This window comes from Cyclopterus lumpus, chromosome 14 (assembly GCF_009769545.1).
Source record: "Cyclopterus lumpus isolate fCycLum1 chromosome 14, fCycLum1.pri, whole genome shotgun sequence".
NCBI lineage: Eukaryota > Metazoa > Chordata > Actinopteri > Perciformes > Cyclopteridae > Cyclopterus > Cyclopterus lumpus.
This window is the reverse complement of record NC_046979.1, coordinates 15,775,832-15,839,033: the sequence shown is the minus strand read 5'-3', so window position 1 is coordinate 15,839,033 and position 63,202 is coordinate 15,775,832. Positions and strand designations below refer to the sequence as shown.

Here is a 63,202-nt window from a genome sequence, read left to right as displayed (position 1 = left end):
ATGTGTCTCATATGCACAGAGAAAGTTGCGGTGCACAAGGAATACAATATCAGACGTCATTACTCAACTAGACATGCTGAGGAGTATGCAACATACCAGGGAGATGAGAGAGAGGACCGGGTCGCCAGTCTTACAACATGTCTACTGAGACGACAAGATTCTTTCAAGAAAGCTAGCTACGTGGTGAGTGAGATGATTGCTAAGTATAGTCTGTCCGGAAAAGAAGGGTCAGTTTAGCAACATCAGCCTTTCAGCCAACACAGTGGCAGAGACAACTGGAAGAGGAGGGTGTGGAGGAGGCCATTGCTCTGCACTGCATTATGCACCAACAGGCCCTTTGCAGAGCCTGAAGTTTGACAATGTGATGTCTGTCGTTGTGAAATGCATCAACCATATCAGATCCAGGGCCTTAAAGCACCTTTGGAGGAAATAGAGTGAGCATGTGAGGATGTGCTCTACTTCGCCGAGGTACGTTGGCTCAGCAGGGGAAACATCTTGAAGAGGTTTTTTTGTGAAAGCCTTCATGGAGAAGGATGGGATGGCCGTTCCTGTGTTCAAGTGATCCCAAATAGCTCATGGACTTAGCTTTTCTTGTTGCCGTCACACAGGAGCTGAATGTACTGAACAAGAAGTTACAAGGCCAGGGGCAGCGTGTCAGTGCTGCCTATGACAACGCATTCTCCACACAACTTGTGTTATGGAAATCCCAGCTCTCTCAGACAAACCGCTGCCATTTCCCAGCATACAAGGCACTCATGGATGTGGGCACACCATTCAGTGGTGAGAAGTATGCTGATGCCATTGTAAAGCTTCAGGAGGAATTTGGTCACAGGTTTGCAGATTGCAAGACACACAGAGACACTTTTCAAGTTTTTGCTGACCCTTTCTCCTTCAAACGGAGCTCATCTGAACTCAAAGCCAAGTTCAGGGAGGTGAGTGGACGAGCAGACAAGCCCCCACCCTGAGCTTTCTAGGATGTTCAATGTGCCATTTTGGGTGCATATATCTGTGTGAAAAGCTCTTCTTCCAACGTGAACTTTAATAAGTCAAAGTACAGGTCCAAACTTACTGATAAGCATCTTCAAGTCATACTTAGTCTCAACTTCTTCCTCCCTCAAGCCAAATGTGGCTCAGCTGTGTGAGAGGAAGCGCTGCCAGGTCTGTGGCAGCAAGGAGTAGACAAGAGAAGCCTATGTTCTGAAGAACCGTTCAACCTTTCATGGTGTGAAGAACCCGTTTAACCTTTCATGGTCTGAAGAACCCGTTTAACCTTTCATGTTCTGAAGAACCGTTCAACCTTTCATGGTGTGAAGAACCCGTTTAACCTTTCATGGTCTGAAGAACCCGTTTAACCTTTCATGTTCTGAAGAACCGTTCAACCTTTCATGGTCTGAAGAACCCGTTTAACCTTTCATGGTCTGAAGAACCCGTTTAACCTTTCATGTTCTGAAGAACCGTTCATGTTCTGAAGAACCGTTCAACCTTTCATGGTCTGAAGAACCCGTTTAACCTTTCATGTTCTAAAGAACCCGTTTAACCTTTCATGTTCTGAAGAACCGTTCATGTTCTGAAGAACCGTTCAACCTTTCATGTTCTGAAGAACCCGTTTAACCTTTCATGGTCTGAAGAACCCGTTTAACCTTTCATGGTCTGAAGAACCCGTTTAACCTTTCATGTTTTGAAGGACCCGTTTAACCTTTCATGGTCTGAAGAACCCATTTAACCTTTCATGTTCTGAAGAACCCGTTTAACCTTTCATGTTCTAAAGAACCCGTTTAACCTTTCATGGTCTGAAGAACCCGTTTAACCTTTCATGTTTTCAGAACCCGTTTAACCTTTCATGTTCTGAAGAACCGTTCATGTTCTGAAGAACCCGTTTAACCTTTCATGTTCTGAAGGACCTGTTTAACCTTTCATGGTCTGAAGAACCCGTTTAACCTTTCATGTTCTGAAGGACCCGTTTAACCTTTCATGGTCTGAAGAACCCGTTTAACCTTTCATGTTCTGAAGAACCCGTTCAACCGTTCATGTTCTGAAGGGCCCGTTTAACCTTTCATGGTCTGAAGAACCCGTTTAACCTTTCATGTTCTGAAGAACCTTTCATGTTCTGAAGGACCCGTTTAACCTTTCATGGTCTGAAGAACCCGTTTAACCTTTCATGGTCTGAAGAACCCGTTTAACCTTTCATGTTCTGAAGGACCCGTTTAACCTTTCATGGTCTGAAGAACCCGTTTAACCTTTCATGGTCTGAAGAACCCGTTTAACCTTTCATGGTCTGAAGAACCCGTTCAACCGTTCATGTTCTGAAGAACCCGTTCATGCTCTGAACTGTTATTAATAAAGATTGAGAAGATTGGATCAGTTGTACTTTTTTTTGAATACTTGAAACCCTTTTTTTGTGAATACTTGATGCGCCCCCGCCTCACCCAGACTCTACCTGCTGCGGCCCCCAGGTAAGTTGAGTATGAGACCCCTGATCTAAACAACGATCACAGCGATTATGCTAGGTTTGCCCTGATCGAGTTTAGAATCCTTTAATATTGTGTATCTGCCAATTAATATAAAATTAATATTTGGATGTAGCTACTTCAGAAGCATGTGATTTCTATTAATCTCAAGTTGTTCAATAAAGTGGTAGCTTCTTTTATTCATTGTGAATAGGCTCAGTAAATGAATGTCAACGCACCTCTAGGTCATAATGTTGACATCTTGGTTAGTTGACAGGTTGCGATCAAAGTAAGTAACTAATTAATTATTTTCATGTCTGATGTGTTGAGAACTGACTTGAAGGGAAACGTTAATATATTTTTCAAATCTATATCTAATTAAATGATTACAACATTCATAATAAGGGAAAAGGGCAAACACCAAAGTGTGCTGACTGAAACATGTCATGTCCAAACTACTTGAAATCTATGTCAGGCATATTAAATTCACATTTGATCATTTAATGCTGTGATAAACACTAAAACATCAGTCATCTTATAAGAGGTTTGTGTGAATACTTATATGGTCTGTCTCTGAAACTGTGACATTTGCTGAGCTGCAGGATGAATAATGTATTTTTATTTCACCAACTGCCTCCAACAGTGGGTATGTTGTGGAAAAGCTGCATGTTAGCAGTAGAAATACTGCCAATATATCAGAATGTAAAATGTTCACGATAAGTATTCAAAGACTCATTTCATGTGTTGCCTCTCGATGATCACAATAGATCTGCTATTAGAACGTGAACATGAATATTAACCAAACACTCTTAAGGCATCATTAGTCTAGCTAGTAAGAGTTGCCAGGTTGCCATTGGCAACCATTTTGAGAAGTTGGCAGCCAAATCTTGGCCTTTGGCCATTTCTTAACATATGAAAGATAGCAACATCATACTAAAAAAACTTGCACCCCGAAATATGCTACATGAGGTACATGAGGTAGTGTTTCAGTTTCTTCGGCTGGAAGTGAGAGGGGAACCAGCTGACTCAGCAGAACAGAGACAGGCTCCTCTCTGAAATGGATCTGTGGTCAGAATCAGCACAAAGGTCCAGAAAACCAACTTTTAGAAAGGGAGGTGACGGATGAACAAACAACCAGTGACGGGATTCACCTTGAGGGATCTGTGAAGAACGTGACAACAGCTGCACTGTTGGTGTCCTTCAGGAAACGAGCTTAACTGACACTTCAGATTAAAACTCTGTAAAGCATCAGATCAAACACAAACTACAAAAGAAACGTGTTTGGTTTACTGCAATTAAGCTTTTATTCTTATAAGTTACATGTTCCTTATGAAGCTGATGTATAACTGCATAGAATCATAATTAATTAAAATATAAGGGGAATTAAAATGGCTATAGTATTTTCAAAAAGCTGATGCCTGGTTGCCAGCCTGACAACCGTGTGTCAGTTTAATCAAATTACAATTAAGTAATGACAATTGAATGTTTGTGTTTTTCAACATGTCTACTTTTTGGAGGAAATCATAATTAGCATATTGACGCTTGTTGCCCATAATTTGGTTGTTAAAAGCAAATGTTCAATGGAAAAACGTGTACAGAAACAGTACTGCAACAGGTTAATTTTTGTCCAACAACTGCTTTTTGCTTTTGCTTCGACATCTTCTCCGTTTCACAGTTCTCACAGTGAATCGCTTGTAAACAAAACAATTCTCAAGTAATCTGCTGCATCTTTATCATCCACGAGTTTGGAAGTCCATTTATGCCCAAACTATTGAGCGAGTTCAAAACTAATTTGCTCATTACGTAATCTGTAAATCAACATACCAGAAAATGTAAGAGCAATGCCGTGTGTTTGCATTTTGCATTTTGGTCGTAGCTGATCATTTCATACCACAGGAGGAATTCATTACATGATTTGAGTGAGAAGTGTCGCTTCCTTTGCTAACTGTTTTCAAAGTTGCGGTCCATCAACACACAAACTCCGAGTGAGTTCAGCATATTCAACCCTGCCTTATGAAACATCACGTTACTTAATCTCTCAGGTTTACTTCTAAGAAAAGTTGGACCACAAAGACTCTTATGGGTACAACATGGTCTATTAAAGCCTGTTTGTAATGGCCTCTCACATGTTCTGCAGTTACAAAGCTGTCCTTGTGCACTCTCAAATATGGTCACTCAATAGTAGCAGTCTTCCATACTTGTGCGAAAAGATTTTACAGACACAAATTCATGTTTTTCCTGAGTCTTGGGTACAAATACAGCTCACTAGATCTTCAGGTCATCCAGTCTGCTCTTGTTATTGCTGTGCTTGCTTGACTGACTGTTTCTGCGTGGACTTTCAATGGGCAGCTCAAAGACGGGGATGGAGATTTTCCTCTCCTTCTCATCGTCTCCCTCTGGTTTACCTTTTCTCTCCACGGCCATATTGTCTCTGTTCTGCTTGTAGACTGCTTTGCTGTTGTAGGGGCTGTAGGCAGCGTTAGGCTCGGCCATGCTGTACTTTGAGCCCGTGGGGAAAGGATCAGGCACTGCAGGATGACCAGCGAAGAAGTTGTAGTTCGGCACATACGGCATGACCGCCTCATCTAGGGCCTTGGGAGCCTCATCTGCAGCCTGCTTGTTTCTGAGACCCTGGTGGCACTTGGTGAAACCTAAATGGTACATCTCCACCAGGTTGAGCAGCAGGGAGATGCAGGCCACGGCCAGCATGAACAGGATGAATATCGTCTTCTCAGTGGGTCGAGAGATGTAGCAGTTCACCATGTTGGGGCAAGGCCAGCGGTTGCAGGTGTACATCGGCTTGAGCTCGAAACCGTACAGGAAGTACTGAGCTACGATGAAGCCCACTTCAAACAGGGTCTTAAAAATAACGTTGAGGACGTAGGTTCGCAGCAGTGCGCCTTTCAAACGCACGTGGCCCAGGTTGTCTTTGACTGGGGCCTTCTTGGCTTTGGTTACATGTAACTGCTGGTTTTTTTCACTCTGCAAGGCCAGGTCCTTCTCTTTCTGCTCCTCCTTCTCCTCCATGCGGACCAGATGAAGGATGTGGCCCAGATAAATGAGAGTTGGCGTGGAGACAAAGATGATCTGCAGCACCCAGAAGCGGATATGAGAAATGGGGAAGGTCTTGTCGTAGCAGACGTTCTGACAACCGGGCTGCTTGGTGTCACACGTGAAGCCGGACTGCTCGTCGCCCCACACCTTCTCGGCAGCGGATCCCAGCACCAGGATGCGGAAGATGAACAACACCGTCAGCCAGACTTTGCCCACAACGGTGGAGTGTTCCTGGGCACTCTCCAGCAGCTTGCCCAACAAGTTCCAGTCCCCCATGCTGGCTCACAAATGAAGACTCAATTTATAGAAAAAACCAGGAGAGACACCTGTGAGGAGAGGGAGTAAAAAGAAATGTACATGGTTAAAATGAACACACAGTAATGTGGCAGACTCTGGTCTAGTCATTTCAACTTCAAGACTTGGTGCAGTATGTCCTAAAGCTACAAATCAGGCCCTTGCTTTGATATGGTTTGGCTGGGAAATCTAAAAATGACTACAATACAATACTAAGATAGAGAAATTTAATAACTGATATTGTTGTACCACTCTGGGGCACTGGAAACAAGCTGTGAAGACATACTTTTGAGTTTATATGGTGATTTGGAGTATTTGTTCGAGCAGCTTTAAAGGGAAATCTGGTGGTCACAACAGGATCCAAATAAAACTGACATCACTGACACTTGTGCCAGCACGATATCTGTATCACACACTTAATGTGGGAAATCTAGCGGAAATTCCATCGAGTGAGTTCATGAAATATCTAAATCTGCACATAATCGCAATCAATCCAATAAGGACATTGAGTCAAAGCCGCGTAGTTTCTGTGAAAGTTAAATATGGTATTTGTTTATGCAACTACTGTAGATTTATTAATGGAGACACTGATTTATTATGAATTCACTGTTTGTATTCCCAGAGGTTGTGCCCTATCTAAAGTAGGCTAACAAAAAAGGCAAGGACACAGCTAACTGTGTGTGAGAGAAAGCCCTGGAGCAGGCAGGGGAGACTCCTAGATCTTGTGACACAGTAGCCAACAGTGCTCCCCGACTCCTGAATTAGGCTTCTAGTTTAGATTTCAGGGGCCTATTGGTTACAACATAGGCAAAAATGTACTTTATAAATAGTTGTACTTGTCCGTGTGATCAGAAGTACACATATTGTGAATCGGAACACCTGTTTGACAAACGTAAAGATCGCCAACCAGAAACTAAAGGATATGTTAAAAAGATCAACACTTTTCACACAGTAGTAACTGTTGTTAGTGTACTTAATAATGAGCGACTCAGTATTCTATGCAGGCATACTATATAAAAGACACTGTGGATGGCCAAATGAACATCAGAACTGTAACATGTATTTTGAATATTAAGTTAGACATTAAAAAAGATTATCTTGGATATCTTCATTGAGAAAAACGTACCTGATAATGTTCATCTCCGACAGCAGTGCAGATCCAGAGTCAGTCGGTGACTCGGCCTCTTCCGTTCACAGAGAGGCCATGTTCTCCTGGAGATAAACTCCTCGCAGACAGTTTTAACCGGAGGTTCTCTGATCCCGCCTGCTGCACTCCCCCTCTGACCTGATCAATGGCCAGTGTTCAACAAGCCACCACGTGCCAGCACAGATGAAAACATTCCCACTGGTAGGAAAAGTATAAAACCCCTTCGCTCAAGAGGTGTTACCGTTCGACGAAGTGGCAGCTGCAGAGTCCAGTGAGGATGCAGGTTAGTTGTACATGTCAGGGGGATCTAAATATAATTCATGGGGATGGGAGTGGCTTTGTTGTCACTCTCGCGGTGACCCTTGACTGTGTGGAGGAGCGTCAGACACTGTCGAGCCTTCACTCAGCGCTGCTGTGAGCGTTGCTGCTTGTTGAGGGACTGATAAGCTTTGTGCGTGGTGGTCACACGAATACAGAAAAAGAAGCTCTACAAACTTGACCCTGTTCTTTAGACCGCATGGCTCATCTGGATGTTCTTTATTCTTTGTATCAACTCAAAGTTTAGTGGGGCAGACCACACAAAGTAGCCTACTTTTACTCACACACTGTACATAAGACAACTCTGAGTATTTCCACTGCATATTTTCATCCAAAACACACACACACACACACACACACATATATATATATATATATATATATATTAAAATCCTACTTAAAATTATAAAAGAGGAATTTCCCTTACAGTTAGGTGTCTGAGAGGACAACACTGTATGTTTTAATTGCCTTTTGTGCTTTTAGGTTGTAGAAAGTCCTCTTTACAAATAGATGTTCTCTTGTATGAAGGTTTTGTACACAAAAAAAGAAAGTGTTGTGCACGGCAAACAAAACGCTGTGCAATGGTTCAACTTATAAGCTATGAAAAAATCAATAATAATCAAAAACAGCCTCCTTGTGATGAACTTCTATAAATAAACGTTGCCAATCTGCTCATCAAAACATGTGGCTGGTACTGAGATGCCCCACACAACTTTGCTCACACTCAGTCACCACTAACACTCGTTACAAGCAGGAATACCAGATTGGAGGAATTTGATTTTTGGTTCAGTGCTGCCGATATGCTTCACGTCCGTCTGAACACAGACGGTGTGTGTCGACGCGTTCCATAAAAAGAGAAATGCCCTCATGCTCGGTCACTTCAGGTCCAGCTGTCGGCGGGGTCAAACATTGTCAGCCACACACTGACCCCTTACATGGCCGAGCTATTGATAACACAAAACTCTGCAATGTGGCCTTCAGAAGCAGCTTAAGAAGAACCCAATCAGCCTGAGACGGTTCCTCACAGGTGGCAACGCGGCTCCGAAGATCTCCCGTCTAGTGATGGCAACGTCGCCACTCCTGTACAATTTGTGATGGAGTGTCATGGAAAGTGGCAAAGCTGTAAGTGCAGATTCATTTATTCTTGTAATTACTGTAAGTGCTGCTCTCTGGTAATTTTAGAACCATTTCCACTTAGTCATGAAATCCTATCAAAATCCTGTACATCAGAACAATGGTCACCTGTTTTATGTTGGAGTCGTCCCATTAGAGTCAAACGGACAAGTTAAGAATTCACTGACAATTCACAAGAGTAACTTCAGCATGTGTAGTCATTTGTTTTGACATTTACTTTGGGTTTAAAGAGAAAACCTAGTAAAAAATACACAATTACACAAAGTATGGTTGATTTTATTCTACTGTGTACCGACAACGTGGAAACATCCAGCTTCATAATGGATGAATTTAACCTTTGTGCCTCACTTTGAAGAAATAAACGTTGCTTAGATCTCAATGATGAGAACATTAATAAACTGCCATAAATATTACTTTCCACTGCACGAGCATGCAGGGAAAACACTGAAGCACATACAAACACACTGCAATGTTGACCGCTTTGTATCAAAGGCCTAACGGGTGCCTCGGTATCAGACACTGAAGGGCGGGACAGTGGTGTTTGACAACCTGGGAACGAGAAGGGGCCCATGTGGGGCCCGAAGGCTCTTTACTGAAATGTCCCGAACACAGCAAACTAAGAATAAGAGAGAAGATGCAGCCAGAGGGCAGGTTCTCTGCCACTAGTTGGTCATATATAAGGATTGAGAGGGATTCATTTTGTACACACTTTAATCAGTCTATATATATACTTTTTTAGGAAGATACTGCATATTATACCTTTAAAAAACCTTCCACTAGTTAAATACCAGTTGTTGTTGTTGTTTCTTTTACGTAACGCCACTGTTGTGTTTTAATGATTATATTGTGTGTTATAAATTTTAATTGAATTATAATTCAATAACAACACATATTGTGATGCATTGCATCAAACACTGCCGTACTCCATAATACAGCAGCAATGGAAACCAGGAAGATAGCATCTATTTGTCCTACAGGTTAAAATGCACGAGAAAATTACTACAACTGTTTTCGAGATTGAATGTCTGATATAATATAATACACACTGTTATGCTGTAATAGCTGTGGGTTCAATAATGGGTACATGTTTGTCCTCTAGGGTCTGAATGTGAAAGAAATCCACTTCAAACCTTGCAAAAATGATTAAAAAGCCAGAAATGTCCCAAGTGAGGCACAAGGATTATATAACATGTTAAGGAATTAGTAGTGCATTTTGATCGTTATTGCTTTTTTTTTAATATATCTAAAGGAAGTAAAGAATCAGTATTCAACACTGTCATTGATTTAACATGTTTTCCATGTATTAGTACAACATATAACAACTAGACACAAGACCAAAAAGCTTCCAGTCCATTAGACTCAATGGCGATTAGGCAAACACATGATGTTTGTGATCATATTTAATGTAAATAATAGAATATTATAAATAAAAATGCCCGAAGTATTACTACATTGTATTTCCGGCACACTTCTCTGATTATTTTAAATAGCGTGTGTCACATTTCATGATTAAATACTTTCATTTCAAGAACAGAAAAATGCCCACCATTGTGGATATCAAAGTCCATGACAATGAAAGCCTATAAAGTGGTCAGTTGGCATATTTCTTCATAACATGTTACTTAATTGATCGCTATTGGCTTCAATAACAAGCTATTATATTGTGTCAGTACAAAGAGCTGCTGTATACAGTCTTTAGGTTCATGACAGAATATGTAAACTTTAGTTCCTGTGCGAATTCTTCAAAGTATGATCTCCAGTCTGGTGAGAACATGTGTCGTTTTAACAATACTTTTCCCCCACTTTTGCATGTAATGCTTTGCCACTGAGATTATAAACCACTGCATAAATCATCCCATGTCAAACTGCAATATACAGTGTATTATATGCACCTTACTAGTTAAATCAATGGCTGTCGCTTGGATCCAAGGTCACATATATGTTTTGTGCAATATGAAATCTGTGTTTGGTTAGTACGAGCAGAGCTTTTGTTGGATCCAAGCCCCCACAGTCGAGTTTCCAGCTGCGTGCAGATGCTTACTGCAGGCCTTCCCCACCAAGAAGATCACCTCTGCAATGTTGAGCAGAATACAAACCCCCGATACAGCCAGCATGAACACGGTGAAAACAGTCTTCTCTGTGGGCCTCGACACGAAGCAGTCCACGGTGTTGGGACAGGGGTACGAGTCGCACTTCACCAGCCGGATCATCTTGTAACCAGGGTAGATCATATAAAACAGATACATAAAGGTGACCTCTAAGACGATGCGGAACATCAGGCTGATGACATACGTCCACCACAGAGCCCCTGAGATTTTCATCTTCTGGGTCTTTATCTGCTCCAGGTCTTTGGGGTTGGACCGCCCCGACAGTTTGTAGAGCCTCTTGTCGACGTGGCGGCGGTGGGCCACGTGCATGGCGACCAGCAGGGCAGGGGTGGAGACCAGGATGAGCTGAAGCGCCCAGAGGCGGATGTGGGAGATGGGGAAGAAGTGGTCGTAGCAGACACTGTTGCAGCCCGGCTGCTGGGTGTTGCATGTGAATCCGGACTTCTCATCGCCCCACACGCTCTCCGCCGCAACCACCAGAACCAGGATACGGAAAATGAACAGGACCGAGAGCCAGATGCGACCGATGCCTGTGGAGTGTCTGTTCACACCGCTGATGACAGCATAAAAGGAGGCCCAGTTCATCTTTGGTTCCTGGTCTAACGGAGGATACATCAAATGGTCAACAGCTGAGAGAATAGTGTGCCAAAAATGTTTTATTTCTAATGTAAGCTTTTCCACTGCAAAAAGAGCATAATGCAACACAATACCTATAATTGAGGAACATGGAGCAGAATCAACAAAACAAATATGTTGGAAACACAACATGATTTAAAGAAAATAACACAAACAAATAAACTGAAATAAAATAATGTTAAAAAATGAAAATTATATATATATATATATACCTTTTACAGTGAAAATAGGAGAATTTCTTATTTTGTGTTGTTCATTTTATAAATAAAGAAATGTGAGATTTCCACTATTAACTGGATTAGCAGTCCAGCAATTTATAAAAAATTGAATACTGTTTAAAATGATATTCTCACTTTAATTGCTAAAAAAAATCTTTACTTAGATATTTACTTAGAATAAAATAATGCGACAGTTTAGCATATTATTATATTTACCCCTTAAGCCAGAGTTTCATCAGGCATCGCCCTTCTTGGGGTTCCTTTTAGGAAATCTAATTTTTGCACATCCAAAATGTCCTAATGAAACGATTTTGTCAATTCACAAAGTATAACCAAGGCTTAAGTCACAGCAGATATTAAAGCTGTAATAATAAGATGATGACTCAATTAGTTCATTGACAGAAAATTAACCAGTTACTAGTAATTTATTTTATAATAGCCTACTAAACATTCATTAGTTCCAACCTTTCAATTGTGATACTTTTATTTGTCTTATATGAATACAAATGAATATCTGGAGAATGTTGATTTGAATAGGTCACTCAGGACTTGAGGAATTTGTGCCATTTAAAACAATATTTTCTTGTAAGTTATTAACAGAATAATCAAGAAAATAATTGTCAGATTATTCAACATTGTGGCCTCACAGTAAAGAGGTTGCAGATTCAATTTCCAATCTTCTGTTGTATATCTGGCCGGTGACAACCAGAAACTCAAAACATTGAAAGATTATTAAAGAAGCTAGAAATACTTTCAAATATTTAGTAGCAAACACAACGTGAGCCTAAGTGCAGAGTCAGTATTTAAATACTAGTTCACATAATACTGTGCCTTTATAGAAATGTACACACTCGAAAGTGAATTTTAGATGCTGAAGTCTTTAAAGTTTAGAACGAATCCCAAGCCTACAAATCATCCAAAATGTTGTATCTGCTCTGTGCTGATCATTATTGGTTGTCCTGAGTTTCCCGTCTAGTATAAATGTCAGAGTTGTTACCCGGCTCAGCAGGAGGCATAAGAGGCATAGGAGGCAGCAGAGACGACAATGTTGACCCGCTGGTGTTGCATGGATGTGAACCCCAAGAAGGAGGAAGGCTCTCTGCTCCCCTCTGCAGTTGACAGGCCACTTAAGAGTGCAACGCTGAGCTCTGCACCATGTGTCATGTGACACGCTTTCACCCGTCGCCACGGTGAAGCATACATAGTGGGCATCTGCACCCTACATAACGGTGTCCAATACTCTTCATTCCCTTAAAGGTCCATTATTTGTGGTCGTAAAGTGTTTTGATGTTTATTAAAGAAGGAATCCTTCTTATTTTATGATGATTCAGATGAATTTGACAACTCCACTTCGTGCCCACCTGTATAGCTATTCATAAACATGACTCAGGGACTGCAAAATACCCATATTATTATTTTATATTATATGATTATCCCCATAAGAAAGACCATTTTTGTGACAAAATATTAGAAAAAACATAATTGGTTGAGTGTCACAGTTGTATCTGTCACTGACTGTACATGCACACATTGAACAAACTCGTGACAATCAAAACATAAGATAATAAAGCACAAACTAACACAGATTCCCCATCTGAACACAATAAAAGATCCTGTCTTGTCCTCAGCTACATCATCTGAAATGAAGCAGACTTACCGTCAGCTGTAGTTTGGAATAAAGCACATCCAGAAACCTTTACGTTAACATTAGCAGATTTTTTTTGTTCCAATCTGTGACTGTGAACAAGAGTATCAGAGCACCGTGACTTTGCATTGCTAATGATTTCCCTCACACTAGCCACTGCCCTGCACTGGAGAGGTCATATGCTTCTGTGCGCAATATTTGCATACAATCGCCCCATTTACAGGCCCCAAACAAACGGCTTCAGAATTCAGATCAAACGTTTTAATTTCTGCCCAGCTGAGGAATCCGTGTGGGGACTGCGGTCTGTCGTCTCTTCCTCATTGTGCTGTGTTCTGCAGGGGAAGTGGAGGGTGTTTTTGACGCAATATGGAGTAAAACATAAAGGTCTAAAACAAAGAATGACCCATAAAATCTCTAGATAAGAGAACATGAGTTTATTATCAAAATAATCATCTATTTCTTTCTCCTTAGCCTTTCCGTCCACATTATCGCTGCCCACCTGAAATCTAACCCCCGACTCAACCTGCTCACTTTACTCTCTACCACAGTTTGACGTATTCCAGTGGGATTATTGGCTGCTTTTGAATAACCTCTTTAGCTCACTGGTTTTAGCAGTGAGGTGCTTAATGACGTTTACACAAAAAAAGATGTATGTATTGAAGCATTTATGCAACTTTATTTATTATTGACAACAACTTAAATTGATCTAATTGATTACAAATCTGCTTCACCAAGAGCAGGCAGTGACCTGAAGAAGGTCTGCTGTTGACATCTTTTAATCGCATAAACATTGACTTTGCAATGTTGATTTTTGGATCAGTATTGGCCCCCTTTCTATATGTACAGATGTACATATAGAAAGGGGGCCAATACTGATCCAATACTGTTTTGAGAAAACAACCTATTATGATAAACAATATCAAATACAAACAAAATATCACTTTAATATCCATATGCACAACACAACAACTAAATCTGATTTCACCCTCTGGGATGTGAATACAATTGGTTTTGACTCAGGTTAAGGTTACCTTCAGGAAATACATTAAATGTCTTCTTAAGTCCATCACTGTGTGTGTTTACATATTTTTACATATTTAAGTTATCAATACAAAATACTGAGTAATTACAATCAGCTCCACCTTTATCAGCTGTACCATTAAGTGATGAACACATTTATGCATCAAATATAATATCTAAGATTCTGATTATGCTTACTGATACTTGATAGGTATATGTTTGGTGCAAATACTTTTGTTACTTTTACATAAGTAAAGTGTTCAATGCAAGACTTTTCCCCGTAACAGAGTATTTATACAATATCACTACTTTAATTGTATTGCTACTTAAGTGAAAGATCAGAGTACTTCGTCCACCATAATAAATGATAAAGGGCTCGATATTGCATAACATGACCGTATGTGTGACATCATTTCTGCTGCTGCCTGTCAGAGAGGTGTTGTTAGAGAGAGATGCAGTTATGTGCAAACATTCATATGGGATGCCGAGGAGATTTATAATCCTCCATGACCCGTCTCAAACACTTTTTGTAAATGAAGGCCCAAATTATTCTGACCTGTACATACATAGAGCTTTTTCAGATAATCTGTTAAAGTATAAGTCTCACATAAAAATATCACTGATATATAAATGAAGTGAATCAACTGAAACTGACTGAACGCTGTGGTCCCCGTGTCAATTCAGACTGAATGATGACATCCGGAGGTCATTAACAGTCATTGCAACAATCATAGTTATATAGTAATAGTTTCTTTTCTTTGCACAATGTAAAATAATACACACACATAACAGAGATAAACAACATCACAGTGCAGGGTGAGGCAGAAACCCCACTGGGCATATTTGAATAATATATCATATTAAAAGGTCACAATAAAGAGAATACAAAACACAAAAGAAATATGCATAAGATATGATTTTGCTGACAATATATTTTTACAAGATATGAATAATGACAACAATAACAACACATTATAAACAACAACAACAAAAATGAATTAGGACGTGTGTGTGTGTGTGTGTGTGTGTGTGTGTGTGTGTGTGTGTGTGTGTGTGTGTGTGTGTGTGTGTGTGTGTGGATGCATGTACAGTAATGAGTAAATGTAGGCTTGTGTTTAGTAGAGATATTGGTTCATACACCTGCATTAAATTAACTCCTAAACAATAGTAATGTTAAAACTATAGCTATAATACAAGACCTGAAACAAGGAACACATAGACAATAATACTTTAAAGAAAGATTAATGATGTCGTTTTTTCTTGGTTATCAGGAGGCATACAATTAGAGATAGAGGGGACATTTGTTGGAATATAATCCAGTGATATAACATGACAAGCATGAATATTGTTAGCTAATTCATGACCAACATTTTCTCTTTGCAACACTTTAAGTGGTTTTAATATCTTTTGAACATTTAGTGGAGTAAAATGTCACAAAGTGTTCCTCGTTATTTATCAGGTCAAGAGAACGGAACAGACTTTCATTGAAATATTTGATGACAGTCAGGTGGGCGATACATAGCTCCAACAATAACATTCTTTCCACAAGAGACACCAGAGAGCTCTCAAAAAAACAAGACTAAACTATATTCTTATCTGACTTCAAAGTAAGATCATCCCTAATTTTAAATTCATAGTCAGCAGGAATAAACAGAGATAATCCACCTCCAGACCGATTCACTCTTACATAGTGAACTGAACTGTCATTTGGTCTTTCAAAGAGTTCTCTGGAGTCCTCAGTAAGCAACAAGAAGGCAAAAATTAATGTGTCACAGTTGCTAGAAAGACTTCTTATATTCAGATGAAAAGAAGAGAATCTATTAGGAGGCCAATAAACACATGAGTCAGACAAACTAAAGTACTTAATGCACTCCTAATGTTGAAAAGGCCAACGCTCAGAGTCCTCAGTCTCCAACATTTTAATAGCGCTTCCCTTCCTCTGCAGAAGTGAATTCAGTCTGGGGGAGAGTGACCGTGCACAGACAACACTGTGATGATCCGTCTCCACATTCCTCAACACCTCAGCACAGGCCTCTGCGGAGAGAAACAAGTCTGCAGGTATGTCAAAAATATTTGAATGGTTCATAACATTTGCCATCAGGCAGTGATCAATACTTTTATTTACAGACATCTCGATAAACCGTCATGTCATCTTAATACGTATGTGTAGTGCGATGACATAGCTTTACCTCAATGTTTCCATTGTGTAAGTTTAAAAACTTGCATGGTGACGCTGTCTGTGACCAGACCAGTGATACAATGGTGATTAAACCTAGGAACACACCCAGTCACACGCAGGTGTCACACCTGTCTCATTGTGGAATAATCACGTTCTCGTGATGTGTTCAGGGCCCCGCTCATTAATAATTAGGTGTCCTTGCTAATTTCTCTATATCGTTTGATGCTTTGAAATGAAAACGATGTTCTTCCAACACACAGTGCTACTGTAGCTTTGATTAAATATCTATAAATATATAAGCAAGTGGAACCTTTATTTCATGTTTTTCAGGAACGTCCACATTTAGGTGACATACATATACATATATACGCAATACATCATTTATTTATAATATGTATAACAACTGGACTATTCTTTTTTTTCTCCTAACTTTCCTCGTCGTTACAACCACTTTGGGATGGCCGTTTATTCCCGACGGCACGTGAAGGCAGCATCGTGAACACGAGTACAGCAAAGCGCAGCAGCCCCTTTAAGAACCTCCTGGGTGTGGAAAAGGGGAAGTTTTCAGCGAGTAGCCAGTTGGTTACGTCCCATTCCGCTTTACGTTACCCCTCGTTGTAAAGCTGTGGGACTTAAAGGATGTGTATGACATCTCCGTTTGAGGATATGCATTGACTAATGCGTATTCAGTGACTTAATGGTGCGCTGCTAGCTTAACAAATCAAATTGGACTTCAAACCGAGGTAAAGGACGGATGAGGTGTTGATGAAAGTGTGAGACGTTTCGGAAACGGACGCGTCCGAATGGATTCTAGCCGCTCTTCTAATCGCGACACCGCAACAAGGAAAAAAGTGGTGAAGAGGACCAGGATACAACTGAACTACCGATTCATCCGCGCGACAGAGGGGAAAGGGAAGTAAATATAACGCCGTGCCGCCTCACTGTCTCGTGCACCTCACCCCCGACCGCAGGCTCCCACGGACACCGCGGCTCCTGCGGCCAGATGAGAGCGTGGAGTCGCTTCTGCGGAGCAGCTATGACCAGCGCGCGGTAGACGAGCGGAGGCTGTGAGGCTCACGAGGACGAACCCCGGCGTTTCTTTATATCGTGTCTGGATTATTACATTGTCCAGAAGATGGGGCATCCTCCTCTGGAGTTTAGTGACTGCTATCTGGACAGCCCGGACTTCAGGGAGACTCTCAAGTGTTATGAACTGGAGCTGGAGAGGACGAGCAAATTTCTCAAAGAGTTGATCAAAGACGGCAACAGTGTAATCACTGCGATCAGAGGTACGACTTCCTGAATGCGGTCGCTCTCGTTTTTCAATCAAAACGACAATGTTTTGTATCGCATTCGCATACAGTGGCATGATGAGGGGTCAGCATCAGTGGGGCCTTTTTTAAGGGCCCGGCGGGATCCATGTGGGTGGGAGAGGCTGGTTCAGGGAGGTGCCAGTGCCCCCCTGGGAGAGGACCAACCAGCCGGCTCTGGAAGCCCACGGGTCTGCTGCAGATGTGCAGGACGAGCGGCTCAGTTGGTTTCCCCAAAACAAAACAAAACACAACACAACACAACACAACAGCTGCCTTCTTGCCTTTTCCGCCTCTGTAACGCCGCCAAGTTCCTCAGACGAAAAGCCCTTCAGTGTTGATTTCGAAAGACTTTTTTGATTTGATAATAAAACCCAGACAAAGCAGGGATGAAATATTACATAAGCCGCATCCTTGCTGCTGCTGGTGTGATCAAACCTGCCAAGTATATCTTTCATACATATCTTTCATACTTTCATACGGAAAAACACTGTTCCAAAAAGTCCTGGACTGCATTTAACTTTTTATGAGAATTGGATTGAATTTAGAGGATAAATGATGTATGATATATTGTTGTTGTGGCAGAGGCATCTGTAACTCAATTCAGATGTTTTAAAGGAGTGAATGTTTTGGTTTTTTTCCAGGCTACTCCTTGGCAGTACAGAAGTTCTCCCAGACTCTCAGCATCTTCCAATTCGATGTGATTGGTGACTCCCTGACAGATGATGAAATCAATATCAGTAAGATAATGCTACTTTGTGTTTACTGACTTTTAGACACCTTGCAGGAGATGTCATGCATTCCAGCAGGTTTTTTCTGTGTACTAATACCATAAATACACATTTTACATCAGAATGAGCAACAAGACATCCCCTGCTTGACCTCGGAGGAGAGGGACATTGATGTCAGCCACTTGGTGATTCCTCACAACTTGACTGAGGAATCACCAAACCAAATAGTGTTGACATTGTTCTGACTTTAGCATCAGAGCTTAATGACAATTGTGTGTGAATTATCATAAAGTTTATTCTAATGCACATTTGTTAACACTGGAGCAAGTGTGTTTCTTTTTTAATCTTTCCCTGTCAGACACTTAAGATAAGAATGAGCAATGTCTTTATTCCGGTCATCATGTTTGTGTTTTCCTCCCCAGCTCAGTCGTTCCAGGAGTTCGCCGGACTCCTGCAGGAAGTAGAGCACGACAGGATGATGTTGGTGCGTTATCGACTTCCTCCACACTTACTCTGCATCCCATTTAAACCCTCATTAGATATTAGAACCCACGCCAACATGTCCTGCACTAGAGATGAGACCACTTGAAGGGAAACTGTTGGCACATTCGGTTACAGATAACTAACTTCCTGTATGTTATCATGCAAAATCAACACATTTTTCCCGCATAATAGATATTCCATCTGTCTTTGTCCATTGAAATGTGCTATAATGAGACGCATGCACGACCCTAGATACTGTGGCATTGTGGATTATGGTAATTATTTTGAGATCAGTTTCCCCTTTTTCTCGTTCCCTTTTTGTAAATGTTTCTGATGCTGTTATTTCACACTTATTATACTGTAACGACTGAATATGTTATGGTGCTGGTGTTGTTTTTTTAAACCACCGGCTATATTTTCACAACTTATATAGTTGTGCACAAGTTGTCCCATATTCCTTCCTTATTTACGAAATCAGATAAACTCAAACTAACCTTGTTTGTTTCATCCTCGTACACGATCAATGAAGTCATGGCGTCTGTACAAGATCCAGTTAGACTGGGTTGTCTGGATACAGATCTAATTTTATAACAGGAAGTCATCTGGTAAACTGTGCTGGTCATGCTGTGGAGAGGAGAGCAGCATTATAATGAAATGTTCACACTCACACTTTACATTCACACTCTTCCAACATCTACAAACATACCGTGTTAAGAGTGTGTCCTGCATAAGGCGATACATTATGCGTGCGTGAGTGTTTGTGCATGTAGAATTGTAATGGCTGCTCCATGTTTGCCCATCCAGGTTCAGAACGCCTCCGATCTGCTCATCAAGCCGTTGGAGAAGTTCAGAAAGGAGCAAATAGGAGTTACAAAAGTAAGTGTTTCTACTGATTCATCTGCTCTTCAAGCAAAATGTGGCAAATATCATCATCATATATATATATATATATATATATATATATATATATATAATGCTGTTATGAGCTACTTCCCCAAATCTAATTTTGAGTGTATGTGTGAAACATTAATCTGTTAGGAACACCAATATTCACGTCTCTTCCTCAATGTGTAAAGGCATTTTGTCGAAAGCAGTTCTGTAGTTGAGGACAGCTCGTGTTTTTCTCAGGTGACCCCTTGTGTGCTACTCTACCAACAATTTATTCTGCTTTTAAAGTCATCAGGAATCTCTGTGGGATATCACCGTGATTATTCAGAATGACATTTGAGTTGTTTTTTTCTTCTGGTTGCATTCTGGGGATCAGCAGAGTGTTATTTCCTCCTCACTGTATTTAATAACCAGCCGCTTTCTTGCTGATTTTAAAACGCAAGCATAATTGAAATATACAGGCACCACTTGACTTGGGAAAACGAATGCATATTAAAAACGCGTATAGAAAAACAAACTATCTCATTTAATCCTAAAGACTTATTTTGATGGTTGCCAGTAACTACCGCAGCTTATTCATCCTAATAATACTACTAAAATGAACCGTTAATTACAACAATACTAATAATGTACTGGATAAGAAATCTGTGTTTTCTAAAAGAGAAAGGAAAGGAGAAAAAGGGGTCTTATGTCCTTTTAGAAGGAGAAAGTACTTGTGAGCAGACAATGTTCTACAAACAGTGAAAGTAGTCAAAATAAAATGTACTAGATCAACCCCCAACCCTACTTTGTCCAACCCCCTCCGCCCGGTCAGACAAACTCAAGTCTCATTTTGTCAAATTAGTTGAGCTACAATTTCTCCAAATACCCCCTGGCACCTACAGAGACACCCCTTGTTGGAAATAAATGACCTATAATAGCCTTCTGCAAATGTGTTGGCATCAGCGTATTTATCAGAAGAAATTGCAGGACAGAAATACCCAAAATGTTTAATTTCGAAGCAGTGTCTCCATCGCAAACAGTGTCTGCCCACCACCACAGAGGTTTTTCAAAGATTCATGGGAAACTTACATATGATGTACATTTAAAGAATCTTCAGCAAAAATGTTAATATTAGCTTGAAATATCGGGTTCAAGCTCAAATAAAAAAATCGTGCTAGTTTCCGAGAGCTGCTCATAATTTGGATCATAGATAAACATTTCTAAACGCCATTTGTCTTCTGGTCAAGCTTTGCTAGATCGATTTTCTTTTTTTTAATGTATTTAAAATGTATTTAATGTTTACACATCTGTCCTACAGGAAAAGAAAAAGAAGTTCGAGAAGGAGAGTGAGAAATATCACTCTCAGGTCGACAAACACCTGAATCTTTCTGCGAAAAAGAAGGATAGTCAACTTCAAGAGGTGGAGTACGACAATTGTTCATCAGTTGTCCAGTGAAATGTAGAACTGAGAAGTCACTGTTTGAAATGTCCTTTTTTTTAAATGTATTTCTTCCTCCAGGCTGATGACCTCCTTGAGAAAGAGCGTGTGAACTTCTATGAGTCATCAGTGGAGTATGTGTACCAGATCCATCAGGTGCAGGACCGGAAGAAGTTTGATGTGGTCGAGCCGGTGCGTGCTGCTCTCCCAGTCTCCCTATTTGCTGTTATGTCACAAGAGATTGAGGGAATATAAATTCGAATTGAAGAACTTGCTGAGTGATGTCTGTGGTATGTACTTCCTGCTTTGGTCGTACAGGTGCTGGCGTTTCTGCAGAGCATTCTAACGCTCAACAACCTGACAGTGGAGATGACTCAGGACTTCATGCCTTACAAGCAGGAACTGCAGCTCAGCTTGCAGAACGTAAGTGGTGCAACAAATGATGCCATCAGTGAGATTTAATATCTTCGTAATCAGATGTCAATACGATTCTAAAGTGCCGTCCGGTTTTGCCTGCAGACAAGAAACCACTATGAGAGCACTCGCGAGGAGATGGAGGAGCTGATGAAGAGGATGAAACACCCATCCCAGATTTATAAAATGCACAGCTTCCTGCCCATGGAGGGCTATCTGTACTGCCAGGAGAAGTGTACGTGTGCCGGATGTTTATACAGAAGCATGATACTCGTATGCACTCCTTTTGTTTTTGTCTGACGAGCCCTGTCCTTTTTGTTGTTGTTGTTTCTCTTTTGTCCCAACAGGGGCTTTGGGCGTGTCGTGGGTCAAATATTATTGCAGCTACAAGGAGGGGAGACGGCTGGTCATGGTGCCTTGTGAACAGAAGCCGACAACTAAACAGGTGCTTCGCGGAGAAAAAAAAGGGAAAAAAAATTGCGACAACAATTCCAACATTCACAACCACAGACCAACCTGCCCTGACATCTTCAGCATCTGAAGCCAGTTTATGTCCTCAGACTGCTGCTGTCATCGTCTCCACTGCACGTACCAACTCTCTCTCTCTCTCTCTCTCTCTCTCTCTCTCCCTCTCTCCAGGGCACTACGCAGCTGACACTGATATCCTGCATCCGCCGGAAGACAGAGTCCATCGATAAGCGCTTCTGCTTTGACGTGGAAACCAACGAGAGGTTAGCGCAAACTAATCTGTGACACGGGGAGATGAGGAAACGCGGAAGCCTTGTGGGATAAACAGGTTGAGGCGGCGGGGTGAACAGGTGGCTCACAAGGACAGAGTGTGAGGGCTAATTGGACTGTAGCCCAAACAATCCCTAAGCAATGAGCACGGGCTGGAAACAGATGGAAAAAACGGTGTAATTTCAGGGGGAAGGAACACAACAAGTTCTTATTTATATAAGCGGGCCGTTAAGGACAGCATGCATTTTAACAGGACACCCGAGCCGTAGGCTCCTCTGAATATGGACACACAGTGTGCTGGAAAGTGTCTCTAACTAATTTGTCCCAGTGTGCAAGCTGAACAACAATGAGGACTCGGCTGCTTGATAAACTGAAGGTGGCAGTGCTGTCTAGTGGAGAAGATGTGGCTCAAGATGTTTTACACAAGCCTGGGATGTCCCTGCAATGCTCCCAGTGCTGCTTCCTGACCCTGACCTTTGACCTCCCTAGTGGGTGTGTACATAGGGTGTATATAGTCCTTTTATAAATTGTCTTCATCCGAGTTTGCAAGATGCCGGCCTGAATCAGGAAAAGCCTGACATCGTTACCATCGTAGCCATGTGGCTCCTCCAGATATCAGGCTTTAGCGTTATTTCATTAGTTTAGTTTTTAAGGTTATCATGGTAGCTGATTAGTGCAGTTGGCAGCTTAAACTCGTAGCACAGTTGTCTCTGTTAACAATTGATCCAGTCGCCTATAAGCTGTCAAATCTGGCACCAGATTTAGTTGCTTCTGCAGGAGACAGATTGCAACAATACATTCTCATCAACTCTTCACGCTCGTCTTATTCGTCTCCGTTTGCGACTTCCATCATTAACACATTAGGCAAAATCAGTGACTTCAGCGACGACGCTTAAAGTACTTCTTCTTGTGCTGTTCTTGTTATTTTGTCCGCTTTTGTTATCTGTTTTACTTGGAAAAATGTCTCAGAGCTCTGAAACTAAATGTTCAATAATGGTTGGAAAATGTAGACGTGTGACTTGATGATTTAATTACAACCTTTGCATCTTTAATGGCATTTGTTACTGTTTCCATAGAAACACACCCGTCACTTTCCAAGCTCTTTCGGAGGGGGACAGGAAATTGTGGATGGAGGCCATGGATGGAAAAGAGCCTGTGAGTTAATTTCTCATCTCATTTTGGATTATTCTTCTCCGAGACATCATTTTTGTCAAAACTACTTGACAGCCAAAAATATGTACAATGCAATATGGAGTCTCCTACTAAGTGGAGACATGGCCACTGGTTATTGTGGTGACACGTGAACCTCCCAACGCCTGATAGATAGATAGATAGATGGACGGATGGACGGATATATATATATATATATATATATATATATATATATATATATATAGATAGATAGATAGATAGATAGATGGACGGATATATATATAGATAGATAGATGGACGGATATAGATAGATAGATAGATAGATAGATAGATAGAGTTTCCAATCTGGATTACAGAGTCTATCCAACAAGTGTTAAATTCAATCTCCTTAAATACTGGTAGGTAGTCTTCTTAATTGGATTGCACCAAATTAAAAGGGTTTTATATATTTACAATATCAGCTTCTGAACAACCTGATTTGTTAAGTACTGTGCTGGTTTAAATAATATATTTGTTTAACGGAAACAATTTTGTGCTTTTTTTGCAATCACATTCATGGTGTAAGGGACATAACAGCATTTGTTAAGCGCCGCAGGACGACGGCGAGGGTGATGTCGTTATGGCTTCCCTATTGCAGACGTGTGAGATGGTATGAAGCCTGTTCTGCTCATTAGACCATCGGCTGACTTCACACCACCAACGATTTCCCCTTTTGCTCTTCTGATCATGTGTTGGCGTTAATTGACACCTCTCTGTAAAAGCAGCCGCATGTTTGCTCCGCCTCCCACAGTCTCTGCATTCAGCAGTTTTGAGGCGATGGCATACCAAATTGCCGTTGTTGCAAAAATGCACAATATAGTTGATTCCTCTTTTGGTTGTAAACCCTGCAGTACTTCTCATATTAGATGGTTGAGGTTTATGAAAGGTGGATGCCGTGTGAGTTTTGGACTAAACCGATAGGCCGTCAGAGCCTGTGGATGTGAAAATAGCAGAAGGCCGCTTCTCAGCGGCCTTTCTTCCTGTGCCACTTCCTCAATGACTTCTGTATATCGTGCACATTTCACAAGAGCTTTTCCACTCGCTCTGCCCAAATATTGTCAAGCAGAGATGCACTGCACTGCACTGCTGCCAGGTCTGCTCTGGACAAGCATCAACTTACACACTGAATGCCCTTTAGCCTTTTGAGTGGCTGATATATGAGCTGGAGTCTGGACACTTTATTTTTGCTCATATGGGCCTCTTGGTGCAGCATGTGTATGCACATTCTAACATACTGTGTCTTTTGAACCATCCTCTGCCTCTGCTGTCTCATTGTCCACAGCTTTGCTCTCAGTGTGTTAATGTTCTTGCACATTTAACTGCTACTCTAGTAACCCCCTATCATCTAACACTTATTGACTTGGAGTCGACACGAGAGCGGAAGCGATTAGTGGAGCAACAAAAGTAATCAGCAACTGATAGATTAATTGTAAAAGTAATTTTTATCGCAGTAAATGCCGAATATTCATTGCAGAATCTTTTAGACTTTCAGACTGATGATGTCCCCCTAGGGTTCTGGAAAATTGTGGTTGTTAATCTTCTGACATTTTATTGACAAAACAATGAACCAAGTAATCAAGAATTATATCTGCAGATGTAAGCAATATGTTAAGAAGATTTAGTAGATGCCCATTGACAATAATTGTCGTGTTTTTTGCCCATAATAAACCTCAGGCGCTCTGGGAGCCAGGGCAGGTTAGCGCGAGACAGCCAACCGGTCCATTAATCCAGAAGTCTCTTTTTTTTGGACATTTCCAAACCAAGAAATTGTTGACATGCATGAACCTGTTTGCCAATATGGCAAATTGTATGCAATATTTCACTTGCAGATTACTTGAAGGCCCATTTGGGTGCACTTTCCACTGGAACTTCTGATAAGTTAAAAGTATTTGGCATCAAAGAGTTGGACGAAGAGACGATGTTTGTACGTTCCTCTTCGAACTCGCCTCAGCGAGTGGACATTTTGGCAATGTTCTTTTCTCAAGATAATCATTCAAACATGGGAAAGAAACTGACTTTTCTCTGCCAGTAATTCCTTTCTCAGATGGCAGTTTCATCATTTTTGTATGTACAGATCGGATTTGTCAGTTTTGAAGCATTGGTTTATTTCTTATTCTTGTTTTGTTTTTTTTACTAAAGAAACTCATGTTTAGATTTTGAGTAATTTCCTCCCGAAACAAAGCAGAGTTATGTCGTAGTTGTTCTATTCTCAGGCCTAAATCAATAATACGGCGTTATAGGGATATTTCACAATTATTTGACACAACCGTCTGTGACAACAAGCACTGGTCCTTGCTGAGGAGACCTTAAACAAGACTACTGTACTTCTTCCAGCTGCTCTGTAGCTGCCCTGACCTCTGACAGCCATTAGTGGGTGACAGAGTTGAACAGGGAAGAATAAGACAATGCTTTGATATCAAAACTACTTTGAGTTGGATTTACTCGTTTTTAAAGCTTCTCTAAATTGCAGAATTTAGAGAAAACAGAATTATTTTTTATTTGTTTGGTAGTTTTGTTTTACTCATGGATCTTTCCTGTTTTCCATCCGTTAACAAGACACACACTCTTTCATTCTGTCCTCTCGTCCTTTTCTTCCTCTCCACTTCCATTGTTGGAAAAAGTGGGCTAATGGTCCCATAAACTGGGATGGAAAGCCATCACGATATCCACCCAAGTTAGATTTTAGTTAAGCAACTCCCCTCATGAAGTTTCCCTCTTATGTTCTAAGAAAGACATGTTCATTAATCATGTTATGAGGCCAGTCTTAGATTTTCCATATGTTTCCTCGATTTCAGTTTTTTTTCCCCATTTCAGATCTATCATTCCCCAATTCACAAGCAAGCTGAAAGTAAGTCATTCATTACCCTATATTACCCTTTATCTTTAAAAAAAAAAAGTTTGCAATTAAATCTTTTCATCTTTTTTTACTTCCACAGTGGAACTGAATGAAATTGGATTCAAGTTTGTGCGAAAGTGCATCAACTACATTGAAACAAAAGGTAAAGGATCCTATTCCAGGTTTACTATCTTTAGCTCTGTTATATTATTTACTTTCCCTGAAGGGGGTGTATTTGAGTCATGTGGTGAATGTTATTGCCAAGCCTGCAAGCTGTTGCCAGGGAATACATGTTTTTCATCAGTATCCATTTCAGATTGTACAGAAGTGTAATCATCTTTATGCCACACATGTAATGTCAGTCTGATTTTATTTTTTTTAAAGGCTTTGTTACTAGTATTTTTTTAACAAAGGCCCTTCTCAAAGGAGGATGCAACTTTATAATTGTACAGTCACAAAATGTTAGCCATAAGCTTGTAATTCGACTCATGATCCAAGCATGGCATATTGTTTGGTCTCAAACTTAATGGTTAAATGAAGCGTGCACAATCAGGAAAGAACATCTGCTGCTTAGTTTTGGCTCAGTTGCCTCTGAAGAGAAGTGGTGCATTCCCACCGCTCCGTATTTGTCCAGATTACACTCTCCTTTTTTTTAAATGTATTTTTACCTCCCGCTATCCTCTTTCCAGGAGTCACACAAGAAGGAGTGTACAGAACAGTTGGCAGCAACATCCAGGTGCAGAAGCTATTAAATGCCTTCTTTGGTAAGCAAATAAGCCCGAGAACATGTTGTGTGTCCATATTCTCTTCGCTTGGACTTGTCTTCTTTCGTTAAAACAAAGCCGGATCTGCCACTTTTGTGAAGGTTATCTGCATGACAAGAACATGTCAGCAGGTTGCTGACTCAGTGCTCCTATTAAAGTGGCTGGATATTATATTGTTATAAAATCAAATGACTATGCATTGAAGGTGTGGCTTGTAGTGGCAAACCCACGAATATTTATTGCCCAGCTCTGATTCAAATGCAAATGAATGCTAATGTTGCTCTTTATCTGCTGTATATAGGCATCTGTTCATCACATCGTTAGCCACATCAACTTTTAAAGGTTAGAATATGTCGACATATTATATTGTTTCTGCTGCCCTTTAAGTGGCCAATAATAAATTGTTGCCGGTTTAAATTACATTTATTTGTACTTTATTTTCACAGAACATATTTGTAGCACATCAATAACATCAACACTAATCACAGGTGGTTGTCAGTGTTGTAAGTGCTCATGGAACTGAGCATAATGGCATTATGTTTTCTGTGTTTGTTTTTTGATTTGCTCCTTTTTATAGACCCCACAAATCCAGGAGACGTGGATCTCCAGAGTGGCGACTGGGACGTTAAAACCATCACAAGTGCACTGAAGTTTTATCTCAGGTATGTGTTATCTCTGTGTAGATGCACGTGAGTAGGAGACATAAAGTTAATATGTGGGAAATTCTGAATACCACCGTGTAGCTCTAGATCTACGGCTGTTTTTGACTGACATTGTTTTAATTATCTGTAAGTCTGTTCTGTAATGTATCTGTGAGATAGGCCTTCTTTAAATACATACAACTATAATATAATATTTAATTAATTAATTAATACACGGGTCGCATTTGTAACTTTGCAGAATCCTTCCTAGTGCAAATACAGTACCTGATATTCCGAGGATTTACGTATTTTCCAAGAATCTGTTCGCTTGTGATGTGTATGTGGGGATCTGGATCCGAATGCACATGAAAGCAATTGGTTGTTATTAAAATAACAAACGAAACGTAGCAACGTGCTTGCTGGTGTAATTGTGTAACAATTGAGTGCTGCTTTTTGTTTTTGTTTGTTTGACGTGGTCAGTTCTGTTGCACTGCAGCCTTGGACTTGTTTACGAGTGTGTGTGTGTTTGTGTGTTTGTTTCTCTGCAGGAGCTTGTCTGAGCCGCTGATGACCTACAGTCTACACAGAGACCTCATGTGTGCTGCAAGTACGATGTTTTTTAGACATTATCCAGCGCAAAGATGAGGGACTTGTGTTTCCATGTTCATGTGTTATTGGTCTCATTTCTTTAAGCTCTCTTCTTAGAACTAGACCTAATGTGTGAAACTCACACTGCAGTGTCACTCAAAATTGATGATGTAACAGTGATGATGTAAATGTGACTTTGCCTAAAACCTGTCGTCACCTGTTACATAGCATACAGTAATGGAGCAATGTTATTTTTCATTTCATGTTTTTTTTCATTTAAAGTACCAAAAGCCTTCATTCTTTCTGTTTGCAACGATGAGAAGAAATATAAAATGAATTGTCCATGGGAAATGTTGTTCAGGATAGATGCTCAGATTACATTTGTGGGAAGATTTCAGATAATCCTTCCAGATAGTTTGGGTGGTTATTATCAATTTTCCATGACTCTTGCGTATCTTTGCACCACGGAGAAGCATTGCCTGGATGGCAGGTACAAAAGAGGCATTCGTAAATCACCGCCTTGCAGGCTGCAGATTCAGCAGTTTAAGTCACTCTGGAAGCAGTAAAAGTCCGCTGATTATTTTCTACATGTCACACGACCTGGTCGTCTCCCTTGTTTTGGAGACGACGAGTTTAATAGCGTCAGCCTCATTCTGTCAGGACGTTACAGTAAGACAAATCGTGGCTTTAGTTTCCTGGAAATGTCGTATTTTAATAGGGGCTCAGTTTGTTTCCGAGACTTCTTTACTGGTCCCCTATGCCGTTGCAGTGTGTTCTATATTGTGTTTCTTATGATTTTGGTCTAACACATACTTTGTGTTGTCTTTGTGTCACAGAGTCCGATAACCTGGACTTTCGACTGAGTGAGATTCATTCTCTTTCCCACAAACTGCCAGAGAGGAATCGGGAGATGGTGGAGATGCTTATTAAACACTTGGTCAAGTAAGGTCAAGACCTGGTCAAGTTCTGGCATCCACTGTATTCATTACTGTACCTCTTGATCACTTCCTCAGATGACCTGAGGTGATGTGTCTGCCCGGTGTTAACAGTTCAATGACTTGATGTTTGTTGACAGCGTGTGCAGTCACAGTGAAGAAAATCGAATGATCCCTTCAAACATGGCTGTTGTCTTTGGACCCACACTGATGAGAGCCAAGGAGGAGACGGTGGCGGCCATGTTGGATATTAAGTTCCAAAATATTGTCGTTGAGATTCTGATTGAGGACTTCAAAAAGGTACATGTTCGAAGAATTCTAGGTTTTTTTTCCAGTCGGAGAAAAATAAATGTAAAAGACCATCAAGCAATTTCATTTTGCGTGTGTTATACATGTTAGGAAATGCTCTTATGTTTTGCCGAGATTAAAATTGATACCTCTCATTAATTACAATACATTTGAATCTACCACCGGCAGCTGGCTAATTTAGCTTAGTTTAATGACTGAATGAGTGGAAACAAAATCCACCTCTAAAGCTCACAATCTTTTTTTGTTTAATCCATCCCAAAAACCAGAGGGAGTGAAACTCATTTTTGGCAACCGGCGGAGACTGTATGAAGTTACTGGTCCTGGCTAAGAAACAGTCCAGTAAATACCCCCTAGTAAAATCCTAAATTGACGTTTTTAGATGTTTGATGCTATTAAACAAACAAGATGGTCTGAGCCAGGATGGCTGTTTCTAGTCTTATGCTAAGCTAAGATAGCCGGCTGTGGGCTGGAGCTTCAGACTTGCACATGCAGATGTCGAGGATGTTGATCTCCTCATGGAATTCTCGACAATAAGGACACTAAGTGTATTTCCCAAAATGTTGACCAATACGATGTTTCTTAATGTGGTTTTGTGCAGCAGAAGCATTTGTTTACCAAATTACTAATTTGGTGTTTGAAACGAGTCCTTTTGTTCAGATTGTTTTGTGAAAAATAGTAATTTGTCTTTCCAATTCTATTGTCGTTGTTTGTTTCTGCTCCTTCTCATGTATCATGTGTAGTTGTATTTAAGTTACAGTCTGTAACAGTAGCCACTAAACCAAAGTGTGACGCTACGTTTTCTTATGATTGCAGATCTTCAGTTATATGCCAGAGGACAGCACTTGCCCGCCAGTCCCCCCTCCGCGGATCACCCCGAGAAAGCGTCAACCAATCACCATCTCCAAGCGTCCACCTCGAGTTTACCAAGCTCTTAGTCACGACCTCCACCAGCACACCGAGAGTAATTACAAGGCTCCCTTGGCTTCGTCATCATCCTTATCATCAACCCACTCTATCCATGCTGTAGTACAGTAGATTATGTTTTGCTTATTCACAAATTGCAGAAAGGTTCTTAACAGTAGTAGAAAATCTAAATCTATTAATTCCCTGTATTTATTCATTCTTTTTTTTTTCTCAATTGTTTATCGCTAGTGCTTTTTTATTATAAGTGTGTATATATATAAACCAAACCACTTTTTTATTCTCTTTTATAGTTCTCTCTTTTCTTTTAGAGACTCATCTTCAAGGCCTAAATCGTGTAATTGTTGAACCCCTCATTAAGTGGGTGTGTCTCTGTGCACTGTGGCAGAGCACCTGCAGCTTTTCCTGCCCACGTTGGTTTAATATTGAACTATTCTTAACTTACTTCTTATATAAACAAATAGCCAGCCCTGTATGATTTTTGATTTTTTTTTTCTTTTCTTAAACCACTGAAAGGCTTTGGTTGCGTTACTAAGATTTGACATTCAATTACATTGTATTGCTTTGTGACCTTCGGCACATTTATTGCTGTGCTTTGCATGTTTCTTTATTGAAGACAATGAGCATTCCTTCCACAGAGTAAAACATTGACATTTATTTATCGGTTATGTTCTGTCTTTGCAACAGATGGCCAGAACGACAGCTCCGTCATGGACGGGGAAGTCTCAACCAACCCTGTTCCCCTGCAGAGGACAAAACCTGTAAGCCTTGCTCCACTCGTTCCAAGGGAACCGCCTCCAAGACTGGCATTGATGCCCAGACCAGCGAGCCGTCATGAAAGACACTTAGACTCCGACGCTGGCAAGTTAGACGACACAAGGCAAAGGCAAGATTCTGCTTCAGCGGCGAATGGGGAGTCTGGAGTCTACGTGAGCAGAGTACCATCCTTCCAGAGCAGGAGACAACCTCCGAAAGGCAGAGAAGGTAAAATGAACCCTGTGTTCATGGGGAGAAACTTCCTTCAGTCATACTTATTTATCTTTAATTGACAAAAATGTGTTTCTTCCAGATTTTATGGGAACTTCACAAAGGGGTGTAGTGTAAAGTAGAAAACAAAAGTTGGGATTTATTAATCGGATAAATAGTCGTAGACGAGATAAACATCGTCAGCTAGCTCTGAATGAGCTTGTTTCTCTTTTGTCATGTGGCTTAAATCGGCCCTTAAAACTGCCTTCTCTTCTGTTGGTTGATTTTATGCCTCTGCGCCGGCAATAGACGTGGCCAGAGGCATTGGGTTTTCAAGTTGTTTGTCCATTCTCTGTCTGATGTCTATCGCCTTGAGGGAATTTCTTCAAATTTGGCCCAAACATCCTCATGACTCAAAGGTGACGGGGACACGATTTTGGTCATAAAAAATGCATTCGCTAATTATGACAATTTTTGTGTTTAATGGTATAAAATGACAAAGACATTTTGGACAGAAACCGTAAACCGTAACTTGACTGGTTGGAGGAGACGTACAGATTATAAATGAACAGTCTTAATTTTGCCATTTACAATTGTATTGCAAAATGTGTAATTCTATATTATGGTTGTATTTCTTTCAGGAGATTCTGATGGTGTGACCAGAACAAGGTCCACTGAGAAACATGCCATTTGTAGACCCCCTGTCAGGCCTCCTGAGCCCCCCTCCAGATTTCCCTCTCAACAAAAGACCCCGAGTGCAGCCAGCAGCGAGGGCTCAGCCTCCTCCTAGTAAGTACTCTGCTGTCTTCCAAAAGTTTGTCACCTCCTTTTTAGAGACACCGGTCAACACAGACGTGCAGAATCAGCGACCCTGAAGGCATTAGTAGCTTCGATTATCAAAACTGTCTGATCAAAGAATGGACGATAATCAATATTATTATATTAACAATGGACCTTGTGTATGGGGTCGGTTGTAAATAAGCAATCGTTTAACAAATTCACCATATCAATTTAAAAGGTGATTATCTGCCTCTTCCCGAACGCTCCGCCAGTATCTGCACCCCGCTCTTCTCCTCATTCCCCTGTTATTCCTGCTTATGAGGAATAGACACAAAAACCCCAATTGACCCCAGCTGAGGCTGATTACCCATCCACCGTTCCCTGAACCCCACCCACCCCCTCCCCCGGCTCCACCCACTCTGCAACTGAGCCTAACCACACCCCGCTGCCACAGTGACAATGTCTCAACAAAAAACAAATAAAACAGATTATAAGTTATTCATTTCGTTATCTTGAAATTACAAAGTGTTTTTCCCATGGTAATAGTTAATAGGGCTTGTTATCTAGTAAAACCTTTTTTTTTATAAGAATAATATTAGCAATGGGTCTGTTCCAATAGGTGTCTGAGTGAGCTGTTTGCGTGCGCCGTCGGGCACACTACATCAAACAATTATTTAGCTGATACTTTTATGACTTACAATAAGTGCATTTTATGTTAAATCACAAAATAATCTACTGAGGAATCTCACTGATATGTTTATCTACAATACTAACATGATGTTTGTTCTTCTTCTGCAGTGTTGCCTCTAAAACTAAGTTTTTTGAGAACGCCTCCAAGCACGTTGGCAGGTATGTAAATAAATGTTCTTATGTGCTCCAGTCCGTCCTATTCTTTAGTTCAGTACACTGATCAGACACACATATTTTTACTTTCCTGTACATGACAGGACACATTAGTAAAATCCCAACTAAACATTCTAGTTAGACTCTTTGTGGAAACATGTCTTCTCTTTTATAATTTGCTTGGATGGTCCACGTTAAGGTCCTTGCTGCCCTCCCTGCACAGTCAGTGATGAAAACTGCCTGAGTGGGAAGAGTTTTTGGGAGTTTGATCAAAGAGAGTTTATCTGTTTCTACATTGTATTCTATCTGTCTTACATACAGACATATAAAGTTGTTGTTTGGCATTTGGAAAGAAGCACAGACTGTGACTCATAGTGACTATTATCCCACACAGCTGTATAATATGAATATTGTGCAGATATATAGTTAAATCTAACAATAGTCTTCAACAAGCTGTTGAAGACTATTACAGGTGGAGAAACCACTTGGTTGCTGTTCTCACATATAAAAAGTGCAATCAGCGAATCTAATCCGTCCCGCTAGCTGTTTGTTCTGTGTGCTCTGATGAAACAAAAATCAGGTGTACATAGCCCTGGCCCTGTCAATGGGACAAACAACAAACAACAAACAACAAACAACAACGCACAACGCTATTCCAGCCAATCGGCGACATGGGACGTTCGTTCTTGTGCACAGGGCAGGGGAAAGTCCATGGATGTATAAAGAGAAAGCAGTGACATGAAGGGAAATCTCTGTCTGGGGAGGCATTGACATGTCAATGTGGCATATGGATATGTCTACATTACACATGGATAGATAGTCTAAAATATATAGTATACATTATTTTGGCACAACAGTATGTGAAAAACAGCTTATTCACTTAATGCGCGAAAGGCCTAGATAGACATCTGAGTGTAGTAGAGAGACACTTTAACACTCCTCCAAAAGTGCAAAAGTTCACACAACGGCACACCAGGGTAAAGAAAAGGGAGAAAGAGAGAGAAAGTACTAGTACTCGGTACTAGTAAAAAAACAGCCCATCACTCCTCCAAAATGAGTAAAAGAGCGCACACACACACACACACACACACACACACACACATCTGGCGACGGCGCACCAGGACAGACGTAAGACGACACACACAAAGTCAATGAAAGGGCTCTCAAACTTAACTGATATAAATAAGTAATATATCAGGCTATAACAAATATTTTTTTTTCTAATGAAGCGTCAAAAGGTGAAAAGGTATGATTTTATGTTATTGTGGTTATATAAATGTCATTTATGGGGCTGTAAGAGTGCTTCGCGACCACCCCTTTGAGAACAAACTGTTTTACTATAATCGCTGTTTTCGAAAGGCTAAATGCCAACAAATATAAGAATAATACTTCGTTATGATGAGAATTTGGGAAATTCTTATCTTTTTCCATTAACTTTTACACTGAGATAAGGCTACAGCAGCAATAACACCTTGTTGGTTTTGTGTGTAAGAAAGAGAATGGGGATGGTATACTATTGTATGCAATAAGTCTCTAAGCTATTATTAATATTAGTAACAATAATGAGTGTAATTAATAATAATGATGATAATAAGTATTATTATTATGTGGTATATTAATAATAACCATTAATAATATTGATATAAAAGGAATGTCAACATTCTGAAGAAATAATTAACTATTGGATAGCCCCAGACATATATTATGTATGTATTTTCAGTGTTTTTAAAAGGAGGTTTGAAGAGAAAGTCCATGCGCCTCTCCCTCTGCTGTTGGTCTTTATGTGCTTCAAAGGTTGTGTAGCCGCGGGCAGCGTCTCGTGCACACCATTGCCAGTCAGGAGTATTTAGCAGCTGCTCAGGAGTCATTCCGTGGACTTATTGTGAACAGTATAATCACATTAAAGTAGACTTTAATCTCATCAGATCAAATAATTAATTTCCAGAATTTGTTCTTATCAAATTTAGCTGACATCTCGGCTTGCAGCCGACCGAGGCAAGTACATCTCAAACCCGTCTTTCCTTTGTCAACAACATGCAGTTTAACTATCTGGCGCTTAATCGGACCGGTAGAGCGCAATGGTACATGTACAAGCAAAAACATGGGCACATATATAATATATATATATATATATATATATATATATATATATATATATATATATATATATATATATATATATATATATATATATATATATATATATATATATATAGGCTCCAGCGCCCCCGCGACCCTAATGAGGATAAGCGGTATTGAAAATGGATGGATGGATGGATGGATGGATATATATATATATATATATATATATATATATATATATATATATATCCATCCATCCATTTTCAATACCGCTTATCCTCATTAGGGTCGCGGGGGCGCTGGATATATATATATCCCTGTTTATTAACTTTGCATTGTGCGTGCTGATAAGGAGCCAGCCTGCTAGTCCAGGGCCGTGTCAATACGACTCTTGCCAAAGGTTTTTAAGGCAGTGGAGAGTGGACATGGATGTTAGTGCTTCAGCGGAGTTTCATTGGAAAATTGTTCAGGTCTTAGTATCCACATTTCTATTCACACTCGTTTGCTGTCACATAGTCAGTCCTTCCTCTCGGAAAAGTCCCTGTAATGTTTCACCTTTTCCGACGGGTAAGATCCTGCAGGTCACGTGGTGTGTTGTCATTGGCGACCGCAGCTTTCCTTTGTTCATCAGACGGTGTTGAGTCAGAAAATAACCATGCGGAGCCCATCGAGAGCTATCCGCGTTGGCCACCGTGAAACTGCTGCTGCTACTTTTTAAAGCCTTGTTATCAAATCAGTTCAAATATTTATCCAATTAAATGAGTCAAGTGGTCACAACAAAGTGTTGTGTATTTATTTACCATGATATTGTTTTTTAAATATTTATAAAAAATCTGCCAGATATTTTACGAACCAGCACAATTTAGATAAAAGTCCATCAAATCTGTCAAGAGGTCACGGCTATTTCATGGACTTCTGAGAGATCACACGGGCGGTGCAGAGACATGGTCTTGCACTTCCTGCATTCATAAAGGTATTTTTTAGGAGCAAGTGGTAAAAAGAGGACTGGGGTGTATCGGCCGAATCCTGGGACATATTATGAATGATGAACATTTAAACAAACAAAAAGGTTTAATATGAAGAAATCAATTAATACAACTATAATGTAATCCTAAATTATTTTATTTTTACCTTTTTTTTTTTTATAAATCTATTTGTATATTGATTATATTTGATCAATTAAAAGTACAGTAGCCAACACGCACAGGTGTTATATAATAAAGTGACTTATTAAGTGGCTAGGAGGCAGGCAGGAGAAGGGGATGGCATGAATATGCTACTAATATCACATTTTTATATCACAAATGCACCCAAAAAAACAAACATCCATATTATACCTCTAATCCTAAAAATAGGTAAAAAACACACATTTTTGGAAACCAGAACAAAGCTTAGAACTGTCCTGGAAAGAAAGTTTCACGATACTAACTTAATCAGCCCTAATTTTCTCTCCTTTTCTAATTTAGTCCACCGGCCTCTCCGCCTTCATAAACAGTGACGAATGTGAAAAAAGAGGTGAGATTTACCGCCATTTAAAATACTGAATAAATTGAGAGTCTGTGATTTTCCTGTTTTAATTAGTCTATTTCCATGCTTGTTTCCTCAGAATTAAAGTTAAGGAGACTCGGAGAACGTCATGTGACGTCTACACGTGCTGGAGGGAGTCGGTGTCACTGATCCCAAGAGGAAGTCGCCCCCCATATATCGTAATGGGTAGATCTGATTCCATCTGATTTTATTTTTAATGGGAAGAAAGCTGTTGTGAGGCAGCACATTAGCAAATGGACTTTTGACGGTACTATTTTTCCCTTGTTTCATGCCAGTTGACAATTTAGGTTGACAAACTGATATTACAATATTTCGTCATTTTACAGTGTTAAGAAGTTTGAATAGCCAATTTTATTGGAGGCAACAAACTGCCATAACTGGTGATAACAGCTTACTTAGACGCTTTGTCTACACTCTTCACACTTTGCATTGTAAAATAGATCTCCCAAAGAATACTAATTGACTAAATAGGGTTAATCATTATTAATTTGAAAACGTGAAATATTAGTTCTAGATTGTATAATAAACCATGTAAGGATCCATCAACGAGCTGGATGAAGAAAATGAATGGAGCAAGTTACATCAATGGAATAATTATTTCTGTGGAAGCTATTGTCTGTTTAAAAGATATTACAAATAATATTTAGACACGTGGAAAACGTGTCATTCAGCCATGAGTCACTTTCTAAGAGGCATTACTAAAAAGGTATTTTGCTACCCAGTCAGACTGTATTAGTATTAGTATCTGTCAGCGTAGTTAGAATGTACATGATGACTAAAATGTTTTATAGGGAATTATTAAAACTAGATTTACGAGTGTACAGCCCCTCACTCTGACCTTGGTGCCGATCACTTCTTACCTCATGTAGGTAGGTCACAGGAGAGTCCTAGAAGATTGTTTTTAAAATAGTTATGTATATTTTAAACTTTTGTTTGATAACCCAACTTGATAGCTCTGGTTGTCTTCTGGTTGCAGCAAATAAAAGTTCTTAACATGACTTCTGGAAATATGTTTGTGTTATCCATCCATCCATCCATCCATTTTCAATACCGCTTATCCTCATTAGGGTCGCGGGGCGCTGGAGCCTATCCCAGCTGACATAGGGCGAAGGCAGGGGACACCCTGGACAGGCCGCCAGTCCATCGAGGGCACATGTAGGGACATACAACCATTCACTCTCACATTCACACCTATGGGCAATTTAGAGATCAATTAACCTGCAGCATGTCTTTGGACTGTGGGAGGAAGCCGGAGAGCCCGGAGAGAACCCACGCTGCCACGGGGAGAACATGCAAACTCCACACAGAAAGACCGCTCCGACCGGGAATCGAACCCGCGGCCCTCTTGCTGTGAGGCGACAGTGCTAGCCACTACACCACCGTGCAGCCTGTTTGTGTTATTGCATGTTTAAAGTCCCATCTCCTCAGTCAGTGAGCTGATGTTTGAAATGAGTCATTATCTTAATTTAGCACAAGGACAATGTAAACGAAACGGGGAATCAATATGCAAAGATGAATTAACTAGAATCCAACAGTGGTGGAAATTGTGCAGCGGCAAAATCAAATAATGTAAATGAACAAAAAGAGGTAAAATGACAGAAAAGGGAGTATTGTTTTCCAGAATAAAAGTAGCAACGACAAACAAAGCTGGGTTTACCCGCGGCCGTATTCCTCCGTCATGTTGCAGTTTCCATAAAAAATGTCATCACTTTATTTTATTAGACATATATGGGAAATTATACCATACGAATTCTTGAGTTATGGTCCAAAAATTGTTTTGTGAGGTAGAAATTACCTTTGACCACCAAATTCAAATCTATTCATCCTCGAGTCCAAGTGGATGTTTGACCCAATTTTAAAGGCATTCCCAAGATATCTTGAGAATGGTACCTTTGCCCACCAAAATCTAATCTGTTAATCCTTGAATCCAGACGGACGCGTCTGTCAAATTCCCTTCAGGAGATCCTGAGATATTGTGTTCGTACATGGACACAGACCGTCAATCAAAAAAAAAACAAATTACCAAATTCATCCCGACAGGAACATAAATAGGCTATTTTTACTAAATTCTCCATGGCAACCCAACCCAAAGCTGTCGCCACAAATGCCAACCTGCCGGAGGCATCACTGGAAAAGTCAGAGGACCAATAAAATCAGTCCGCTATATTCTGTGGCGACCTTGAGTTACTGTGCAAAGTTTCAGGCAGTCCATTCAAGAGTTGTTGTTCAGTCTGGACCCGACACCAGATCACACGCTGCGAGCATTCAGTCTCCAGTGTCTCCAACCAGTCCATCCCCTCTGGCATACTTGAAGAGCCATCTCACTTATTACTTTTTGATCTGTGCAAAAACCCAACCATACACAATGTTCCTTTGATGAGCAAAATGAGTGATCATGGGTCATATTTGTGATTGTTAGGTTTTATCTGTATTCACTTAAAATACTCTTTCTCAACAGGAAATGCATACAATTTAAGGAGCAAGATGTTTTAAAAACGCCCACGGTCCCACCTATTTGACGTCCAAGCTGAACTACACATGTGTTTAGTGGCAACATATTCTTCTTTGGGAAGGCATCTATACTGGATGAATATCTGTTCTACCTTTTTAGTTTACCAGCTAACTATACGGCACATTTATCTGTGTTACTAAGATTGTACTGTTAGATATTTATTGTCCTCTCTCAATTCAAGCAGTTTAGAAGCCATACGACTACAATTCAATAGGAGCCTCTTCATGTCTCAAATCTGTGTTGTTCCTAGCGTCTCTCTTTTTTTCTTCTTTCAAAGACGACGTAACCATTTGGACTTGGAGATAATATGATGACACGCCATCGCCACTACTTTACAGTATCTTGTACAAATATAATTAAAACAAAGAGTCTGAATTTGTTTAATGGCCTTTAAAAGATGATGCAGCTTTACACATTTGAAAAACACACATATCCAAGTCACACAAGTTAAAAATCATACAAGAGATTACTTTAAAAGTCAAGTGTTGGGACACCAAAACAGACATTAAACAAATCAATATATATACAGTTACTGTAGCATGTACAAAGAATCGGGTTAAAATCCAGTACACTGGGCACATTCCAGCTTTTTTCAATTCACATAATACAGACACTGTAGTTTACTGTGATTTTAAATCATATTAGTATTCAAAAATAATAAGAGCAACGAGGTGGCTCATTGAAGTGCATGACTCACCGGCACTGGAAGTGCCTTCAAATTCCCCATGTGTAATGTATAATAAAAGTTAAAACAGCATTAAAAAAAACACAACATTCTTTAGAACCAGCATTAATTTAAATGATAAAGAGTTGCTGCAACATCAGTCTTACAATATAGTGCATTATGTGCTTGATAAAATACTTTGAATCATTTTACTGCTTTAGTCATAACCTTCTTATCTTTTCTGTGTCGTTTTAACTTCCCACTGAACTGCTGCTTTCTCAAATGACAGCACACTCGTTGATTCAAGTGTCAGGACTATAATCAGCTGTTGTGGTGGGGTAAACATGTCTACAGCTACTGGTTTCCATGTTCTCCCCCATCCCTGTTCACATTGCAAAGACCGTATAAAAAGACGAGACAAAGACATTCATTGCTGCAGATCAAGTAAAGTACTCTAAACGCTCAACTGAAGTTTATGAATGAATCAGTTACAAAACACAGAAAAATGACCGTTACAGTCAACTAATCACTTTGCACTGTACAACAAAATTGCATTATGCCTCCTGACAGATGTCCCATGCATTGAACAAGGCTGACGCCATCGGTCAGCATACAAAAAGACAGGTACTTGGAGTTACACATGGAAGTCCATGCATTGCTTTGTGTAAAGCGAAACACGATGCCGACATTTAAACAATCACATGACGCATGCATCTACGAGCATGTGGGGAAAATGTGGAATTGTTAAAAAAAAGTGTTGACTTTACAGGGTTATGAAACGTCGCCGCAGGATGTAGCACAGAAGCAAATTTGAAGTTTTGTTTGCGTCGGACTGTGAATGTGCTACACTTCTAATTCAATGACTGAAAGACGCCACCTCAGTGAAGTGTACGCTCTGCATCGAGTAGACCGAGATGTGTGTACAAAGTGCCTTGGTTCATGTTTGTTAAATCAAATACAAAAACTGATAATTGTATTTCACTCCATTGCTTTTCAACAGTTGTACTCAAGTGACTTTGATCGGTTATCTTCAAGGCATTCTTCACATTTCTTTCTTGGTTTTCATCTCTGAGTTTTGGCAGAACAAGTCAAGGACTTTCACATTTTACATCTGAAACCCATCCAGTTATAATTTTTGCTGTAATTTTCCATTTGTTGTCCTGTTGGAACACGACTGCCCTAATCTGAGATCGCTGGCTATTTGAATCATCCACGTTCTCATACAGCGTTTGCCTGTATTTGGTGCCATGCTCTCGTCTGGTGTCCCTACAGGTCTCCAAGTTCTTGTTGCAGAACAAACTGGGGGGTTATATACGTTCTAAATATCTATACAGACATAGTTTGGCATGCAGAAAAAAAAAAAGATATGATATCACTACGAATACTCGGTTATCAATAATTTTGGAGCTGTGCCGTGGATAAATAGTACCCAAACTAACAGTCCAGTTTTCTACAATTACCCTAATGCCAAGTACCTGCTTTGACAAGTTTACCTACTATATATTTTAAGACTTAGAATTAGTAACATAAAGAAAACAGCTATACACATTTGCTGCCAATGTGATGTGAGAAGGCCGAGTTTAACATTATAGAACTCCGGTTGTTTCTTTAAGGACCGTAACACGGCTGAAATGTTTCGTTATGCTGTATTTTCTAAGGATTGTACAGATCATGCATGATATTTGATTTCAGAAGTAGACCAGAGCAAATAGTGATGACCAGGTGAAATATTCGTTATGCTTGCAGAGAAGGTTTACCACCTTTTTATATGGATTTCCAATTCAGTGTTGATGGTGCATGTGGTTAATTGACCCTTTCGCTAATGTTTTTATCGAGAAAGCACAGTTCCCATGCTCGCCGAGCCGTGCTGGCAGTGCCTAAATTTACCAGAATGCATTGCAAGCGAGCAGGATCCCTGCCTGCCATAATCTCTTGCACAGCTAATGCAGCCGCAGCCTCGACCTCTCTCTGCTGCATTTTCACTGTTGCAATGCAAGCGAAGAGAACAAGAAAGTTCTGTGTTCTTTTTTTTTGTTGCTGTTAACTTTATTTCCACAATGGAGCTTACAACTGATTTAGGGAGTTGTGTTTCGTATCAGCGTCTAGAGCACACCTCATGGCCGTGGCCCGGAGGCCGAGACTACAGATCCAGGCTTGAGCAGCCAGCGGCTCTTTCTCGCTTCCAACTACTCCACCCACGTCAAACAATGCCACTGGGTTCAGGAAGAACGAGAGATGTCGGAGCTGTGAACTCTGCTTTCTCCGTCAATAGCACGCCACCCACTGGGGGAAACGCATTACCTTGATCAATGACATTCACCATCAACCGTGATTTGAGGTTGTGAATCTTCCCTTTAAAATGGGACGTTTTTGGTGGTACGGGTGCTGCCGGACACAACAGCTGCCCCACAGCCCGACATCGCCTGTCACCTTGTTCACAGTGCTTCACGAAGACAAAGTAAATAAGTCTTTGACTTTATTGTGAATTTTAAACTTCAATAAAAGTGATTTAAATTGAATACTGGTTAAACACAGTTTTGCATACATATTTTTTACAGTCAGATAAAAACAAATATAGTGCAGCTGCCTTTGATAGCGGTCAGAACTACTTCAGCTAAATATTCAGTAACATAACTTGTGAGATGTGAGCCCAAGAGGTAGTAAGAATGATGTTATTATCATTTCAAAGTTGGATTTCCTTATCAGTAACCAATACTCTACTTGGCTTCATTTAGTTTCAAATTAAGACAGCATATGTCCAGACACGACACTTTATCCGTAACGACCTGAAACACCAAAACTACTGGACACTCACACAGCAGGACAATCTAATATTGTAGGTTCACTGTAAACAATGATGACGTAGCGCATCAAGTTTGGGTTTTACAGTTGGAATACATTGTTTAATTTTAAGGCACTTAAGCACTTAAATGCCTCACGAGTTGTAATAACCACTCTAAATATCACAAGCATGTACTTAGTAGGTGCATCTGAAGGCGGCACTTAGAAAAACAGATTTTTGGGAAGTTGATGGGAAACTAGTCATAGTTTTTTTTCTGTGATCCAATTCTCATCTGCTCTTTGGGCCGTCTCTCTGTTTTTAAGTATTTGTGTATACCTTGTCATTTGTGTAATGAAAGTCACATGCAAAATGTTTTTAACCCTGCTACTTTTTGGTTGCTGTTTACAGACTTACGCTGTATGTAAAGCAGAATCTCTGAAAACACAAACCGTCCACTAGCAGAGCCGTCAACAGGCGATGCCTTGCCAGTGCCTCAGATAAAAGCTTTAACAGTTTTGAAAAAACGATCTCAATTATGGCTAAAAGGAACACAGTCAAAAACACTTGAGCAACCACATAATGATTACAGGACAGGGCTAAGAGCTATTAGACTGAAGATGTAGGTAAACAGTACCTTTTGTTAAAGTTTATGGAGTCAGATGAGTCCCTTTTTGAGCAATTAAAAATCCCTCTACTCGTGAAACAAGATCGGTTTAGCCAAACCTGCCAGCATCTTTGGTACATGGACTGAGATTATTTCTCCAATCATCTCTGGGAAGCTGACCTTTGTGGGGAGTGACTGAGCCTGGACGAACAGGTCAAATGTAAACTGGTGGAGCTTCTTTACCGTCTGAAACAGAAGAAACACAAATAAATGATCATTAAATCCTTTGTCAAAAAGTGCATTTTATCCAGTGACTCAGAAACATATGAAACAAAAGGAACAATCACATCAAACTCCTCCATTAAACTTCTTTTTCTAAAAAAGATTCTGCTTGCATTGGCTTGAAATGCTGCAATTTTCCATATTAAAGCACACATCCCATGTCATTTAATGGCATGCAAAGCCAAGAAATGCTTCCAGCTAATTTGTAGAATGACTCTTGCTTTGGACGCTTCTCCGGGCTCGCCTAGGATGCAGCCTCATGTTCAGATGTCTTTAAACTCTTTACCTTTTCCCTCTGTCGGGGGAAGGAGTACATGTGAACAACCGTGAACTTGACACCATTTGAAGCAGCGCGTCTCACCATCTGGAGGGAGTCCAGGAGTCGGGTGAGCTGGTAGAACCGCTGAGGACAATTGGTCGCCATTCGATAGTTAATGAGGCGATCGAGTTCGTTGATGTAGGTGAGACGCAGTTCATCGAAGTACTTCTGACTCTTCAGACCCTCAACTGGAACTGGTGACGACAGAAAAACACGGTTTTGACGACACGCTCAGCAGTCGACTCTCCCCTGCATGTCCACTTCGGGGATAAAGTAAAGCACGGTGGTTTGTTTTGGCATTTTGATGCTCGGCACACGGGACATTACTTACGAATGCTGAAGAGGAGCAAGGCCTTCATGCACAGGAACTCTTCCTGGGAGATCTGCAGCAGCAGGAACTCCTGTGAAAGATGTCTCATCCGTACGCAGTGCTCGTACATTGTGGAAATTTGCATCCGATGTCTGCAGATTTAAAAAAGGTCAGGATCAGAAATGTGAAATCGAGGAAACTTTCAAATCCTCGAGTGAAGGAACAAATTGCTTAACACCGTGGACATTTATTCTGTAATGAATAACTACTAAATGGGAAAGCATGTCAGAGGTTAGATCCATATCTATTAATGGTGTAATGGGATATTTGGCACTGAATTATCTTTAAAACAATACAGATTTCTGCCGTGTGATCTTTGACATTTGGAGTGAGATGTTTAAGACACACAACTCCGTTGCACCAGAATCTCTTCCTTTATAAATGGCAATAAAGTTCAGTAAAAATGTTCTAATAATTTATAGTGGAATATTAAAAGCTGTGATGGGATATTTCATGCATGAACAATCTTCAGTTACTGGGAGAAGAAACTTGGGAGAACAGGCATCGTGTTCAAAGTTTGTCACCTCTATTCAGTGTGATAAAACGATTCTGCCTTTATTGTCACAGAGGCAAGAGACAGTTTGCAACATATTCCTATGCTGTGGAGATATAAATGCAGTAGAGCTAGGTGGACCTGAATGTTCCCCATCTCTCTGGAAAGCAAAGCAAAGTTTCAGATATGCAATGGTATACATGCATAACATACACAGATCATGTATAATCCAATAGTTTTACACATTTGGGATGATGTTGTTATTGCTGCACTGACACCCATCTCCAATCAAAGATCAGAGCTACTGCTCAGCCGTCTTTGAAGTGCTATGTAGCCCACAATATGTGACTTTCAAACTGCATATCCAATCTGATGGCTGAACTTTCTAGCTTGAAAAAGTTTTTGTAGAAACACTTGTTCTGTGATTTGCATCGGCTCATACAGCAGAACACCTTATCGGCAGTCAGCTCTGACTGAAAGCAACCAAACAGTTTACAAAATGTAAGTTTAGTTAACCGGTTAGTTGGTTCGTTGACTTTCTTGCCACGAGTTAGATTAGAAGATTGATACCAGTCGCATGTCTCACTGGTTAATATACGGCTATGGCCAGAGGCTGGGTAGCCTAGCTTAGTTTAGTTTAGCATAAATACTGGCTCTGACCAGAGTTAACAACCTCTGCCATCTAGTACCTCTGGACCAGCAGCAGCGAAAGTCCTCAGAACTTATGCTAAGCTAGGCAGTAGGCTATCAATCTGCTCATGTAGCCCTTGGCAATAACACAAATAAGCATATTTCCAAAAATGTCAAACTACTTCTTTAGCCAGTTCTACTAGGAGCTAAAACTGTCTGTATGATAGCGTGCTTCTGGATACAAGCCGACACAACCCTCTATAAAATAGATAACATGTCTGTATGAGATATCAGTATCACAGCAGATATCCGTTCTTTCATGTGAATATATTCTTAATAACAATTAAAGTAAACCAGATAACTGTATGCCTGATATAATTGTAGGTGAGGTATATAACTAGTACACCTGCACTTTTAGTTCAATGAAAAAGCCCGACAATCTCCTCCTTCTCAGTCATCGTAATTGGAGACTGACTTAAGAACTGTGTCTGAGTTTCTACCCCTCCTAGGGAGAAAAGACTTGGCTTGGCAGGTGGTGTTAAGCAGCTCATTTAAAAGATGACAAGGAGCACTTCACATTTTATGCTAAATTTCTTTCAAATAGCCTAAATTATCTACCTTTCGAACTTACATGGCCTCCATCAGCCCAAATTCAACCCTCAAAATCTGAACTACTCATCCACCACACCTCAATAAACAGCAGAATAAATTAGTTTCCACCATGCCATGAAACTTTCCCAAGATGTGGGTTTTGACTCGAGCAAAGGTTATGAAAAAGAGAGGAAACCAACTACATTCTCAACTCTGCCACACTCCATAATGTTAACTATTTCTTTATTAAGTTTAAATAATCACTTTACGTTCCAATCAGCTGTTGTGTCTTTGCCGTATTTGTCACAGCCTCGGAGCCAAGTTGTGACAGCTTTTTCAGTCGGTGTGTATTTTTAGATTTACATACTAATCCACAGAATCTGACCAGATACTCAGTGAGGTGTGACATTCAGCAAACCACTGCAAGCTGCTTCAATGAGAGCTACGGACGATATGGCTTTATTATCTCCCCCAAGAGGTTATGTGTTGGGTTCAGTTTGTTTGTCGGCAGGATTACAGAAACACTGCTGGTGCTGATTGTCATGAACCTTGGTGGAAGCATGGAGCAAGGGCCGAAGAAGAACCCATTTCACTTGGCGGAGGTCTACATTGCCCCTTGCCTTCATATTTTCTTACACTTGGTTGCATGGATAATTTGAACAACTACTTGAATTAAAGCTGTATTTATTCAGGGCAAAACCCTGCTTCTCCCACTCTTAAAGTTACGCAATCATAACTGGGAGCTGCCCAGTATGACCACTGCTGTCTGTCAGCAACTGAGCTGCTTCAAATGAGCAGTTTCGTTCCTTTACTTCACTGCCCGGATTTATCCTGTCAGTTCGAGATCAAGCCAGATACTTTCCAGTTAATAACCTTTTATATTCATAAATATACGTTCAGATTGGGGTTTTCGCCCAAGCAAATTCCACAGAGATGCTAAAACATGTTGTTACTGTAGTTTGCATGAAAAAACGAATATAGCAAGGGACATGTAGTGTCGGTTTACATCAATTTGATACATTTTAAAATATGACGGACGGTAGTTATCAGCAACAAACCTCTGACTTGATTTCATTTGTTTGGTTACTGTGTAGATGGACAACAACATTACACATGAAGGAAACATAAATAATTAATGCATGGGAGTATAGCTTAAATAGTGCTGCTGTTATGAATTACACTTTTCATAAAAAACACAACATAATATATATGAGCAGTTAACACAACACACTAAATACTTGAGTTTTTGAAGAAATAATTATTGATTTAAAGATCAACTTACATGTTCTACTTCCACAGATCCATGGCAGTAAACATTTCAAGGGACTAAATAAAAACATTAATATTCCTCACCAACACTCACACAGACCACTGTTGTCTGTCATGAGTAATATTCAGAGCTGAATCATCTTCACCAAAGCTGTGAGAGTTTGAATGCTGTCAACTCTTTAATCTCACATTGACAAAAGAACACATAAGGAGGGAATTGGATGAACATGATCCAAAAAGAAAAAAGCCTCCCAAAAATGTTAGAGATGTCTTTGTGTTTTGAGAAATGGAGAGAGAAAGAGAAGTCTGTATTATGGATGACAGTCCCTGGGACTGATCTCTATATATCATGAGGAGCACAGCATGTTGGTCACCCACTGATTAAATCATTTTAGAGAACACAATTTAATTCAAGAGTTGTACATACTCATTGAACACAAGATCTGGGGCGAAGTAAAGCATCTTGCCGTTGACGTTCTTGTAAGACCTCCATCCCAGAGCAAACACCATCACCCCCATCCATGAATGTTGGATGACGGTCATTTGGTCGTCCACATGGAGATTTCTGAAACCTAAGGACACAGATTCAGAATCATAAAACAACATTCAAAGAAATATGTTGTACTAGAAGAACCGCACATTATTGTGCAGTCACATTCATATTAAAGTGATAACCAACATCTTCTTTGATACATTGAGGGAACACATTGACCGTTTTAATTGATCTGTCTTCTACTTTATATATTTGGCAGACAGTTCTATTGATTTGTTTCAGAAGATAATTTCTCAAAATACTGTAAAATAACATGTGAGGTTGCCCGAGGATCAATGTTAGAGAAAGTCATTATTCTATGTCTATGTTTATTGTTATGTACCTTTCACCAAGTCAGATTCCTCATATGTTCAACATACCTCAATAAACACTTCTGAGTCTGATTCTGAGTCTTGTTCACATAACTTAAGTTGTCTAAATTGCTCCATCAGTGTTTTGAGTATTTGCTCTTTCACTGAAATGCAAAATAAAACTTTAAACAGGTTAACCAGGATTAAACTGAAATATTAGTTATAGGATCTAAGTATCAGAGAGAAACAACATTTCTTAACGTTTGTAGAAGCAGCTTGTAGTTTTAAGCGATGACAATGGTCAACCAAAGGGTCTGAGGGCAGTGTTGATCTTAAATATAAACTTCAAACTAACAGCTTTAGTCTGGCTTTTGATTGAATATTGTATTATTTAAAAATTGATTTTAATTATTTACTTTATTGCATTAGTTTCTTCTTTTTTTTTACACGTTTCAACAAGTCAGTGTTTGTTCCAACTTTTTTAACTTTGATTTGTTAACCATTATACCATTAATATATATAACCATTATATCAGTTTTTCATTTCACTTTTATCAGCTTCTATTTCTTGTGTGAAGTTCGATTAAAGATCAGCAGCTGAAAAATTTGACAAAAGAGCTGGTTCACTGCATTGTGTCACAGGTTGGCTCAAATGCGATGGAACCATGTGTTTGTCATCATACACGGATAAATGATCTGACTCCAATCAGTATCTAAAGCTGCTATAATCAGGATAGTCACATTAACAACAGATCAAAGGGGTCACTCGTAGTTACAAACCGTCAGAGAATCCCCTCAGCTCTATGCAGCCTTTTAGCGTCTTTCAGCTCATTGTTTTGGTTTTATGGATTGCAACATTGCTGTTTTGATTCACTCTCCCTGATTCGATCGACAGCGTCATGAACCTGCCCAGCACCAAACGGCAGACAGACACAGTTAGTGACTAGCTGGTGAACACAGCGAAGCATTTAGCAAATCAAATCGCGTCCTACCTGGCAATCCTTTCGCCCATTTGACCACTTTGACCAGTTGCCTCTCTCCCAGCTCGTTGAGGCTGGTAAGCAGAGTGGCAGCAGAGTCTGGTTGGCCGTAGTCGTGCCCTGCATTCACCACCTCGGGTTCAATGGACTCCAGGATGTTGAGGAAGACCATTTGGGAGTTGAAGGTCAGGCCTGATTTAGGAGAGAAATTCTGGATGACTTCTGTAGGGTCCTTCATAAGGTGTTCCTCCTCGGGGTTTTTCTGTTGGCCAATCTTCTTCAGTTTACGGGCTACAAACAAAAGCAAGAAATTAAGAATCCGTTGATGCTATTTTATCCCACAACCAGTTAATAAGCATCAAAATCCAATCTACCAGACCTGCATGCGTTTTTAAAATGATCCTAAAAGACTATATCTGATGGATTTTGACAGACGAATCCAGTTGTCCTCTAAAATAGGGGTTCTCAAAGTTTTAATGATGGAATGCCAATTTAGAGAGCCTGCGTATGATTGAGGGCTGCACAGGAAGTGGTGGGATTTGGGATTGGTCTCATAATGCTGAACATTGAATTCCTTGAGCACCGTATCCACACTAAACTGGAGAGTTGTTCACCAAAATCATTAACTGTCTTTACTAGCACGAGCATTGTTGGCAAAACATTATTCCCATGACACTTGCGAGGTGCCACTAGTTGCCATGCAACTAGCTTTCTGCAAGTTGTCATTCTTAACCTGGTAGACGTTTGTTACGAGGTCGCATTAGTTGAGTAGTGGGTTAATTGTCGGCTATTGAAATCAAAGTGAAATATAATGCATGCATTTCCTCTCACATTCAAGGGCCGCCCGGACAAAATGTTTCTAAGGTGCCGCCAACTGTGCTCTAAAGACTTGTGTCTGGAGCCATGATGGATGTTCTGCTTGCTTGTGAGATCCATTACAGCTACATGTGCAGAATGACTTGACGACGTTCCAGTGATGAAAAAACAAGGTTTCCCTTTGAGAAAATATTCACAATCACAGATACTAGTGAATGCATTTATCAGCACTGAAATCAATCAATTACATCCTCTCAGGTCAGCATTGCTAAAAAGCATAATCTGAACAGCACCGAGATGATTCTCCTTTAAAATCATCTGTTAGAAACTGTGTGTTGGTTTTAAGTAACCTTTTGAGGGAAATATAAATGTTACCCAACAACAGTCAGACTGATCTACGAATAGCATTGAACATATTGACTCATAATCCATTTAGAAGAAAATTCTCTGAGCAGACGAGCCTCATCTGGTGAAAAGCTTTGTGGTCATCTGGGATGAGAGATGTAACCCCCACCCCCCCCCCCCCACCCCCATTACACATTCTTCTCCTACGAAGGTTTTGCAGAGCGTAATCACATAATTTAGTGAGTAGCAAAGTTCAACAATATCTTTTCATGTTTTGCATTACACGTATGTTTCCTTATAGGGGTCAAAATATAGTATATAGGGCATATAGGGGTAAAAAGAAGACAACAAGTCCAAAACAACAAGTATTATATGTTTAAATAAATAAATAAAAGACTAGCTCATCTTGGCTATGAAAAGGCTGCAATTTCTTTCCCCACAAATGCTGAAACGGCCGAGGCAGCTGCTCCGTATGACAACCTGCACTTAGAAACTAAATAGGAGCAGGTCTTTGATTGTGTACAGTAAGTAGTGATATAACCAAAATTGAATGATTATATTCTGCTAAACAGCTGCCAAATACATTTGGTTCTTTAACAGTTATGGTTTAAGACCACCACCATTCACCGCTCTCCTTAACCGACGGCCTTATTTCCACGAGTTAAAGAGCTGAGAGCAGTGCAGCTTCAGCTCAGCCCGTTATTTCAGGATAACAGGCTGAGCTGGAGTGAGTGACAGACAAATTGATATAGTGACGATGTGCTGAGAAATGAGTGCGTTGAAGAAAAGACATTTCTGTTGTAACTGTGTTATAATCTGCTAAGATGGATACGCTCTTTAAAATAAGTGTTATCTAATTAATTTGACAATTCATCTGTTTTTGCTTTCAGATGTTCAAAAAAAACCCTCATGGAATCAACATATGAGGCTAAACTATTTCTTTAATCAATTATATCAATGTTGACTGACATTAAAATGGCACTAATTGTTATGCAATTGCCTCTTCTGTGTCGCGAATGTCTCATTAAAACTGCCGCCTGGCTTTCTAGTTCAGTTGGATAAATATTGAATTGCCAGTTATAGACACGACTTAAGTCTCTCAAGAGCAGCAGTGTTGAAAGACAATTGTAGATTATATAAGAAAGATAATTGGCAAGTCTCACATTTTTATGTCTGATCTGATAACAAACATCTCAAATAAAAATGGTTTATTACAAATGCCTTGCCAGGATGCTCAGTTGTGACACAGGCAGGCCCCTGATCTTTGCTCAGTACAGTGTCAATAAGGTGGGTTGAGCTCACCTTGAGATCCCCATGCCTGAGTTGAAGCCAATATAAATAGGCGGTTAACATCCAAAACGATAGGTTCTAGCCAAGACTGAATCATTAATTAGTCAAGCTGTTGTTAACTACGTTGACTGACCAGCACATCGAGCGGTGGCGCCAGCATCATCGATTGTTTCCAGCTAAAACTGACCTCCAGCGAATAAGCAGCAGACATCGCCATTACGAGCCCATTTCCCCTCAAATCAAATTGCACATGTACAATTTATTGGACATTTTCAACTCAATATACTCACATTTTGTGGACCACTTCCCTCCGTGTCATTACCCCGTCTCATGGCCATTATAATCACCATCTTTATCCTGGCTACCATTTTAGGTTGCCAGGCGAGACGTGATTGCACAAAAGAACTTGAAGATCAGTTTAGCACGTTTTCCTCCTCTTGAAATGCCTTTTTTTGTAATGTGTGCCTTTGCAGATCCCACTTTACTCTCACTTTGGTGTCCAGGTTGTAGATGTCATTACATCATTAGCTCACCGATGTCAGTTGTGTTTAGGGTTTGAGGGAGTAATGTGTCAGGGAGTCTGATGTGAGAGAGCTGTGCTAAAAAAAATATCTTCTACAAAGACTCCTGTCACTTTCCTCTTCCTAAAGTTATGGATGTATTATTGGTTTAAAGGTTTCTATGAAATAACACAAAGCAGGGCTGGAAAAGAAAATATATTTTAATCACTTAAAACTAATTATTAAAGGTTAGTATAGATAGTTGGCATCACGATGTGTAGTTTCTCTAAAAAAGCAAAAAAATATTGTTACTTAACTCCAGTGATCTTTATTTCTAAATGATGGTTATACATAGGGTTGCAAAATCCACGGGATATTCAAAGTTGGAAACTTTCCACGGGAATTAACAGGAATAAACGGAAATATACAGGAATTAACGGGAATTAACGGGAATAAACTGGGAATGTTGGGGTAATTTAACTGTATTTACCTTGTCATAAGCATGACTTTTTTGACATTTTGTCCGTAGAACTTTATTCTTTCATCGAACAACAAAAACATGAACGTTGAATAAAAAAGGTGTATTCCCTATGCTTTTTGTAGTGTTTTTCCCTGAATCCTTTCAGGTCTAAAGGCTTTCTTCCTGGACCTCATCAACGTCCTCCTCACTGCTGTGAAAAGTTAGTCTACTGTATACAAATAAACTTGGTATTAAAATGAACATGGCTTCAGTTTACCAAGTAATCAATATGTTAGGTAATGACAAACAGTGTTGGGAAAGTTCACTTTCTATATGAACTAGTTCAGTTCATAGTTCACACATTTTAAAATGAACTAGTTCAGTTCATAGTTCATAATTCAAAATGTTGAACTAAGTTCACAGCTCCAAAAAATTAACTAGTTCAGTTATTTTTTTCAATATGTTGCAAGCTATAATTGAAATCTCTATCTGTCTGCAATACCGCTCTTGGCCTCTACGCCACTCGGCGCTCTCACACTTGCCAGGCAAAGGGCTGAAACGTTCAGACAACACTGATGACAAAGACGTTCAAAAACAACAGAACGTTTTATATTTATGTTTCTGGCAGACAATGTTCCCAACCAGCTGCATTCAGGGTCCAGGTGAGCTCGGCGTGCATAGTCTTGTTCTAGGGTTGTCACGATACCAAATTATAACTTCGATACGATATCTGCCATAAATATCACGATACCCGATAGGACATGGTCTAATGATACAAAGTTCAGAATTTAATTGATACATCAAAATCCAATGAGTCAAACCAGAAACCTTCTCGCTATTTTTATTTATTTTTTATAGTATTTGGAGTAAAAACCCTCTGGGATAATAAGTAGAAATGTTCCGCCTCCATTTCTAAAAATGATTGTCATGAATTTTCCTGAAAATGCAGCAAGTGAATTACATGTCCAGGAGGAGAACGTCTGTGAAAGGAGGCTCTTTTAGAAAAGGTGTGCCTTTTTACTTACAATCGCAGTATTAGATCACATTTTCCCTCCATGGGTTTGTCAGTGACTGGTGGCAAAATTACCAGCATGTCTGCTGCTTTAATTCACATGTCTCGTGTCAGCTTTGTGCTTCGAGTACAATTTTCACCATTAACAGAATGGAAAAAAATGTAAGAGAGTGAAAATTGAACACAAGACTAAAATTAGTCTACTACATGTCAATCTTTACAGCCTAATATGACGAACAGGTGTGGGTGACAGTAAGGAGAGGTGAATGGAATAGGTCTAAATTGCATGGCAGCTCAGTCAGGGGCTTGATTATCAGTAACATCCCCTATTGTGATGATGCTGCAATTGAAGAGAGCCAGCGAGGATGTGCAGTGCAGAGAGAATAAAGTACTTGGTCCTGGGAAACCACTTTTAGGACTTCACTCTCTCTGTACTGTGCTTTGTTCATACAGCGTGTCGTGCGCAGTGTTTATTGTAGACCATGATGTATATATTTCAAAAGGCACAAATCCTATGTCTTGAAATGCAACTGATGATAATACTAACAAAATAGTCAGTGCTCAGCACCGCTACAATAAACTGCCACAAAAACATAACCTGAGCGATAATTGTTTCTTCTAAAAGCAGATTTGAGTATTTTAATTCGTCCTACCTCCGAGTGTCATTCCAGCTTCGAAACACTTCCTCAGCCGACAAGATGGACAGTTCTTCCTTCTGAGCTTATCAATAGTGCAGTCGTTTTTGCTTGCGCACAAGTATTTCTGTTTGCCTAAGCGGACAGAGAAACCAGAGGTTACTTGTAGATGAACAATCTGTTGAATTATTTAAAAAACACAAGAGTACATAATCTGTATTCCAACTGAAATGAAAGGCAACGGGTTTAGCGGTTTTAATACTGGCATCAAAGGGGAGAAACTCTGACCCTCCGCCTCCTTGAGTTTTACCTTCTGCAGCCCTTTTGAAGAAAACCTTGCAGCTGCCACAGGTGAGCGCACCGTAATGGCAGCCAGAGGCCTCGTCGGAACAAATCAGACACATCCTCTGTGGTGGAAAGAAGAACTCCATGGGAAACATGTGCTCTCTGCCAGCATCGAACCTGCAGGAAAACAGAAGAAACAAGACTTCTATGAACGATGGACAGGTTATGACCATTGTTGGTATTTAATCTAAATAATATCAATTATTTTCATGAGTAATCACTGTTAACGATGCCCAGCTTGGATGTATCAATTTTAAAACCTTCGGCACATACACCACAGCACTGGTTACTGGTTTAATACTGTCCAAACTGTACCACGGATCATTTACTATTCATTTCCCAGAGCCCTGCTGTGGCCTCTCTGTGTGCAATTTAAGGAGGACACAGAGTGTGATGACACAAAGTGTGGGAAAGATTTCAGTGCCAACACCGTGGCTCAGGGGTTGGGGGGGCCCGATGTTCGCCCAGATTCAGCCTTGAACACGGAGAGATTGGAAGAGGTTCAGACATAACGTTGCCTCAGTGACGTGCAACTGAAGACATCAAGGTTCACTGTAAAAGAGACGATGAAGGATGAAGCTCGACTGTGTCCCGATTGATTTGAAGTGACAGAGGGACTGCATTATTCAGACAAATAGGGAAACTGATGTTGAAAGAGGGCAATTAGGCTAGTATTTAAGTTCCTATCGAAAACAATACGATGAAATAATGGAAATCTTACATTCAATTTCATTCATAACATTAATCTCAGCTCTGAAACCTGTATTTAGACATCCAGACTAGATCAGAGATCAGGATAGTATCAGGAATAGGGCCTTGTTGTAATATAATTATTATGTGGTTTATGATCCATGGACCAGAAATGTTAAAAATATAATTATTATGTGGTTTATGATCCATGGACCAGAAATGTTAAAAGAAATATGCATATAAAGATTTTTAAATGCTTTGAGGCTTTTTGTTGCTAAAAGACAGGTGCTGACTCATACTAACCAAACTTCTCTTGGATTAAACCCAGCGGAGCGCATGGTAACATGTATCATAAAATAAAAAGGCTAAAATAGAAATGATCAGCATTTATCATGGTTGGTGAATTGTTATCCAGAGGAGGAACCGTGCTACGTGAGGTTGTGCCATACATGCACACTTATCTTTAAGTGTTGATCAAGTATCATCTCACCAGGAGGTCTCTCGAGATCTATTTTCCAACGGACCAGAGGACGGCAGAAAGGTGTAAATGAACATATAGAAGTGCTTTTGTGTGATGTATCCTTTAAATAAGCCAAGCTTACTTTCAATGTCCGTTATTATTCATTTTGTAGAAGACAACCGTGTCACGCGTGGTATTTATGTGGAGAGCATGTGAGATTAGCTCGTCCAGTGACCTGGAAGGTCCTGGATTTAAAAGCATGCAGGGATCAAAGATCCTGGTCTAGATTTGTTACACTTTTTAATGTGATTGATCTCATTCTCTGACAGGGCTTCGGGGGGATTTAACATTCACTCTTCTCATGTAGGTCTTGTGAGGTTAAGAGTTTTTTTTAATAAATGTGACTATACTGATATTGCATAATAGCTGATTTGCTTGAATACGTTTGCTATACATCATGATCATGTTCTCGTTTACTGACACCTTTGTGTATTCAACCAGAAGTATTGTCTACATGCAAATATTCCAACAGGAATTATCGTATTAGAAAAATACACAAGGCAAAATTAAATACTTGGCAGAATCACATAAATGCATCCAGCTAAATGTGTTATGTTACATTATACTGGCACTGAAGCACTTTGTGTGAAACACTCAAGGCAATTAAATAAAATCAGACAATTTAATACAAAAGTAGGATGGGATAAAATATCAAGCAATAATATGGGATAAAAACAATAATAAAACAATAATAAAAACTCAAAAAAAAGCCCAGCTACTTTTAGACCTGAACCAGGCCTGAGAAGCAGCCAGCAGAGCGCTGCCTGAGGACCAGATGACGCTACATGAGCCACTTACGTGCTTGATGGTCAGATAAATAACAATACGCAGTTTGCTGACCGCGCTTCGTCTTTTGCCTTTATTGCACTGATTTGCTAGACTAATACGCATCCATGAACATTTTGGAGTTGAAGTGAGTACGTGAGTGTGGAAACTGTGTGTAGTGTTGTTGCTTCAGCTAAATGAGTAGAAACATCTGTTTGTGAGGTAACAGCGTGCAGTTCCTCCTCCGTCAAGAGATACCAATACCAACACAGACTCACTCTCTCCACTGAATTCCTCCACTATACATTTCTGCTTATGGGTAAGTGGCGTGGCGTGATTTTCTCACTCCACTCTGAGTTCACCACTTTGGTCTATTTGTGTGACAGTTATAATCAAAAATATAAATACAGCCCATTTCAGCAAAGCAGTCCTATTAAAAAGTCTTTGTTAGAACAATTCCAGGAAATGACATTGCTGCCTCAGACTTGGAATCCCTCATGTGGTTACAGACGGACCGGTTTGTCAGCCCAGAGTCAAGAAATTCAACCAAAACTCCAACTACATGACTGGCTGCTACACCCTGAACCAGCTGGGCCAGATTAATGCCACAAGAGGGCAAAACACAGGTGTGGAACAACTATCCAGTTCCTCAACTTAAGTTAAAGCAGGAAAATACTCCCCAACGACGGAAAGTCCTGTTTTAAAACCATTCCTGAAGTACAAGTATCTTCAGCTAAACTTTCTCATTGTACTGTAAACTGTTCCATATCAGCATTTAATCATTGTAAAACATATATATTTATTATTCTAAAAGTGTTGCTTTCCTGTGAGAACAACGCATCTCCAAAAAGTCAGAAAAAAGACCTTTGTGACTAATCATTTTCTAGCTAATTGGAGAGGGTTTTACATTATTTATTTATCTTAATAGGTATGATAATGTTCTAATTCATAACACTTGATCCATCAGTTCATCAAGAAAAGTCCAATTAAAAAATGACTACATTTGCAGAAAAAATGTTGTTCTTAAAAGTAACTGAAGTTGTCAGATCAATGTGCATTAAAAACTACAATATTTGCCTGAGAGATGAAGTGCTGTAGAAGTATAAAGCTGCATGAGATGGAAAGAAAGTAGAGTACTAATACTTCCACTTTGTACCAATACCCATGTTGTTCTCAGATGGCACCTAGTGAACTAAATATTGATGAGTTTCTACATGTTTACACCCGTTGCAGCTTATTCATCTCCATGGGCCACTAACATATTCCAGAGTGGAGCTGTCTAAATGCAGGGGATTGTTGTCTTTTTACAATAATATTTTGAATTTGCCTCCAAAAGTGTTACCATTCCATAATGCTGAAGCAATCACGCATCCCGGTCGATATGGTGGCGAGCTATATTTCAACCAATTAAAAGACAATTGGAAAGAAATTGGGAACCAGATCCAAACAGCTGTATGACACACAGGGGGGTCTGATCTGGATCAGGGTCAGATCAAAAACCTGCTGTGGGTTTTATTCAGCAACAATGTCCAGATGATTCGGAAAGCCTGCCTCTTGAAACAAGCCAAAGAACTTTGGGTGAGAAGCAAGAGGAAAGCTGGATCTCTCAGTGCTCTGATGTTTTTATGATCGTGCACTTGGTGACATCCTGCAAACCTAGAAGTCTAAACTGAATACTATATAAACCCGGCAAACACACACTGGCTCGAAAACCTCAGTCACAGATCAACCGTCCCTCTATCTTCCAGTGTTTCCCATCTCCGCCTACCCTCCAAATATTGAAAAAAAGGAAAATTACCATAAAAATAAAACCAGCATGTAGCTTTTGCAATTGGACAACATGTGTTTAGGGCTCTATGACTTCTTGATTCGAAGCAGATGAAGTCGGAGCACAGCTCAGTAGGTTTCCCCACCGCCATGTGTTTGGGAGCAGCTCCGGGTTTGGGATATGGGAACTGGTTTCACATTTAAGAACATTACTGATCCCCCGGATGATGATTGGTAAACAAAGGAGAATGAGAAAATGGAAAACTTGAGTTGGCCCATAACTCCAGGAATTGATCTCAGACCAATTTTGAGAAAATATCCTATAGCCTTATGAGGTTGAGAAATACAATAATAAAAAGGGAATGTCACGTTGCTATGCGGATCTGTAAACAGACAATTTCTCCGTAGTATCTACAGCTCTTAATTAAACTACGATGGCTGCAGGAGGGCGAATGTGGAACAAAACATAAACAATACACATTTAAGTATTTATTATTACTACGTTGACTTTTTGCATCTGTAAAACATTCTTGTAAATTTGCGAAAGGTTTGCATTAGATATAAGCCTCAATTGCACGTTTAAACATGACACTTAAGAAAACGTGTAAGACAAAAAAGTTATTGTAATGTATTATAAGTAATTAACTGGGGAAGTGGTGAGATCTATTAGGTAATTCTTTTTTTTACCCTATTCGCCTGTAGTTTTGTCTAAATTGTAGTGCATTTCTGTATATCGAGGGAGAGGCTGTTTTTTTTTTTAAACACATTTTTCCCCGAGTAAGAAATCTACTCTTATTCACTAAAAGCTCTTTCTTATGTTGAATATATTTACAGAGGCCTTTGCTTATATATCATTCACAGCCAGATTCATAGAACATTTTATTCCTGAAAACATGGCCACAATATATGTTTGTTTCTCATTATGTAGTGATTGAAAAAAGAGATCCTAAACCAAATGAGACAATAATTTTGAACCTGGCTTTATTCAATGTTCAGATTTCTGTTCTGGAAATGTATGCAAATTGACACTAATCTGCATATTTTAACATATTTTCTGAAAACTTGTAATATAAAATATAATTGTCATAATGAAAGTAATCAACTGGGGTTGTGTCATGGTGCTTTCCATTAGTCTTCCCCTGTCTCTCTTTTTAATGCTGTCCTTTTTATTTACCATAGTTTATTGGTTATTTTATTATTGTCTATTTGCTTTTATTTATCATTTCTTAACTTATTTGATTTTATATTTTAGTTTTATGTTCCATTCCGTCAGCTGCTGTTTGGGGATTGTGTAGTTTAGTTTTCTAGGATCTGCTTTTAAAAAATCTAAAATTAAATAAGTCATAGAAAATAACACATTCAACACTACATTCCTTGTTTATTTCTAATTTAGTAACACACACCCACACACACACACGCACAGACACACACACACACACACACACACACACACACACACACACACACTGTCAGTGTTCTGACATTCATCAGCCCGGTGACACCACAGACGGACGGAGAACAGGTACGGTGACAGCTGCCGCTGTGCACATGGCAGCTCGTGGCTGTCACTTAACGTGCCCACTCTGTGTCCTTTGTCATCCTGGGGGCCACACTCACATTTGGTAGACCATGAAAATAGAACCGTCAACCCCAAAGCGAAAAGAAACCTGAATGTTCTGGAAACATTTGTGAAAATATTTGAGGGTCTCAAATTATCAGAACTATAAACCTGGTTTCCCTCCACTTAGAAACTAACATTTAGCTGTAAATCCATCCTGTGTGCATTCTGTCGCACATATCTATGACATTAATCCAACAAATTCAGTGTGATATTCTCTGTCAGGAGAATGTTTGTGCTGGTAAGCAAAGCCTCATATCTGAAGACAAAAAATGCATTTCAGTGACACACATTTTTTCCAATTCAGAAATACTGCCTCAGACAAAACACTGACTACTATATTCATTTTATTTATTTTTTTTAAAGTCAAATTTGTTCTTGAGCAGAACTTTATGGATTCGATTTTTTTTTTGACAGATCTTACATTACTTTATCTATATATTTATCTTTTTGTTTTGTTATTTTACAGTGTTGATATTTATATATCATATTATTATAATTACTTTATTAATCAAATTAAAAGGAAAATATATAGGAAAACCTGTTCAAACAAGGGCTGCTTCCATATAATCTGAAGGAACTTTTTTGAAAAGTTTGTCAGCGATATTTAAAATTGAATGACATCAAATCCCCTCAGCGTTACACATGCGTCTAAAATGTCAATGCAGTGCGACCTCAGTTGAAGTTTAGTTTATTATTTATTTTAGCCTGATAATGTCTCAAAGTGCTCTTCGCTAAGCAGTAGAACATATGTTCAGTTTAACATTTTGTTTGTAACTTTAAAAAATTTAGTTTTAAAGAAGCAAAGAAAAAAAATATTCTTTTTAATAAAAAAAAAAAAAGAAAAGAAAGAAAAACCTCAAACGGCTGCGAGAAATAAATGAAAAGGCAGAATGAAACTAAATCCATCAATAATGATTCTGAAGTTGGCGTTATGTTATGATTAAGTGCGTTTTTCCCTTGCTGCAGAGCAAACACATCTAATCTACATGGCAGTAACTCCGCGGACCGCAGACTCTTTCACACTCATGTGGTCAGATGAAGGTCAGACTGCGGTCACGTTGGAGACCTGTAGCATTAAATAGGAACCGGAGGGAACCTTTGATACCTTCTAGGAGGTCAGAGCACGTTCACCTTTCTCTGCTCCCTAAACATTATTCCAGCTTCGTTTTCCACATGACACCATTATTATTATTATAACTTACCTGGTGTCATTGTAGGCGACATCCAGCCACTCACCGACTTCCGTCTTCACGTAGTTGGAGTTGGGATAAGGCGGCCTCAGCATCCCGCCGGGGTACCACTGCTCCGGACGCATGACGCTCCTCTCATATGGATTACATATGAACGCGGGGTTTGACCCCGTGCTGTGCGCGTCCATGCACTGTCTCGAGCCCCAACACTGAGAGTTGTACTTCTCATTCGAGGTGTAATGACTGCCCCACAATGCCCCGGCAGACTCGCCGTCCTCGCATTTCACTCTGACGCCGTATTGTTCCGGCTGATAGCCACCGAACCGGTTCTCCGCGGCTTCGCCGAAGTCCGTCGCTTCGTCGGGGGGCTTGTAGACCCGTGTGCACGGTCGCTCTGCAGCATCGTGGCCGTAGTGTGCCAAAGGGCCGGACGTGGATGGGGCATAAGGGCACGAGGAGGCAGCGCGCGCCGTGTCCAGGTGATCTACCGCGTCCAAAGTTAAGTCATCGGCCTCGCACAGTGCGAAGTTGAGCTCGTGCACCGATGTCCGAGTGGGAGCGACGTGTTGGAGACGCGCAGCCGTCTCGGCACTTTGGAACATTTCCACCAGTTGCTGCTGGCCGTGCGCGGTCCGGTCATCGCGGTCGGAGGGGCACTTGTACTCGGTGACGGCCCCGTAAGCTCCGGGACAGTTCAGAGGCATGTACAGATACTCTCCGCGCATCTGGTCGTTGCATGGGGGGAGAGACGCGTCCAAATCGCTCGTCTCGTTGGACTCCATGGCCAGTCCCAGTGACACGGACACCGCTTTGCACAGCTCTCTGGCGGTTTCTGAGATTGTGGCGCAGGCAGAAAAAGAGCGCACGTCACCCACACGGCAGTCAGCGTTTAACAACTCCTCCTGAGGAGCAGCAGCTGTCTGACAGCAGTGTTTTTCCATGTCACGGTCTCGCGGATCAACGTGTCCGCAGCCAAAAAGGTTTGCGTCTGCACTGTTGCGCTCTTTCAGCCTGCCAACGCCGTTTCCAGGGGAGGTTTTGGTCCAATAGAGCCCACTTTCTTCAGCTTTTAGCGCCATGCTGGGAGCGCTCGCAACGTCGACCCTTTCTATTTCCTCTCCCACTGACCAAATGTTGCTCCGAGATAACTGTCGGTTAGTTTGGCTCATTTCACAACACAAAAAGAAGAAGAAGTGTTTACTCGGACAAGAGACCGAAGTCTGCAGGACTCTCACGCGCAGCGTTCTGGTAGAGGTCCTGCGGGAGCCACAGGAATCACAAACTCCTCCTAAACGGAGATTCACGGAGTCAGAGGTCCTCAAATTGGGTTCGATGAGCAGTGGATTCCACAGAGAGCTTTTGCAGCCGATCTGGCAAACGCCGGAACTTTCCCCCACTGAAATAAAAGCATGGCGTTGAGTGATTCATTAGTCAAAGGTAACATGTTGTCAATCTGATTAGTGGTGCTTATGTCTGATGACTACAGCACATGATACACACAGACCAAACGACATGTTACGAAAATACGTGCAAATAGACACGACGTGGCCCCTTCACGGTTTTCTGTTTGGGAGTTCCTCGGTTCAATTTCTATTTCTGCCAAAACCTTCTTTTAAAGATTACTGAAATGAGCATGCAGGGAAACTATTTGCATGTTTGACAGCGAGGAGCCAGTTGAGAAATGACATGAGGTTCTCTCATCAGCCGCAACATCCCCTGGGACTACTTGGACAGTGTACTTCCTGACGTTCCTCATTCAGAGCTCATGTCAACTCTCGCACTGCAGCTCTACTTTGAAATGATTCATGTGTGACACGGGAATGCATTCCTCATCATCAGAGGCCTCGGGTAGCCTGCGTCTTCACTTTCAGAGCTGCTGCCGTCCAGACCCTGCAACGTCAAACGAGTGCTGCTGTGCACTGAGCCTCGTGCACCCCGGTGCTGAGCCATCAACCCTGTGACTGGAAGCCAATGGACGCAAACTGTTGCGTCGCCCTGCATCGTAACAGTGAGACAACAGCGCCATCATGAGGCCGAGCAGGAAAACATGACATTGCGTGCCACGCGGGACCCAAACGACCATTTTCAAAGTGAAAATCGTTAGAAAAAAAATGCTTCATCATGTTTCCCATTTTGTCACCAGGATATTGTTGAACAGATCATTTCATGAATACCAGGGAGAGGAGTTTCTCAATCATGAACTAGAGACCAACATCCGCAGCACCCAATCGAGCCAGGGGTGTAACATGGGGGGGGGGGGGGGGGGGGGGGGGCAATGGCCCATTCCCCACTACCCCACTACTTCCGGCAGACTTGCTCG

At 40.3% G+C, this 63,202-nt stretch overlaps 4 protein-coding genes across 5 annotated transcripts; 1 reads left to right on the top strand and 3 right to left on the bottom strand.

Annotated features, from left to right (window-relative positions):
• Positions 1 to 4,712: 4,712 nt before the first annotated feature.
• Positions 4,713 to 5,789, bottom strand: cx39.9 (connexin 39.9). Its single transcript, XM_034550118.1, has one exon. It carries the CDS (start codon positions 5,775 to 5,777, stop codon positions 4,713 to 4,715), a length of 1,065 nt encoding a protein of 354 aa, XP_034406009.1. The 5' UTR covers positions 5,778 to 5,789.
• Positions 5,790 to 10,364: 4,575 nt separating this feature from the next.
• On the bottom strand, positions 10,365 to 12,381 carry cx27.5 (connexin 27.5). Its single transcript, XM_034550240.1, has 2 exons — positions 12,354 to 12,381; positions 10,365 to 11,101 (listed from the first exon to the last, which is right to left on the bottom strand). Exons 1-2 carry the CDS (start codon positions 12,379 to 12,381, stop codon positions 10,365 to 10,367), a joined length of 765 nt encoding a protein of 254 aa, XP_034406131.1.
• Positions 12,382 to 16,752: 4,371 nt separating this feature from the next.
• Positions 16,753 to 37,586, top strand: LOC117743282 (oligophrenin-1-like). The gene is made up of 24 exons (XM_034551160.1): positions 16,753 to 17,489; positions 18,155 to 18,250; positions 18,664 to 18,725; positions 19,529 to 19,600; positions 20,913 to 21,014; positions 21,114 to 21,224; positions 21,351 to 21,455; positions 21,552 to 21,681; positions 21,794 to 21,891; positions 22,086 to 22,177; positions 23,261 to 23,339; positions 26,190 to 26,223; positions 26,312 to 26,374; positions 26,901 to 26,975; positions 27,553 to 27,637; positions 28,165 to 28,223; positions 29,041 to 29,146; positions 29,280 to 29,439; positions 30,262 to 30,409; positions 31,057 to 31,353; positions 31,977 to 32,124; positions 32,914 to 32,964; positions 36,507 to 36,555; positions 36,647 to 37,586. Exons 1-23 carry the CDS (start codon positions 17,336 to 17,338, stop codon positions 36,529 to 36,531), a joined length of 2,352 nt encoding a protein of 783 aa, XP_034407051.1. The 5' UTR covers positions 16,753 to 17,335; the 3' UTR covers positions 36,532 to 36,555; positions 36,647 to 37,586.
• LOC117743283 (androgen receptor-like) lies at positions 19,269 to 62,276 on the bottom strand. 2 transcript variants are annotated; one of them, XM_034551162.1, is made up of 9 exons: positions 60,895 to 62,276; positions 54,295 to 54,446; positions 54,003 to 54,119; positions 48,939 to 49,217; positions 47,532 to 47,676; positions 44,083 to 44,213; positions 43,794 to 43,945; positions 43,331 to 43,396; positions 19,269 to 19,348 (listed from the first exon to the last, which is right to left on the bottom strand). In XM_034551162.1, the coding sequence occupies exons 1-9, from the start codon at positions 62,049 to 62,051 to the stop codon at positions 19,310 to 19,312; spliced, it is 2,238 nt and encodes a 745-aa protein (XP_034407053.1). In that variant the 5' UTR covers positions 62,052 to 62,276; the 3' UTR covers positions 19,269 to 19,309. The 2 variants fall into 2 exon arrangements, with proteins under 2 accessions (XP_034407053.1, XP_034407052.1); XM_034551161.1 differs by lacking the exon at positions 19,269 to 19,348 and having other exon boundaries at positions 39,431 to 43,396; positions 60,895 to 62,275.
• Positions 62,277 to 63,202: the final 926 nt, after the last annotated feature.

Coding starts and splice junctions, on each gene's coding strand:
- cx39.9 (XM_034550118.1), bottom strand. CDS start 5,777: ATGGGGGACTGGAACTTGTTGGGCAAGCTGCTGGAGAGTGCCCAGGAA.
- cx27.5 (XM_034550240.1), bottom strand. CDS start 12,381: ATGCCTCTTATGCCTCCTGCTGAGCCGG. Junction 11,102..12,353: donor TATGCCTCCTGCTGAGCCGG/GTAACAACTCTG, acceptor ATCCTCCGTTAG/ACCAGGAACCAAAGATGAAC.
- LOC117743282 (XM_034551160.1), top strand. CDS start 17,336: ATGGGGCATCCTCCTCTGGAGTTTAGTGACTGCTATCTGGACAGCCCG. Junction 26,375..26,900: donor CAACTACATTGAAACAAAAG/GTAAAGGATCCT, acceptor TCCTCTTTCCAG/GAGTCACACAAGAAGGAGTG. Junction 30,410..31,056: donor CCTCCACCAGCACACCGAGA/GTAATTACAAGG, acceptor TCTTTGCAACAG/ATGGCCAGAACGACAGCTCC.
- LOC117743283 (XM_034551161.1), bottom strand. CDS start 62,051: ATGAGCCAAACTAACCGACAGTTATCTCGGAGCAACATTTGGTCAGTG. Junction 54,120..54,294: donor CTTCAAAAGGGCTGCAGAAG/GTAAAACTCAAG, acceptor CTGTCCGCTTAG/GCAAACAGAAATACTTGTGC. Junction 43,946..44,082: donor CTTGCTCCTCTTCAGCATTC/GTAAGTAATGTC, acceptor TGTCGTCACCAG/TTCCAGTTGAGGGTCTGAAG.